This window comes from Saccostrea cucullata, unplaced genomic scaffold (genome assembly GCF_032062105.1).
Source record: "Saccostrea cucullata isolate Sc308-1 unplaced genomic scaffold, CSIRO_AGI_Scuc_v1 ctg4681, whole genome shotgun sequence".
Lineage (NCBI taxonomy): Eukaryota > Metazoa > Mollusca > Bivalvia > Ostreida > Ostreidae > Saccostrea > Saccostrea cuccullata.
Genome location: NW_026918551.1, coordinates 58,128 through 130,216, shown reverse-complemented (window position 1 = coordinate 130,216; position 72,089 = coordinate 58,128). Strand labels below are relative to the sequence as shown.

Genomic DNA, 72,089 nt, shown 5'->3' with positions numbered 1-72,089 from the left:
ACATAGTTTGATATACTAATCTATGTTCAAAGCAGATATTTACAATAGACAAGTCAATTCTAAATACGATTAAAAAATTTCTACCGGATTGCTGAATTATGGTTTTTGATATATGTAAGGTAATTTCTGCATGTAAACAAAAATAAGGCTCATACATTTTGAGAACTTTGAGTTCTCTATCGCCTTTGTAAATCAAAAGGTGAAATTAAAATTTTTGCCTTTCATTAGAGTTCCTTTTGTTTGGAATTGAAAACATTGATATTGGTTTTTAAAATCCAATTGAAACTGGCTGAAACTGAGTCCATGTCCCTTTAAAACACACCTTAAAAATATCCCACAGATATTATATTAGAACGAATGCATAAATTTTATAAAACAAACATTGGGCATTTTATGTTTTGAAAGCCGCGTGCTTTACATTTGATAAAGAAATAAAATTATTGTAAAAAAAAAATGATTTGAGACGTTATTTTTTGTTTGTTTGTTGTTTAATATCCTCCCAGAAAATTCTTATTATATGGAGACACCACTTGGAGAGGTTCAAATTTTGATCTTTATTCGGCACTCAGGGCCATTGAGGAGGGGGATCATTCTCGTATCAGCATCTAATGCAATACGGGCTTCGGCTTATAAAGTCTCATTCGAAGACATGGTCTTAACGTCCTGCAGTCGGATTCAAACCGACGACGTACGGATCATCTCTTTAATTTGCGACTCTAGAGCAGATGCTCTACCACTGCTGCACGCCGGCGACTAATTCAATCATTTATAACTCAACAATTCAAGGTAAAAAATTGCAGTCAGTTTCGTGAAAAGGAATAAATAATAAAATATTTCACATATTTTGTGTCCATGACTTATGTCCTAATAGAAAGTATAAGTAGCATTAAAAGTGCAAAAAAGTAACTGTCACAGAGTCATCTACCACCCATGTTAACAATTTGAAAACTTTTCTTGTTTGTCACCAAATTGGGAAACACAGGGCCCTCAGAAGTTGGACCTTTCCAGGGTAGTTCACTCAAGCCCACAGAAATATTTCATATTTTTATAATTGTATGAATTCTTTTGAAAATATCCTAAAAAAAATCTTAATTATCCTAATCACCTTTTTATATGTTAATGATTTAATAATCAATAAATTTGAATAAACATTAAAAACGTTTACATAGCAAATTACTAAGTTTACATCTATCAATTTCAGATGCTTCAGATGCCTTACAAATAAGTTGATTTTATGTGAAAGTACTAATGCTTTACTGTATAAAGTTATGTCTATAATCTACATAACAGGCATATTGTATTCCAGAATACAGACATATCGTTTTGCATTATTTTCAAATGTGTTTTTCAAAAAAATATCTTAAAGTTGTAAAAAGTGTCAGTGTTTGTCTTTGAAGTCAAGTAGGAATATACTATGATAGTATGACTACAACGATTATTACTTACATTTTTTTTTACAACTCCAGGATTTTGTAGAAAAACACATTGGAAAATAATGGAACACGATAAGCAATGAATTCAGTCTACTACACACTAACGTGAAGTGAGCCCTTAGTTATCCGGAGACGTATAACGTTCATTTAAATCCAGCAGCTCATACAATTTGGTGTTTGTAAAAAAAAATTAGACAACTAGGTTCGAGAATGGGAACGTATTAATCATTTTCTTTTCAATGCCTTCTCCTATAATGTAATTATAAAACAGTGTAAACGTTATAATTCTTGTCAAGTTTACTTGAATTTCTTTACCATTTCTCTTCTATATTACATTTATATTTTTACATAAAAACAGAGACTTTTTAGATTGTTATACGAAATTTGTAAACCCCGTGTAAGTGATATATGCGTCTTTCTCTTTCTATTCATACCAGCGATAAAAAAAAGTCCATGGTCTGATGAGGAGAGTTGTTAAAGATTATACCAAATAATCCTATTTTTAGAAGACTGAATCCATTAATGTCAAATCTAATTTCTTTAACATCCTTTATTTTTCTTCGATTTCTTTTTAAGTGTATAATTAGTTACCCTATCGGTAATGTTCCCGGTGGGTAATCATTAGGAGATTTGTTGATAGGCTGCACTTAATAAAGTCACTGCCATACTTTTTTCGTGACATAGGTTACATTTGTTAGTTTTGAAACGAATTTTTAACAAGAAATTCAAGTGGTGCGCTTCATTATTAGTAGAGTAAATACACAAGGGTATGCCCAGCAGAGCAGAAATTCAAACAAAATAAAATATGTGAAACAAGAGTTGTCTTCAGAAGAAGCGGAGAAGCAGGGGAAGAGTTATGAAGATCAAAACATCAAGAGTTTCCTATAGTTATTCACAGAGACTATGGATTTATTATGACATAAATAGGTTTCAAGATTTCTACAATCGATATGCTGATATTCATCTATACAATAATATATATTTGCTATCTCTATATTATCTTTTCCTTTTCATTAAGGCTGGTGATACAAATAAAATTTATCAAAATATTCGGATAAAAACAAATTATTTCATTTTTATGAGTAAAATAAATATGCTTACACCACTTGAACGGTCGTTTAAGCTTTGTGCACGCTGTAAACGGAACGGTTCGTTTTGAAACGATTCACAAAAGAAATATTTGTACACGGAACGGTTCGAAATTTTGTGGAACGTTTCTACACGGAACGGTTCGTTTTGAAATGGTACGCTGTTATCAAATGAAGTAGCATGTTAGCTTTAGGGCTGCTTAAAAATTTATTCATTTTATGACTTTTGAAGTACAATGCATGTATATAATTATATTTCAGCTATTTACAAATTAATTTCTAGGTTTCAATTTAAACATTTTACACTACAGCAGTGAAGGAGGAAAAATATGAAAAAAAAAAAATGAAAGAAGAAAAAAAACATCATCCCAATTTTTTGGCATTATGTATAGATATGCAAATATATATAGACAAATTTAATTTTTACGTATGATGTTTGATTGAAAAGGAAAAAATTTTTAAAAATGAAATATTTTTTTACTTTAGTAATTTTTATCAAAAGGAATCAATATATACCGGGTATATACTTGTTTAATTTCAAATGACACATATAAATTATTTTTAATTGATTGATCTATAGAAATAGTATGACTATTCCTGCTATATTTTGAAATTTGTTAAATGCAGTGAAAACAACATCGTGTAAGAATAATTTATGTAAATTTTTTTTTTTAAATCAAAACGTTTGCTTCAGAAGAGTCAGTAAACAAAATAAATACAAAAATCAACAGCAGACAACGAAATTAATACAATCCATTGCTTTTTTCTCTCAAAAAACATTCTTTTCACAGACAAGTATTTAAAACATGTGTATTAAGTAATTATTTTTAGAAGTTTTTCAATTAAGTTAATGTATTCTTGTTATTTAGAGAGAGAGAGAGAGAGAGAGAGAGAGAGAGAGAGAGAGAGAGAGATGCCATGTATTATCTGTAAAAAAAAAAAAATAACTTGTATTTATTTCAATATTTATTTTATTTACATCTTATATAATTAAAACAGTCTATGATGCTATTTAATCAATACAACTATATAATTTTCTCTGTACATGCATGTTCAAATGAAATCCCCGTATCACCTTGTCATAAAATGGCATGATCAAAAGTCTGTTCCCAGGAAGAATTCTCCTGTGATTTGAAACATTCTTTTGGTCAGTTCATAGTTCACACCTGTCTAAAAAAAATTATAAACACCTTTCAAATTATTAGAATTTACCACATTTAGTGTATTAAATTCATATCATGCAAACTCATCTTCCAGGTTTCACACAAATTATTTAATTTTTTCATTAAATTATCCCTTTTCTTAAATTGTATCCCTGAATTATAATTTTCTTTTTTTTACAAAAGCACAAGTTAAAGCCACAAAAATTCGCATAAGTTCAGAGAGGGGGGGGGGGGTAAAACATAACACATGGCTTGAAAGACGATTTATATTTTATTTAAATTTCATTTTATTTGGTAAATATAATCTCTTTTCAGACACTTATAAAAATGTTTCATGTAGATTATGGTTAATTTTAATTTACAACAACGGCATATTAAAGAACTTTTAACCAGCTAATTCGTATTGCTTTCTAAAGGGGATAGGGGTACAGTAACAAACCTTATAATATTTTCATTTTTTCGCAAACTGTTTTTTTTCTTCATTTTTTTTATAAGATGTATTTAAGAATGAAGTACAGAATATTTATACTGCAGTTTGCACATTTTATTTTAAAAAAACTTTTTTTTATGCAGCGTGAAATTGATAACAGTTTTATTAGTAAGATTATTACTCTCAAAAAACTTCATGTTTAAATATTTTAAAATTTTATGATTACAGATTTTCAGTGCAAGATTTACTGCATCAATGATTATATAGTAAGAATCTCAACAGAAATGAGAGGTTGACACAACAATTTGACAGAAAATTCCAAAATAATTCATTAGTAAAAACTTGATACTACAAATTATACATCGACAAAAGTTAATAAAAACCTTATCCGATAAGATTTTTATAATTTAAATGAGCAAAAATGATATACGAGGGTTAATTCATGAAAGCGTGTTCTATCTTAGTATTATAGTCACAACTTGATAAAATTTTTGCTACAAGTCAACGTAAATTAACAAAACAACATTGATTTGATTTATAGCAAATATATTTGACAATTGTTTTGCAGTCCTTTGAAAATTCAAATTGAAATGATTTATACTTTTTCAAAATACGAATTATATACAAAGTGCAATTATTTGGTATTCGCCGCAAAAATCAATAATTAACGTTTCGTGCACAAAATTTTGCGCCGTCACAACAGTTTTAAAAAAACGCTTTGTGCACGGATTCGCCACGGATCGTTTTATTAAAATAATTGATATTCAAAAACACATTTACACATTTCTGACTTTCTTTAAGAATTAAAAGTTGTTTACTCTATCAGTCATTTAGTCCTTCAGAAAATTCTTTGAACATTTGTGGAATCTCATAACAAATTTAAAGTTTCTGATAGTTACAATTTTGTATCATTGGCATCATATATACCGCAACCAATTTTTTGTTTGCCAAAATTCACAAATTATTATGATATTTGATTGACAATTTTTATGGGCATCAATTTGGGGGTAGTTCACACTATTTCAAAGACACATTTGACAATAAAAAACTAAGATAGTCACCCTATGTTTTGAAAAACGAGTGAAAACAACATCGTGTAAGAATATTTATACAATTTTTTTTTAAAAATCAAAAGTTGTAGCTACCCACGTTTGTGTGAAATGCAAACAGAAAATGAAGCTTAAATCCATTGCTTTTTTACCCTCAAAAGATTTTTTTGTTTGGGATAGTAAAAGAAACATGTAGTATTTGTATCCTTTGGGATTGACATGCTAAATTATTTTTCTGACAGTTAATGTTGTTGCAGTTACTAGGAATGAAAACCAGAGATAAAAAAGATTGAAGTAGTCATAACAAGAAATTCAAGTGGTGCGCTTCATTATTAGTAGAGTAAATACACAAGGGTATGCCCAGCAGAGCAGAAACTCAAACAAAATAAAATATGTGAAACAAGAGTTGTCTTCAGAAGAAGCGGAGAAGCAGCGGCAGAGTTATGACGATCAAAACATTAAGAGTTTCCTATAGTTATTCACAGAGACTATGGATTTATTATGACATAAATAGGTTTCAAGATTTCTACAATCGATATGCTGATATGCATCTATACAAGAATATATATTTGCTATTTCTACATTATCTTTTCCTTTTCATTAAGGCTGGTTATACAAATAAAATTTATCAAAATATTCTCATAAAACAACTTATTTCATGTTTATGAGTAAAATAAATATGTTAAGTCGTTTAGGCTGCTGTAAGACTTGATAAGATTCCAAAAGAAATATTCGCTGAAATTTGTGGAATCTCCAGCAACAAATGCCTGTTTCACAGACACATGAGTAGGTGAATTTAAATGGACAATTTTGATATATAATTGGCATTAAAAATTGGTACCGTCCTTAGCGACAACGACTTAATACAACCCATTTTTTGTTTGCCAAAATACAATAAATTAAATGTATTATACTTAGCGTGTACGATATTTGGAGGAAATTGACTTTTGAATAGGATATCGTAGACTTGATTTAGCGCATTTCTTCATTTCCCTCTTGATGTGTATATGTGCAAGACATTTAGCGTTGTATTTGATTTAGCAGTTGCTCCGTTCCGCCAAAGCCGCTAAAAAGAATACAAAGCCAAATGTAATACGTTTACAGTACCACCTATGATCTTTGATTGACTTTAAAACACATAACAATTTTCAAAGACATCAATTTGGGGATAGTTCACACTATTTCAAAGACACATTTGACAATAAAAGGCTAAGTACTCAATAGTCACCCTATGTTTTGAAAAACGAGTGAAAACAACATCGTGTAAGAAAATTTATACAATTTTTTTTTTAATCAAAAATTGTAGCTTCCCACGTTTATCTGAAATGCAAGCAGATAATGTAACTTAAATCCATTGCTTTTTTACCCTCAAAAGATTTTTTTTTTGTTTGGGATAGTAAATGAAACATGTAGTATTTGTATGCTTTGGGATTGACATGCTAAATTACTTTTTTGACAGTTAATGTTGTTGCAGTTACCAGGAATGAAAAAGCAGAGATAAAAAAAAATCAATGTAGTCATTTCAATATTTATTTTACTACATCTTATATAATCTAAAACAGTCTCATGATCCCTGATCCCAATACCAGGAGCCCGGAATTTAAGCTCAGTGTTCAAAAGAAAGTAATTTGCATAAAGTGGCCAATCAAAAGTCTAGCAATTCAAACAACGTCGTTAAACGGGTAGAAAAATCAAGGGAGAATATTGTATTTTATACAATGCGCTGTTGTATACTATTAGAATTTAATATTTAGATACCTTTGAAATTCATATCATGTATTTAAACACAAATTATTTATTTTTTTCATTAAAACAACTTCTTGAATTATTTAATGAGTTTTCTTTAGAGAAAACCTACCCGCATAGTTCAAAGAAAGGGACACATCTGGACATTCCTTTGAATCGAGTCTCCATTGATGATTCTGTACCCCACCAACAGAAGAATAAGTTCAAATACACTATGGCATATCGATGAGATTTTGATTTTACGTACTTCCATTTAATAGCAAGTAAAAGGCAGAATCCTCTAATACGAAATTTTTGCAGAAGTATTATTTTAAAAAGGCACTTTTGTCTGGGCAATAAATAATTGTGACGTATAGACTATCACGGTTTATTCAAAACTTATCCATATCTTAAAAATGCAAAAATCGGGTCGCGGAGCAGGTCAAAATCAAAGCAACCTAGAAATTCAAATTAAGAATTGTTTCATCGATTCGTATTTCAAATTATGTCGTAATATTTTGCCCCGTCGGAAAGAAATCAACTGGAGAAGATAGGTAGTCCTCATTGAAAACGACAAAAACGATGACGTTTTAGAACGTCACGGAGCAAAACATAACAATGCAATTTTGTGTTTTAATCAGGAAACATTCTGAATAAGCTCTAAAAAATGTTGGAGGAATAAAAATATGTGTCACAAGCGAATTGTGCACGTGTGGACAAATAACAAAGGCAGTGTTTGAGTGACAGAGACTCTGTATTGGATAAGAACAATCTGTAAAGAAATAGTTAGATTAAAAATCTGAACGAAAACCTTAAAAAGTTGGAACGTGAAGGAAAGACATGAGCTTCAAAGTTGCTTATCCTGTGAAAGAAGAGTTGGGTAATAAAAGAAATTAAAACCTTAATATTTACATCCACTGAATATTTTCTCCTTCTTTCATTAAGAAAACCCATTGCCGTTAGTAAGTGCATGAACAACACTAAGTATATCACCTGTACAGATTTCTTGATAAGTGGATGTTCAATCAATGAAACATACAAAGACATTCTACTTTAAATGATTATTTAAACAGATATAAATATAAACAATAAAATGTCTTTCTTTGGTTGTTAGTACGGAGATGAATGTCGCAGATATTGCAGTTAAAAATTATATAATCTGCCTAGGCTAACAAAGGAAATTATACATCGAGAACAATTGTTAAAAAAAGAATGTCAAGTATGAAAAAAGGTTTTTTTATGTGTGGGTATTGGATATTACTGTGTGAATTGTAAAGGGATGGTATTTTCTAGAAATTCTTGACGCTATGTGTAGACATTACATTGCCGTTAAGTGTGCTCCGTAGGTACAAAACATGTTGATTTTAAAATGAACTAAATTGAAGTAAATTTGATTTCTGTTAAATCGAATGGAATGAAACTTTACACATCAACAAAACAAATATTTTTTTTCATATTATATTGTGCTTACTTCAAATTTCTAGTGACTAATATAACAATTAAAGATTGATATCGTCATTTCGATCAACCCTCCTACATAGTTTGACATACTATGCTCAAAGCAGATATTTACAATAAAGAAGTTAATTCTAAATACGATAAGAAAGTTTCTACCGGATTGCTGATTTATTTTTTTGTTATAAATAAGGCAATTTCGGTATGTTAACATGAACAAGGCATGAGCCTTCCTTTCATTTTAGAACTCTAAGTTCTCTATCTCCTTTGTAAATTTACGGATGAGATTCGAATTTTTGCCTTTCATTAGAGTTCCCTTTGTTTGGAATTGCAAATATTAACATTGGATTTTAAGAATCCAGTTGAAACTGGTTGAAACTGTGTCCATGTCCCTTTAAAACACACCTTAAAAATATCACAAAGATACATTGTTTAAAAGACTCCATGATTCTGAAAAAAAAACAAATATTTTTACATATTATATTGTGCTTATTTCAAATTTCTAGTGACTAATATAAAAAAGATTGACATCGTCCATGACCTTTTCGAACAATCTTCCAACATAGTTTGATATACTAATCTATGTTCAAAGCAGATATTTACAGTAGACAACAAGTCAATTCTAAATACGAGTAGAAAATTTCTACCGGATTGCTGAATTATGCTTTGTGATATAAGTCAGGTAATTTCTGTATGTAAACAAAAACAAGGCTCATACATTTTGAGAACTTTGAGTTCTCTATCTCCTTTGTAAATCAACAGATGAAATTCAAATTTTTGTCTTTCATTAGAGTTCCCTTTGTTTGGAATTGAAAACATTGATATTGGTTTTTAAGATCCAGTTGAAACTGGTTGAAACTGAGTCCATGTCCCTTTAAAACACACCTTAAAAATATAACACAGATCGATATTAGAACGATTGCATAAATTTTATAAAAAAAACATAGGGCATTTTATGTTTTGAAAGCCGCATGTGTTAAATTTGATAAAGAAACGAAATTATTGCAACAAAAATGATTTGAGACAATTCATTTATTCTTAATTGTTTGTTTGATGTTTATCACCCCCACCCCCCCCCCCCCGAGAATTTTTATCAGATGGAGACACCACTTGAAGAGGTGCAAATTTTCACCTTTACTCGGCACTAAGGGCCATTGAGCCGGGGGATCTTTCTCGTATCAGCATCTACTGCGATACGGGCCTCGGCTTATAAAGTATCATTCTTAACGTCCTACAATGGGATTCAAACCAACAACGTAAGGATCAACTCCTTATATTGCGACTCTAGAGTAGACGCTCTAGCCACTGATGCACGCGGGCGTCTAATTCAGTCATTAATAACTCAACAATTCAAGGTACAAAATTTCACAGTCAGTTTTGCAAAAGGGTATAAATAATGAAATATTTCACATATTTTGTGCCCATGACTTGTGTCTTTATAGAAAGTATAAGTGGTACTAAAAGTGCAAAAAAGTAACCGTCACAGAGTCATCTACCACCCATGTTAACACTTTGAAGACTTTTTTTGTTTGTCACCAAATTGGGAAACACAGGGCCCTCAGAAGTTGGACCTTTCCAGGGTAGTTCACTCAAGCCTACAGAAATATTTCATATTTTTTTTAATTGCATCAATTCTTTTTAAAATATCCTCAAACTATCTGAAATATCCTAATTACTATTTTATATATTTATGATCAAACAAATCATAAATTTAAATAAACGATGAAGAAGAGTTACATAGCAAACCATTAGATTTTACATCTACAAATTTCAGATGCTTCAGATGGTTCACAAGCAGGTTGATTCTATGTGAAAGCTTTTAAAAAGTCTCTTTCGAAGATATGGTCTTAACGTCAAACAGTCAGATTCAAACCGACGACGTAAGGATCATCTCTTTAATTTGCGACTCTAGAGCAGACGCTCTACCACTGCTGCACGCCGGCGACTAATTCAGTCATTTATAACTCAACAATTCAAGGTAAAAAATTGCACAGTCAGTTTTGTGAAAAGGAATAAATAATGAAAAAAATTCACATATTTTGTGTCCATGACTTATGTCTTAATAGAAAGTATAAGTGGCATTAAAAGTGCAAAAAAGTAACCGTCACAGAGTCATCTACCACCCATGTTAACAATTGGACGACTTTTCTTGTTTGTCACCAAATTGGGAAACACAGGGCCCTCGGAAGTTGGACCTTTCCAGGGTAGTTCACTCAAGCCTACACAAATATTTCATATTTTTAAAATTGCATGAATTCTTTTTAAAATGACATAAAAAATCTTAATTATCCTGATTACCATTTTATATGTTAATGATTTAATAATCAATAAATTTAATAAACATTAAGAACATTTACAAAGCAAATCATTAAGTTTACATCTACCAATTTCAGAAGCTTCAGATGCTTCACAAACAAGTTGATTCCATGTGAAAGCACTAATGTTTTTCTTTGTAGAGTTATGTCTTTAATCTGCAAAACAGGCATATTGTACTCCAGAACACAGACATATCGTTTAATTTTCTAAAATATCTTAAAGTTGTAAAAAGTGTCAGAATTTTACATTTGTATTTTTATAGACAAACTAAAATATATAATAAAAAAGGGAATATTTTCGCTGCTTATAATAGACCACTAGAGCTGAAAAGGCGATGCTTATTGTGTGGTTAAGGAAAAAAACAGAGACATTTTAGATTGTTATACGAAATTTGTAAACTTAGTGTAAGTGATATATGCGTCTTTCTCTTTCTATTCATGCCAGCAATACGCAGCATTGTTAAGGCTTGAAAAAGGGGGCGAGGCCTAATTTATACGGGAAAAGTTTACTGTGACGTCACACAAGAAATGACTTTTATGTATTTCTCATAATACCTGAAAAAACTTTTAACCGTATTAGCATAATAAACAACAATATAAGTTATCAATGCATTAAAAAAAGTTGCTTGTTAAATCCCATGTACCTGGTTTTAAACAAAGCACTGATCGCGATGAACTTGTAAACATGACGTCTTATTGGTAAAAATGACGTATTCCATGTGCTGTGAGAGGCAGATTGAGGAATCTTTAACAATGAAAATGCGTTTTATTATTAAAAGGAATATTATTTACAGGTTTTAAAGAGTCGATACATACCAATGTATATCCTTTGTTTAGTGCAATTATTAATTAACTACCAAGAGAATGTATTTTATTAATTATGTCGTGTTTTTATGTACAGGTTGCATATATTTTACATCGAGATACCTCATAAAATCGTACTTTCGCAAAGGCATACACTGCATAGATCTGAACCATATCTTGAATATAGATAAAGGATATTTTCCTTAACTTGAAAAGTGTTGCTGCTTTCTTTAAATCAAAGGCGTGATATTATAAGTACAGAAAATATTTGGTAAAAGTCAAACATATTTCGACATTGGCTTATTTACTTGAAAATGTAACTATATAAACGCGAATTCTATTCAAAGCAGCAGCACTTTTCAGAAACTACAAGGTATGCAGAAACAATAAATAGCTTGAATTTTTTAATTTCAACTAGGGTATGCCCTTGCGATATTGAAATTTGTTAATGACCTACATTCAGTACACGAACTATGCATTCATCACGTGACTGGCCATCGATGGGACTAAACTTCATACAGTACAGAGTGGGTCATATTATGCATAAGTATCAAAGTTCTGTGATAATAAAACAGCTTAATTAAAATAAATTCAATTTTAAAAAACATCCCTTTTTTGCATGTCTATTTTCCGTTGATTTCTCATAGTAGGCCTTAACATTGCTGCGTAAAAAAAAGTCCATGATCTGATGAGGAGAGTTGTGAAAAAAATTATACCAAATTAACCCTTTTTTTAACATCCTTTACTTTTCGATTTTTTTGTAAGTATATGATTAGTTACATTATTGGTAATGTTCCCTGAGGGTACTCATTATGAGATTTGTTTGAATAGACTGCACTAAATAATTTCACTGCCATACTTCTTTTCGTGTCATAGGTTACCTTTGTAATTTTTTAAACGAATTCTAAACAAGAAGTTCAAGTGGTGCGCTTCATTATTATTAGAGTAAATACAACAGGCAGAGCAGAAAATCAAGCAAAAAAAGGGCTCTAAAACAAGAGTTTTTTTCCGAAGAAGCGGAGAAGCAGCGGCATAGTTACAAAGATTAGAAAATCAAGAGTTTCATACAGTCATTCTTTGAGATTATAGATTTGGACATAAACAGGTTTTAAGATTTCTACAGTCGATATGGTCATATTCATCTATACAAGAATATATTTTTTTTTATTTCTATATTATCTTTTCCTTTTCATTAAGGACTCGTGATACAAAAAAAATTATCACAAAATGTTGATAAAAAAAACTTATGTCATCTTTCTGAGTAAAATGAATAAGATAGGTCGCATAATTTTTAATTTTTCATTCGGATTTTTTTTTTCAATAATTGGATTTATAGTGGCATAGAATAATAAAAATGCTTGAATTAACTTAAATTAGTATTTTGAACATCATAGAAAGTTTACAATATCTTAATAATTTTGAAATTTAGTATTTATTCATATACGATCAAAAAAGCTTCAAAAATTCAGGCATTCCTTTTTGTTTGTATCATCTGTCCTTAAGAATTAAAACTTATTGTTACCAATCATGTAATCATGTTTATGTTAATTTCTTTTTAATTAATAAGGTTTTTTTCTTCTTTTTTTCATACCAATAAAACAAAAGGAATACCAGCTGACGATAATATCAAATTCAAATTGAGATCAACGGCTAAACTAAATGAATATTAGATCATACGAATTTCCTCTATTTTTCTTAATTTTAAAAAGAATATCAGTTATTTTGATATCACCCGTTGTGTGCTGTCTGTCCGTCTGTGAACTTTTTACATTCTAAACTTCTTTTAAAGAACGACTGGGACAATTTTAACCAAAGTTGGTACAAAACACAAAGTGTTAATATCATGACCCCTGGGTGTGAGCAAGGTCACGGTAGGTAGTACAAAAGCGAAAATCTAGGTGAGCATTGTGATACATGGGTCTCTTTTTCGTTGGATCTGTTTGTAGAATCGTTAGCTTTTGAAGGCTATTAGATTTCCATTTGTCTTGAAAATCATATTTTTTAATATTTTAAAAGTTTTTCCCATAACTCTAAAATTCAGCTTTTACAAAAATTTCATAAAACTTTTGTTTGTTTAAAAATACCTTTTAACTTCTTTGCTCTTTAGTATTTTTGAAAAGTAGGTAAGAAGATATTTTTCATATATTCAAATCGAAATAACAAGAAACACATGTCACGTGACATGACATGAAATTAAACTATCTTTAAATATAATCTGTACAAACCAACTAATTTTTTTTAAACGATAACAAATGCATCGTGCTAAAATAATTCTCTCTTGACTACCAAAAGTTATACGATAGAGAAAATGATTTTTTAATTCAATTTATCCCGTTTGCACATGCACATATAACGATGAAGTCAAATAAAGAAACTTTTTTCAATGTCCTCATGTACCAACCATGTTGTTTAAATGGTTTTGAATGAATAAATGGATTTGAGCTTAGTTATGACATTTTGCTATTTTTGTAACTTAGATCAAGTGGGTAACAGAAAGCTAATTATTACGCACAGAATTAAAAATAGCCGCGTCGTACTTACTCATAATTAAACAGGCACAGTGTAATTATCCGTAATCGCTATTTTGAAAAACTACAGGAAAAAAACTAGGAAAGGTACACCGACCTACCTTTAAAGCACATAAAACAGCCAATGTGTCATATTTTAATAAGATTATCCAAGTTTTTCACAGAGTACATGCTTTTTAAAATTTACGAGAAATCTTTCCATTGCACTTTTGTTCTCTGTTCCTACATAAAGATCGTATATCCAGTATTGAATATCAAGATTTAAAGTAAAGCATGACCTCTAAAATTAACACCAATCCTATGGTTCGGCTACGTATAAAAAGTTATACAGCAAGAACAAGATTTTACACTTCTTCTGTGCAATATATAAAGAAACCAATTATCTGGAATAACGCAAAAAGAGAAATGTACTTGCTTGTTTACTTGTCTTGCACATGCGTGTAAGTTTAAAAGAAATATTCTGCAAGATGGTAAAATTTCAATAAAATTGTGTATTTTTATGACTAAAAAAGATTATAATGAACAAGAATACCTGTTTCTTCAACTTAAATTCATCAAAAATCACACGTGATAATTACCACTTGGAGCCCTCGGGTGACTCGTACCCCGCACACTAACCTCGGGCGTCAAAGGTAATCTACCATCTTGCTGATTCAGTCATGTGATCTTATTTGAATTCAATTCAAATGTTTATCTTTTGAATCTGAGTTATTTTGCGGCATATCCAACACCATGTTCTTGCTTTCAAATACTACCAACATATGGTTGTAAGTAAAAGTAATATACAAAGAAGAATCAGACAAATAAAGAAACCTTTTCAAAGAACTTTAGGCAGAGCGAATTATTAGATGGGTGACAAGGCAGTTTCAGGCGAAGAAATGTTTCTACCTTATGTGTATTCCTCCAAGTATCACGTCCGATATTTGAAGGATTGTAGAAGAGTTAATTGAAGATTGCCGATTGGATTATTATTGTATAATTATGCATTTTAACACCTATATTTATTATCAAGTGAAAATACATGTATCTGGGTTGGGTCTTAATATACCCCAAAGAATTTTTTTTATTTCAACAATATATTTATCCATAGCTTTCATTTTTTCGTGAAATGTTCAATCCGATACAATTTGGAGGTATCAACATAAATAAGGAAATTTGACTTTAGCTTGAAAAGTTAAATTCATCATGGTTATCATACGTAAAGTTTTCTTATAAGGTAACAATTTACGTCTTTTAGTTAAATATCCATTTACGAAGGAGATGTATCAGGCATAGTGGCTTTTTTAAATCAAACCAATGTTATCGTTGAAATAGTTATTTGGGATGACTCCTTTTTTTCTTCTTTTTTTTTTTTTTGCCAAAACACTACCATGGTTGTCGTTGTATGCACGCCCTATGACTTGCAAATTGTCGTATACGATGTAATTATTTTGTCAGCTTAAATGAGTTGGTTGTCGTGTGAAATGCTTGAGTTTCTGATTGAAAATATCAATGTGGTTTTGGGAATTCAGATCTGCAAACAATCTGTTGAAATTCTAATGGGTAATTATATTATTGTGTCCCATTATAAGCCGGCCTATCTTTGTATTCTTTTGAAAATGAATTTTGAAATAAGGTATCATTTTTAAACATCTATCAAGTTTTAAAGTCGTCAAGATAAAATGTACAGCGTTATTGCGTGAAAATCGCCTATTTTGACAAATATTTCAAGTTTTACATCACTGATACCAACTTTTTCTTTCATTATTTTAAACTACTTTATACTTGTGACAAATCAGTACTTAACTTGTAGAAAGTTTTATACAAGAAAATATTTTATTGTCTATTTAGATTTCTAATACCCCAAATATGTTACTTTTTTAGTATGAAAAGGTCACACAATAATTTACACGCACTAATTTGCAACATTCGTTCAGTGATATATATTATTCAAACTAATTTGCGTAAAATAAGATTATAATTATAGCATTGTTACATCTTAAAGAATATGACAGAGGTTACCAATGCTACCTAAATATCAAAGGTGGCTTTTTAGATTTCGAATTAGGCCACACTATATCTTGGATTCAGCTAATTTTTTTCTCATTGAAACTTAAATGAATGAAAAGGTTGACTATAGGAAAGAAAGCATGGTAGTTTACCTGGTTGCCATGGAAACGGGGCCAGAAGGTGTAAATTATAGTGGATATTGCTATTTTTCAATAATTTCAATCAAAAGTAACTAGTACTAGGCAAAGCTGCTTTTTTGGCATATTTTTATATGCTTCATGACAATCAAAACTATGTAAAAAATGGTATATGTCATTAAGTTTTTACGATTTCTAGTTTTCTGATGCCAAAAAGTGAATAATTAGTCCTCGTTACCTCCCTTGTCAGACTTAGTTTTTAAAGATGTTGACAAGTGATGTGGACAGGAATTGACTAGCACGTGGAGACTTGGTAAACAGAAAAGTTTTGTAAAGTTTCAATTTTCAACATCCTATAGTATCGTAGAAATGTACTTCGATCTGTCTTGAATTCATTCAAACTTAAATATGTATTTTCTGACATTGTTTTCTGCAAAAATGTATTAAAATTTACTTTTTTTTACAAGCATGCTTACATGAGAATTGAGAATATATTTATTGGCGTCATGGTAGCAAATGGGGTACCAACATGGCTTAAAATGACGAATCAGATGAATGAGAATTGCATTGTGGGCTACTACAGATACTACATGAATTTAACGCTTAGAGAAGAAACATTTTTTATGTCGATTGGAAAGTCACAAACGTCATTTTTTTCATGTAGTTCGTAAATGAAAAGCAATATACGTATTTTATTCTATTATTTTCATGCTCACAAATAGACAAGATTCCTTTATTAAATAAATGTGGAATTCTAGGTTTCCAAATGCCATTCTGCAATTAAGGCGATTTGTTTTTTTTATTGTATTACCGATGAATACAATTGTCAGGTGGATTCCCTGTTCAAGAAAATGTGTTATCACGGATATTGTTACATAAGAAAACCAGGGGCCACATCGCTTACCTGAGCAATTGGCTAGGGAAAAGAAAAACTCAGTTCAGTATTAAAAATTTTAAATTTTCAAAATGGGTTAAGGGGAGGGGGTGGGGTATTTGAACAAACTTAAATGTACTCTACCTAAGGATTCTCTTGAATTAATATGACACATAATAGCTTTGTTGTTTTAAGATATTTTTTATTGCTATAGCCTTTATATTCCTTTGTAATGATTCACTTAAATGATTCCTCTATTTTCATAATTGGTCATGATTTGAACAAATTTAAATCTACATTACGCTTTTAATACTTTTATATTGATGGTCGATCATGGCATTGTTGTTCTTGTGAAGAATTTTAACAATTCTACCCATGTATTCCTACGTTAAACTTTGTTCACCCATTGCGGCCCCCACTCTACCCCTGGGGGTCATGATTTGAACAAACTTGAATCTACACTACTTTTTTATGCTTTCATATAACTATGACCAATCATGGCCTTGCAATCCTTTAAAAGAATTTATTTTAAAGGTTTCGCTATGTTATTCTACTAAATTTTGTGATCACCCATTGTGCCCCAATTCTACCCCTAGGGGTCATGATTTGAAGAAACTTGAATCTACACTACCAGAAGATGCTTCCATTTAACTATGATCAATCATAGCTTTGATATTCTTAAGAAGATTTTTGAAGATTTTTCCTTTGTGTTTCTATGTTAAACTTTGAAACCCCATAGTGGCCCCACCCTACCCAAACGGGTCACGATTTGAACAAACTTGAATATTCACTACCAGAGGATACTTCCACATGAGTTTCATCTTTCCTGGTCCGGTGTTTCAGGAGAAAATATTTAAAGATTTTTCCTCTATATTCCTATGTTAAACTTTGATACCCCACCGTACCCCTTGGGTCATGATTTGAACAAACTTGAATCTACACTATATGAGGATGCTTCAACAACAATTTCATCTTTCCTTGCCATGTGGTTCTTGAGGAGCTGATTTTTAAAAAGACCAATTGATTTTTCACTAATGCACAATTATTACCCCTTGGAAGGCGGCAGGGCCCTTCATGTGAACAAAATTGAATTCACTTCACCCAAGCATACTTTGTGGCAAGTTTGATTGAAATCGGACCAGTGGTTCTTAAAGGGGCTGGATGGTTCTGGCCATTTTTTAGACTATTTTGCTGCATTTAGAAGAAGAGCCCCATATAAAATTATCAAATTAAAACTAAAATTTATGAATTTCTTCTTTGACAAATGATAGTTGACAGCTTAAGATATCATATCCCAAAAATTAAGTTATATCTGTTGGTTTATAAAAAAAATAATTTGTTTACCCCTAGCCTCATTAAGAAGAAGATGAAAATGTGAAAAGTTTACGACTACAGACAAGGGACAAATTTTGATGCAGAAAAGTTCACTTGAACCCTCGGTGAACTAAACATTTTGTCCATTTAAATGCATGAGAAAATGCTGCTGTTTTTCCTTAACCTTGAATCCCTGGTGTTCTGAATTTGGCACACACTACATTCTATTATACATATTATCTTGTTACTTGTAACAAGTTGCAAATGTAAGTGTCATCTTTCATAGTTTATTATCTTTGTTTTTCCCCATAAGAACATTTTATTTGAAGTCCATTTAATTTCCATTATAGATTGACCTGAACCACGTTTTCGAAGAAAAATATAAACACGTAGTTGGAGTAAACGCCTCTTTTCATTTCACGATTGGTCAATTGTTCGTGATAAGATCCGCAGTGCGCATTAATAACAATAGCCATATAAGGCAAACTTAAGTTGTACGTGTAGAAGATATTACACATGCATTTTTTATTTACCAGCGTTTCTAGTATTTCTTGAAAATTTTCAATTTTCATCATATAAATTCTTAAAAGAGCAGAGGCAAAGTAGATTTGTGATTGTTTTAACCCCCTTTTCTGTTTAAAGCCAAGAAAATCTTTCAGAATCAAAGAACATTGACTCTCTGACCTTGACCTTTGAGATTGACCTACTATAAAAAAGCAAACCTTTACCATAACTTTTAAAGAGTTAGGGCTAGTGCTTTCAAACTTTACACATTTGATTCTTATGACAAGACCTTTCATTTGATAACAAGAACTTTGACATTGACCTTGGAGTTTGACCTACTTTTTAAAAAATTGAACGTTGGCCATAACTTCTGAATGGTTAGGGCTAGGGCTTTCATGCTCAACATAAGTATTCTATGTGGCAAGACCTTTCATTTGATACTAATTACATTGACCTTTTCACCTTGACCTTGGAGATATTTGTACTTATTAAAAAAAATTAACATTTGGTTACTTTTAAATTTCACAATTGTTTTCCAGTGAGAATACCCTACTTTTGGTACTATTTAGCTAAATTTGCATTTAAGAAAAGCTTAATCTTTGCTATGTTGCCATACGGGGGCATCAGTGTTTCACAAACACATCTTGTTTTTTATAAATTACCGAGACACATTAATTCTCATGTGCATTGATGTAGAACGTGTATTGAGTTGCATACTGTAAGTGTTGAAGTTGTACATGTTGTGAACATTGTCAATACGTCAGCACACCTCAAAGTTGGTTGCTTTTTGTACCAAGGAATAATCATGCGTGAAATTGTCTTTTCACTGACAGTACAGCACAGGGAAAATGTAAACAAATGGACCTGTACAATGATGTGGGGAAAACTCAAATTTTTATCATTGTTAATCATTAGTATGCAAATGCAAGCATGGTATTATTAGAAAATAAATAATGTCATGATGCATTCAGCATGTAAATGCTTGGGAAAATGCATCACGTCTCTCCGAGAGAGATTTTAAAAACTAGCCTTTTCGAAAAACACATGTAGCACTTTATGTAGTAACCCATAAATGCATTATATGCAACTCGATCATTAAGCTGATTGGTCGATTTGTCAGTCATGTTGGTTCCTCACTGAACAGACGTCACAAAAAATATTTTCCTCGACCTGATGATTCTTGCGATGCTTTTTCCACGCACATGCGCAGATCCAGCATAACTGTCAGTCCTTTATAAATTAAATTTTTATGCAACCTTCCTAAAACAGTGTATAATCCAGGGATAGAATAAGTCGGAGGGTGAGGGGTCATTTCTATATATTAGTTTCTAATGGATAAACTTGAGATACCCATTTCACACTAACATTAGTATGACCAGACAGTGTATCAATTTTTAAACCAAGAAGTTTTAAAACAAAAATATTTTGGTTAGTTCAGGGTCACATTTATACAAAATTCCCACATGTTATGTGATACAGCTTAAGTTACAATTTAAGTAGCATTAATATTATATTATATATTACATTAAAAGTCTCGTATGATACAGGATTTAAAAAGGCATTTTATTTTTTAGATGAAACAGTCTCCAGATCGATGGCAGTCACTGGAACAGAGAATTGTAAAAAAGACTGAGGCCAAGAATAAAGAAGACTAAAATAAATACAGTGTCTGTTGTGATTACTCCAGTTGTTTGGTCAAGAAATTATTGTAATCAAGAGAAACACAGGATTTAAATTTAATACAATTAAAAAAAAAGTATAATTGTTTATCTTAGGTGAAAATCTCAAGTGAAATGAAATCAAATTTTTCACAAAATGGACAAATGAATGTGCATAAAAATTTTCGCATGAATATCGTGCGATTTTTAATTCATATGAAATTCATATGAAAATCGTGCGAATTTCATGTGAAGTTTTCGCATAAATTTCATGCGACTTGTTTTTCGTCTCCTTTTCATGTGAAGAATTCGCATGATATTCGTGCAAATTTCATATGAAAATCATGCGAGCCACTTTTGCCTGTGTATATTATAAAGGAGTTATTGAACTTATATTGGTAAATATTGGCACTCGATGGCTGTTCAAGTGAACTCGCAAGCCCGTGCATTAGTACAGCCAACTCGTGCCAAAATTCACCAATATCAGTTCACCGCATTGTATAATATATATGTATGAAACGCTATGTCTTGTTAAATGCAGATTATACTATTCTCTGCGAAGACCAATATGATTTTAAGCATCAATTAGATATTTTTTTTCCTAAATATTGTGGGAAAATTGCGTCAAAGGTGAATATTAATAAAAGTCAATTTGTAATTTTTTGTAGAGGAAAGTGAATCACAATATAAGTTGGAAGTTGTTAATGAAAACGGATATCTTAGAAATAATACATTTAGTAAAAGTGAATCATTTAATATGAATATAATGGAGTTGTATGACAAAGCACAGGCGCGAATCCAGAATTTTGTTTCCAAAGGGGGGAGAGGGGTGACCCTAATCCAAAAAAAATCGAACCCAGAAATTTCTTGACAAGCAAAAAAAACGTAAACTCGCCCAAACTTTAAAAACCTATTTCATGTGTGTCTGTTGGGGGGAGAAGGGGGGGGGTTATCGATGACTTCTAAATAATGCTTCAAACCTTTGACTTTTCATACCAATTTAACAAAAAATGGCGTTTACCAGAGGGTTTGCGTTTTCCGAGAGGGTCCAAAGTCATTTTTTTTCTTGCTTTAGTACATAAATTTAATAACCTTGCAAATTCAAGGGGGGTCCTGACCCCCGACACCCCCAGATCTGCGCATGAAGCAACAGGAGCGATGTATTCAGTAATTAGTACAGAATGTTGAAGACACAATTTATATAAGAAATTGAAGCTTCACCTCTTCGATAAAGTTGTTAAACCAGTTTTGTTATACGAGTGTGATATGTGAGGTTTTAATAATTCTTTATTAATTGAACATATGGAGAAATAGTTGTCAATTTATTCATGACATTGCTACCACGTGATTTATTTCTCATTAATATTCATAAGATACTAAGATACTGCATAAAATTGAAATATTCCATTTCTAAATATCTTTATGTTAAACCTTGTAAATCTGTACCGTTTTATATTTTGTTCAAGCCTCCGTGATAGATACATAGCTAGCAGTTTGAGTGATTAACAGATGACGACCATGGATATGGTTTTCCGATATTATTTAGGTCATACCGAAGTAAGATATTGCCGTTTTCAAATTAAAAAGCCGGTCGTAAATCTTCATGGAATGTTATGTCTTGTGTATTTCATAAAAATAGACTCTCTTCTGTACCTTTAAATCCGCGGAAGATTTCTTTCAATTTGCGATAAACACTTGCATTTCATCATCAAAAATGATAACAACACCAGTTCTGTACTCTCGCTTCGAATTTTCAAATCAAAAAGGCGGTCGCAACTTTCACTTTGGAATTTACATCGTGTCATTTCTGGTAGAAAATATAAAGAAGAATCAAACCATCGGCGGAAGAACTTCCGAAATAGGAAGGATAAAAAAAAATTGCGATTTTTTGTATTTTCTCTATATAAACCTTTATGAAATCGGCCATCATTATATTTCCGAAATGGCTGATATGCAAATAAGCAGAATGAACACCATTTCTCCATATGAAAACTTAAACTTAACTTTGTAAACATATCTTAAATGTCTTTCCCTAATTCAATAGTACATGGCGAACTGGGAAAATATGCCTATATATAATTGTTTATTAATATATTAAAGTTAGAATAATAACTCTTTGAACTAAATTGATTGAATCAAACAATTCAAAGGTTTTCTTAAAAATTTCTGACACTAAATATGAACCAAAACAAAACACCATTCTGTGAATTTGTACAAAAAGTCAAATGAAAGTGGTTTATCATGTATATGGAAATGTATAATCCGGTTACTATCAAGTGGCTAAAAAATAAAGTTTATCATACTCTTATAAATCAATTTGAACAATGTCCAGTTCATCAAACGCACTTAATTACAGGTTATTTAAGAGCATATTATCCTTCAGGAAGAGGGTATGTATCCCTGGAGGATTAAGACTTTGTAACCTATACAGGGTTGATGTAAAGAAATTAGTGATGAGTTTTCTTTTGTAATATTTACATTTCCAATGTCTTTGTCCGATCGAGATGAAATTACAAATTGTAAATGTTCTTTATTTCCCCATCAATGAATTGGCGTGGCTCCAAAAAACCACGTGCAGGGCGGGACAAACAGCTAGACAGAAGCAGGGCTTGGAGCACGTGGATTGGCGGAATTAAAGCATGTAAATATAAGGAATAACTGTCAGGTTTTTGAATTTCATGACGATGATCAATCGATTGGCTTGTGTGGTAATTTTATGCATAAACGCCTTCGGCGACGTATTGTCAATTAATAATGATAGTTTCCATTCCTACGTCGATACGATATATCCTGGTGAGCTTGAGATAAAAGATACCACAGAGTCCAACACTTCTGCTTCATACTTGGATATTTTACTTGAAAAAGACACTAATGGTAATCTAACAACCAAGCTATATGATAAACGTCATGACTTTAACTTTTCTATCGTCAACTTCCCTTACTTATGCAGCAATAAACCTTCATCACCTGCATACGGAGTATATATATCTCAGTTGATTCGATACGCAATAGCATGCTCTACGTAGGAATAATTTCTAAAACTAGAGCCGAGCTCGTTGCAAAGCAACGAGTAGGTCTTCCGTCGGAGCTGCGGACAGGGAGAAATGACCTTGGGTCAAGGTCATGCCACGTTCTAATGTTAAAGCAATCTTTTAAGGGTAGATCTCATTTTATTTATGTTTTACTATTTAAAAAGATAGTAAAGGAATGTTTGCAACCTTGACCTTGTTAAAATGACCTTACGTCACACCATGACACACACTGGTGAAAAGCAAAGCCAATTTGTGTGCTACCGTATTGACGAATTCTTAAGCTATACTTTTTTCGATAGGCCTTGTCAAAGCTAATACGTGTATACATGTGTAAATCTAGATATGAAAGCGTTATCCTTTCTTTATCAAAAGTCATGGTCAATTTTAGGCAATGTTTAAATTTTGGAAAAGCCGGTTAAACTTCAAGGTCAACGTTCATTATATGCTAGTATTTGAAATGATTTTATCACAGGTTACATACATTTGTGACGCGCCAAGCAAAAACCTCCCTTAACGAAGAATTTTGACATTTTCAGTTTTTTATAGATTCTTGTAGAGTTTTTCTTTCTCTTTCGTTTGATGTATAACATGACATATATTTCTGTACATAAATGTATAAAAAAAATCGCATGACAAAGACGGAATATTTACTTTGACGTACAGTGTACGCGTGCGTAATTGCATGAATTTTTTAACGTAAAATCGTAAAATGACGTAAAGCTTCATAATAATTTGATGATATTTATTATTATTAAACTTTTGATTTGATTTCCTTAAAAGTATCAACAATTGAGGATTTTTTCATCATAATACTAGAAAATAAATATTCTAAAGTATATCTTTGAGAAACGAATCACGGATCCCAATTAAGCAGAGGCACGTAATTTTCTCTATTACACTATCAAAGTGTTTATCTTTAAAAAAGAAGTTCGAGACAGTCTTTACTTTAACCCCCCCCCCCCCCCCCCCCGGGTCATTAAAAGTCTATACAATATACGAATAGATAGAAAGTATTGTCATAGTACCTGAAATTTTTTAAAGAGTGCGACAGTTTTTTTTTTCTATCCAAAGGAAAAATAACATTTCTTTTAACACAAGTTAACTATTTGCATGCTTTAGTTTCGAATGTTTTAATACTGAAGACTTCTTGGCTTATTGAAAAGATTTTCTGCACCCAAGAATAAATTGTATTTGTATCTTGTAGTAGCTAGAGTTTGATCCTTTTCTTCTAAATCTATTTCTTTTCAATAATTTAAACATAGATATAAAATAGGAAACGGAAGGCCAGGAAAAATGAATCAAATGTTAAAAATTACCAAGAAATAATGATTGAACACTTTAAAATTTGATGCACCTATTCTTCATTGATTTGATTTAAACACGCATTTATTGAATTATACAAACGCATTGAAAACAAGTTTGACAACTTTCAAGTTCTTCTTGTGAATGAAAAACTGATTTCATAACGACATCCGAAGAAGAAAAGCGTCTGCATGCATACTTTTCAGTGAATCAGAATGTAACATCCATCCCCACCCAATAAAATATATGTATTTCAAAATCTTGTTAAATAAAAAACAAATCTGTAATTTATATGTATGAAGTTAATCGTGAATTAATTTTGAACCGATCATTGTATATAAGCCGAATAACAAACCACAATACCAGAATATATATGAATCCCACAAGTGACACGTACACTCCACAACTTCATTTCTAGGAATAGAATGTAAGGCTTATACTAAGCTTCACTGTTACCTTCCTGAGAAAGTATATGCACACATTATGATTTATTTAAATCATCTTAAATGCTAGTTACATTTAGTATTGGTTAAAACACGAATGTTAAAAATAGCAACAGAAAGTAAGAGAACGGGTACCACATTTTTACATGTAATATTCTTCGATCATCGTAAACGGGAGGGGGGGGGGCATATCTCAGCTATGGACATTCACGCTTAATTGATTACCTGAATTAATTAAACAAGAACAAGGCACATATGTACAATCTTAAGCTGTAACTTTTGTTATTTTAAAAAAAAAAAACTTAATTGTTGTAATTTATACAATTTTTTATACACGAGAAGATGTACATATATGAATGCGTTAATTGATCAAGCAAGCAATATTCAAGCCGACCATCATGTATTTTTTATGTTCGATAAATCCTTTATCATAGAATATAGAGCGATTTGATCATTGACTTAAGTATAATATAATCAGATACATGTATTTACATACTCCAACTTCCATATATATTGAACAAATATAGGCATATTAATTACCTCGGATTAATATATTTTGCATAAGCGTCGGAACCCGGGGGGGGGGGGGGGGAGTAGGAGGGGATTAGCCCTCTTTTTTTCTCAAAGATATACTTAATATAGACATTGGACATTGCTGCGTAGGCTAAGCCCCCCCCCCCACTTTCCATAGACATAGGCTTAAAATGGGGAAAGTGGTGTGTTTGGAAAAAAAGGTTTGGAGTTCGAACCTCCCCCCCCCCCCCCCCCCCCCCCCCCCCCCCACGTAATTGGATTTTCGTGTTTAACCAATGCACATTTCCTTTTTTTTTTATTGCTTATCAGGTCTTTTTGAAGGTTTAAAATTCCTTATACCTACCCCCCCCCTTTCAATTTGCTTCCGACGCCAATGTTTTGAGCAGATTTGTACCGTACTAATTTTGCGTTAAACTGCCAATACATGTACATGTTCAATGCAACTTTTGCAGGAAAAATTTATTAACGTTGTAAAAGTTTGTTACATGTTTACATTTAATAAATAACGTGTAATTAGTAGCAAATTTTCATAATTTGAAATGCATATACATATTCATTTAATTGCGATTCAACAGAGGGAAACAAAAATATTACTTTCCAAGGTAGATGATGAATCGTGAAATGTTGGTAGTAAAATCTTTGTCGGGGAAATAATTACTTCAGGTTAAATAATCCTTAATACTAAAGGTTAAAATAAAATCATTAAAAAGAAAGTCTTTAACCTATAAAACGTTTAATTTATACTCTCAAACTGCATTGATGTTTTAAAAAGGGCTGAATGTGATGAGCACCGGAGACGTTACTACACGTACATGCAACAGCCTGATTCAGCGATTTTATACATGACCGAAATTATGTTGTTTTCAGGAATCCAGAACTCCAGAATCTTCGTTAGTACATGTAGATAAACCATGCACAAAATAATAATAGGTTGGAATGTTTTAAAACTGTTCAAACAGATTGTATGAATTTGTAACAATTTGAATTAATTATAACATTTTAGTGATGTATCATGTTTGCCATTTTTACATTCGGTGTATTGTGTATAACCTCATCAAACAGATTATGAAAAGGTCGATAAACATACGTTCAATCTGTTTAATTCTCAATAATGAAATATTTTAGACAGTGGGACTGTAACTTACAATGTATGCGAGCATCCGTAAATTCAAGACGAAATTTGCACGAAGTATCCAAAGAAATAAAGCAGACACGCGACACAGAAGAAAGGGAAGGGGGGGGAGAGAATTTTTTCTATATTTTTTGTACAACATGAGAAGGTGTTCAACAATAAAATAAATTGAGAAGCTCAAAAGGTCTTTCTTCAAAATATTCATTTTAAATCGACAGCTAAAACTAATTCCGGAAGAAGTTTCCAAATCAAATACTCTGTGTCGTATCTATAGAGAATACTTTTTAAACCAGAAGTCTCTGTCGAGACTGTAGCTCTACTGGTTTGATTGAACAGACAGAAACGAGGTGGGGAGTATTTATATGTCTGACATTTTGAAATTAAATTTTATTTTAAATGTCAGTTTTCTATGCATATCAGTGGATCATATACCAATACAAGAACCTTAGTAGTCATGACTCTAGTAGTCATTAATGATTGAGTTGTCTGTCTGCCTTTTGTACAAGATGAAATGATTCTACAGTCATTGTGATAACCCCCATGAACCTCAGTTAGCACACCTCAGCCAATTTGTACCTCATGTAACCTCATTTGATGAAGTTGACGGAATCAGCCGAGATTTGTCGAATGCACCATGAACATGCAATTGAACCTTTTAGCTTAACTTGTCATTTATCACATTTTTTTTCTCCTCTGGAATACTTATACATACAAGCTTGCAATGAGAGAAGACATAAGACAAAATGAATGTGTTTAAATTTATATATTCTGATTTTACTTTTAGGTACAAGAAATGGTAATTAAAAAACAATTTGGTAATCATTATGAGCATACATATATAAAGAATTCACTGTTACACATTAGCTCTGATTTTGATAGTCATGAACAAAACTTGTATAATATTAAGTGACAAAATAGTTTGGAAGCATGAATACATTAAATCTTCAACTGTTAATAACTTACTAAGTAACATCTGATTCAATTGATTAACAAGTGTTCTAGTACAATATGAAAATTGTGTTTAATTAATCCTGTAAATTACATGTCACAGAAGCAGGACAGATCATGATTAAATTTGAAGTAAATGCTATTATATCCACTCTTCTTTGACATACAAATCCATGTTCAAGTTCTAAATATATAAGTATTTTTGTGCTTAAAATATATTAAATGTCAATCACGTTTTACATATACATTTGAAAAGTAGTCTCATGTATATCATCATAGTATATACTTGATAAATAGTGTATGGAACATGTATGAAGAGGGGTGGTTTACCTCCCTTTACGGGCTGGCCAGTGACCTCCCTCTTCCAATTATACTCACCTCTCAATATTTCATCATCATAGTATATACTTGATGAATAATACTTGACTCTTATTATGGAAGGATGGTTTACCTCCCTTTATATGATGGACATGCGGTAATATTTATAAAATTCTTTTTTTTTTTTAATTAAATATACACTATTTTCATAATATACGGTCATATGTTCATAATAGATTACTTTCATAAGTATTTTGAAATTCAAAGAAGTGTGAAATGCAATCTAATTAAATGATCGTTTGCCAAATCAAAATACAATATGTCCTGATGGAAAATTCAGTATTGATTTTAAAAATCATGATAAAAAAAGAATATCAAGTACAAAATACTTAATACTTGCATTTAACTAGTACAATATAAAATTAAATCATGTAACACATTCAATGTCTTTTGACTTACTCTTTAAAATATCTGTGCACTATCTTGTAGTGTTTGTCCATAAATTGCATGGTTACCAAATTAAATTGTTACACAAAATATTTAAGATGTATACTTCAAATCTACACAGCATTGCTATAAGCATTAACCTTGAACTTTTTACATTATACATTTTTTTCTAATAGTTAAAGAGTGTGATATAAAAAAATTAAGAAGATTGACTTAGCGAGGGATATTTAAGAAATGAATTTAATTTTTGAAGATTCATGAGGTTATGAACTACGACGCTTCACGCCGGTATATTTCATGAAGCGCATTAGCGCTTCATGATAAATATGCCGGTGTGAAGCGTTGTAGTTCATATACCTCATGCATCTTCAAAAATTAATTCATTTCTTATATCTACATTATTTTTCTGATGACTTGCCATACATTTATACCATGCATTCAACTGTCATTTTTAAATGCAATATTGATACTGTCATATAATTTCAATGACTATGAACATTATATATACATGTAATCAATTGAAACATTGGTCAGCTTTATCATATTGCAACAGTAATTGTTAAGTATACATCAGTGAACGGATACATACATTTATATATATATATATATATATATATATATATATATATATATATATATATATATATATATATATACATGTAAGATGCATTCAATATTGTCTCAGTATTGCCTGGAATAATTACATCATATACACAAGTTTTCGTTTTCATAAGATATTGATACAATAAATATATTATTAGAAACAAAGCCAATTATTTGGAACAGAAATTATTGTCTATATTCCTGCAAGTAAATGTCAAATAAAAATCCACTGCATTTGTCTTTCACAGTTGTTTTTTTAACTTACTAATCTACATAGTATATATATTTATGTTAAATAATTACAGTACAGTAAAACTCAGTTGTTACGAAGCCATTGAGATCAAATTATTTCACTATATTGACAATTCACAATGGGAATCCAAGATGACTTAGATATATCCATGAATTCGCAATATTCCATGTTCATACTAAACAAGTTCTACTGTATAATGCAACAATTTTGACCAATAAAAATACCATTGAGACAACATCCATGTCCATAAAAAAATTCCTTAAAAAATAAAGTAAAAAATCAGATCAATACAAAACAAACTGCATAACCTTTTCAGAAAGGTTGACTAGTACTAGTTAAAATATTTAAAAGCAAATGAACAACTAGGTTATTATGGGTATGATAGAGGTACTATAAAAATAAAATTAGCAAGTACAGTTATATTATTTTTTGAGCTTATATCACAAATTAGAAAACAAATATCACTTAATATGTATCCCTCAGCACAATAAATCTAAAAATTATACAAAGATAAAAATTCTCTCCGATTTCTTAAACACAATGGCTTTCTTCATGTTCTTCATTCCATTGAAAGCATGACATGCATATAGTTGATTCATATACATAAAGCAAAGAGATTTATGCACTTGTAGACACCCAAATTCAATTTGTCATTAGTCATATTATGTATTCACAAATAGCATAAAGAAAGCAGAAAATCAAACATCTTTTTCAATATAATAATCTTGAAGATGTAATATTTATACATGTAATTTAAACATTAATGAAATTGCATCAGGGGACACAAAATTTCAGTGGGAAATAAATACTGAGGGATATACACTTTAAGTAAACAACACCTTATGAGAAAGACTTTCAAAACCACCTGCATCACAAACTTAGTGATGGTACACTCGGTGGTGTACAAACGCACACAGCGAGTCAGGTGGTGGCGCCTGCCCTGCTTCACACACTGGTGAAGGTACACTCGCTGGTGTACAAACGCACACTGGCGAGTCAGACATAGCTATGTTACCCCTCTCTTGGACAGGCAGACTTCACTGAAGAGGCATTGGCTTTAATGCATTAATGAAAAACTAAAATGACCCTTTTCTTTCCTCAATTGTTCCTTCAAATATCTCTAGCCAAAGAAGCATATATTATTTTGTGGTCAGAATAAACGCTTTCTATGACATCAGTGATAATACTGCATGTCACATTTGTGTAAATATGGTCTATCAATGATCCAGAAGAATGTGTTGACTTTGACACAATCTGTTTACAACTGAAAGATTCAGACATGTATGTAGCGAATTCTGGATGTTTCGGGACCGCGACGTTTCGGGACCCCGACGTTTCGGGACCTGACAACACGTTTCGGGACTTGGGTTAACACGTTTCGGGACTTGGGCTAACACGTTTCGGGACTTCTATATATTTTGTTAAGGAAATGAAATAAAACTTGTTTACTTTTGTTTTTATGTTTATATATGTATAATTTCTCAGTTTTATACACAATTTATCATTTAATTAAGAAGCACAGATTGGAATATTAGTTTGCATGCGGCATGGAGCACACCTGCCGAGAAAATCAACCGCCCGCAATGTTGTCTCTACATTTCTTACTACAGCATTTGATATACATGATATATTACCTTTATAAAGTATTTGGTTCGCCAAATTTAATTCAAAAAATATATTTTAGAATTAGGCTATGTATTGATTTATTTATTACCGGCTGCCAGGAGGCGGTCGGTTATTTGATATGAAAGTTTTAAGTCGCTGTGCGTTTCTGCGGAGTTAACAATTTCAATAAAAATTTAACATTCATTTCGCCGGCGAATCAATATTAAACAAAGATTTTCTAAATGTTTAGGAAAAAGCACAATAATCGTAAAATTAAATTTTATAAATAACGGGGTAAATATTTCATCCAATCCTGATTGACAAACTATGACATAATTGAAGTGCGGAGAAAATTAGTGCGAGTGTTAGGCATAGTCTAAAAGAAAGACTGCGTTGCAAATCAACAATTTTACTCTCTCTTTTTAAAACAGGATTTGCTGTATTTATTTAAAATGAAGTGTATATTTAAACATTTCTTATGGATGTTTTTCAATAATATGAAGAAAAAATAGATTTTTTAAAAGCACATAATCTTACGACATTTTGGTCCAGGGGACTAGGATAGAGCGCGTTTTACAATATGCCAAACATTTTCCCGCCACATCTCAACACCAAAACAAAGAGATTGAGTGAAAGAGAAGAAATGAAGTAGTGGATCTAGAAGGAATGGGGGGGGGGGGGGGGTTAACATCCTCTAAGAGAGAGCGAGGAGCCCCATATGTTATATATTTGTTGAGTTTTTATAAAGGTAAAACTATATATAACTAAAACTACTTAAACAGCAAACTTCCACCAGAGTTCGTTAATTTGTACCAGAGTGCAGAGACGCAGAGAACTATGCACAGTTTAATTGCTTATATATGTAATATTGTACATGCATTATGCATGAAGAAAATCGGCATTGTCGCATGCATTTTTTTTCATGTCACGAGGATATTTTATGTTTTTAACAGATAAATATAAGAAGATATATAAGAAATTTTAAAAAACAGATCACACAAATTTCAGTTTCTGAAAGGAACTTCAACAATTACATAAATTGGTTTGCGGCCGATTTTTGACGCTTGCGTCAATATGTTTCTTGTAGTGTTTGATACGAGAGTTTGCAGAATTAAAACCGGGAGACAGTCGTAACTGCTGTGCGAAGACCACGGACGTGTTTTTACTTCCAAGGCTTTCTTTCTCTCCATTTTAATAACAATTTTAAGTGATTTCATATTTGTTTACAGAATTAACAAAGGCTCAAGCTAGCACATGTGCAGTAAAAACTTTACGTTTTACGGGTAGTTATGTTTACTGTGTATACACAGACTACAAATCTCAATGAAACTTAATTATCGATCTTCATATATACCCGACCAGTGCGTAATATTATGTGATGTTACATAATTAGGTACATGACACACTGTTTAAATGATACTGTAAATAAATACTATATATTATTTAATTTGCAAATATTAAATTTTTCATTTTACATGTACGTTGTGAAAGTGTTTAAAAGACATTCCAGATTTTAAAAAAAAATGACTACGTTAACAGGTCAACTTAAATTTTATTTTTTATTAAATTTCCACCTAGCCACATTAAATAGATAAAGCTATGATGAAATTTAGAATATTTTTAAAGACATTATTTCAAACGATATCAAATGAAATCATGTTGTTTATACCATTTAATATTCTTTTTTTAAAAGTATGGTATTTTTTGTGGTATCTACATGTAGGGAAAATATTCTCGCAACATTTGTAAAATATGTTTATTTACAATGTTTTGGAAACTTTAAAAATGTTTTCGTAACATTTCCAGGGAGGAATCTTACAATAGATACTATGCTAAAACTTTTTGAAAAAACAAATATTTGAAACTGTTTGGGAAAAAAAATAGAGAAAATCAATCAAAACATTTTGAAAACCTTTATATTTTATTGAACTTTTGATGATGGGAAAATTATTACTATTATATAAATATTGTTTGATTTGTAATTATTTCATTTACCAATAAACAAATATTTTACCAAATATTTTTTTCCATATTTTTAGATTTTTATTTTCTTAAAATAATTTCAATAGAAACCACACAATCTTTTCAGTCCCCATTACCGGCGGCGTCTTTATACATGTACGTAACACTTCCCTATGGGATATGTGTACCTGGTCCTAGTTGTTGTTTTAACAATTCACTGACATATTTTTAAAGATATATTCGACGGTAGCTGGAGATCACTTGAATATTTTAAAATATATATCATCAACCTGAGAAAATTAAATTTTGGACACCCCCCCCCCCTACTACACACACAAGAAAAAATAACTAATTAAAAAAAAATTGATAAGAAATAAAAAGAAATCAATACAAATATTGTAAAGATTTATTCTTATTCGTCTGTTATGAAAAAAAAAACCCATCAAAGTATATCTTTATGAAAATTTTTATTTTATATATACATAAAAATTAAATATTACGTACTCTGTGTACTAAGAATAATATGCTATATCACCATAATAAAATAATTTGTTGAGATCCCGAAAAAATTTCTTTTTATTAAAGAGAAAACGTATCTATGGCGATTAAATTATAAAAAAAAAATTATTTTATAAAGTTTAATGTCTGTCCATATATTTATCTAATGATACATTGATAAAATAAATAAATTATTTTAGCTAAATGTGTAATTTATTTCAGTATTTATTGAAATCCCGAAAAATTTAACCCAAGTCCCGAAACGTCTTGCCGCAAGTCCCGAACCGTCTTATCGCTAGTCCCGAATCGTCGTGTACCTAGGTCCCGAAACGTCGGGGTCCCGAAACATCTTGCACCCTATGTAGCCACTGAAGAGCCCCCATGAGATAGATCTATATTGAAATCCCCAATAATGATTACATTCTGCTGATTCTTGAGTACTTTTGACAATTTGTTGATAAAGTTGTTTTTTGCCCTTTCAACAGTAGAACTTGGACTTCTATATAGCATAACAACTTGATAATTCTCATTTTTGCACTTTACTTCACTGTACTGCCATTCTAGGTCTTTGTCTGAGTGGCTTACATGATTAATGATTTGACAGTCATTTCTAATGTATGTAATCATGCCTCTATGGGGTCTCCCACATTGCTGATTCATTTCAAAATCCAACCTGAACATGTTGTAATTCTCCAATTCATAATCTTCATTTTCATCTGATGCTGTCAACCATGTTTCAGACACTCCTATGATATGAGACTGTTGAAGATTTGGCTCATTTTTGAAACTTGCAAAGTGGGCATGCAGTGATCTCACATTCTGAAATGCAATGCTTATGGTCTGGTTGCTTGTAGAATCCATGGGCTGATAACATAACTGTAATGTTGCTTCTGTCCGTAGCCTACTCATTTCTTTTTTCACCTTCTCAGATGCACAAATTTTGTTTTCATTTAAACTCAAGATATGAAGTCCTGTAATCTTCTTAACCCTGCTTAGAGCAACATAGTGAATGTGTGGCAATGTAAATTTTGGATTCATATCAAGATTTATTACAGCTTGATCCATTGTGTCTCCCTGAGATTTGTGTACAGTCTTGGCTGCAGAAAGTCGCAATGGAAATTGTATACGTACAACAGTGTGTCTCAGGTACTGAAAGCTTCTTCTCACATCAAATATTGGTGTCCAAGACTTATCTACTCCATGCCCAAACAGATGTCTATACTGATATCTCCATGATTTTCCAGTATTTCTGTCATCAAAAGAAACCCATATTATACTTGGCCTCTCAGTGCTTTCTTGTCTCCTCTCTATGTACTCTACCTTACATGATGTACCATTTGTGAGCCCATCCTCAACACATAAATTTGCAGTGATTTCATACTGGAGACCAAGTGCTATGGGAACATTTTTAGCCAATCCAGCTGTTTTAGATGAGTCATCTGGCAAATTCAAGTGCTGTATTAAATTTTCCCTACCTACTACTGAATCATGAGCTGGTATATTGACCTTTTCACCATCAGCTAGCAGAAACACTTGGTTGTTGTAGGCATTCACACTTTCATTTCTTGTATACAATCGCGGAGCATCTCTTGGATATACAGGTTGTGAGTCATCTATACAGCGCTGTTTCAAAGTTTTTATATCGGCTTCAGTTTGATTTCCTTCTCGTAAACGGTTGAGTAACTCAGCAAAATGAACATCATCTTTCTGCCTCATTATTTCCGTTAGTTCATGCATTGTGAACAATTCCCGCCACAAGTTTGTTGCCAGTGGTCCAAAGTTTTTCTTCAAGTCATCAAAAACCCATCCATCCATCACTGGCTTTAACTGGAAAAGATCCCCAATCAAAATGACATTGATACCTCCAAAGTATTCTTTGCTGCCTTTTATCATCTTCAAACGCTCATGTACACAATTTAATTGTGAATTTCCAACCATAGAAACCTCGTCAATGATGACCGTTGACAAATATGTGTACTTTGTTCTAAGGCTGTTCAAAGATTCACTATCAAGGGGCTTGCAGTTAAATCCCTGACTTGCTGGAATTTTGAATGCTGAATGTATTGTCTGTCCCTTTATATTAAATGCAGCTTTTCCGGTTGGAGCACAAAGTAGAACCTTGCAGTCATCTGGATTTTCCCCTTCAGTAGAGCAATAGTGTCTTGTGAGTGCCTCATACAAAGCTCTTACAACAACAGACTTACCAACTCCTGCACCACCAGTTAGGAAAACTCTTAGTGGTTCTTTTTTGGTTTTAATCCAATGAAGCACATGAGTAAAAAACTCCATTTGCTTTTTGTTTAACTTGCTAACTAGCTGAAAATACATCTCATTTGTCATTTTGTACTGAAGAGTTTGATCATCATTAGTAGAACTACTAGGTAATCCAAGATCTACTCCAATGTCATAGATCTGGTGATTTTCAGGACGCTTTGGGTCAAAATACACAAATTTCTCACTTTCCCTACTGCCTTCATCTAAGTCCTCTTGTTCAGTTTGCTCTGCATTAGGTGCTACTCTATCAAATTGTACATCAACCTCTTCAGCTTGCCTTTGTGCCTCTTCCAGCTCCTCTGCATTGCGTTCATACTTCTTTACTTTAGCACCTATAAAACTCTTCAGTTGGTTGTATTTTTCTTCATATGTTGATTTGTTTCCTTTAATGTCTATTTCTTCCTTTCTCCATGGATGGAAAAGTAAAATCTTTTCTCTATAATGATTTTCAGAATCAACTTTGATGGAGTAGTTGACATAAAGAATGCATTTAGCCTTCCTCCTTTGTCTTATGATGATGCCATTTTTCAAAACTATCCTAATCAGCTCTGAATTGATCTCTTCATCTTCCAAGTCTCTTAATTCTTGTTCATCTTCAGAATCATCATTTTGCTCTAGGAGCTCATCATTTTCTTTGAGTTCTTTTGGATATACAATTTCTAGTTCTGCGGCATAGTCTGCTAAACACCAGTTTTCAAGTTGCCTTGGCCTTTGGGAATAACGCTTGATCACACTGCTTGCATGAATGTCTGTGGAATTCTCTGGCAATTCTTCTAAAGCAGACTTACATTTCAATAGAAGAGTTCTTTCTTCTGGTGGTGAAGTATTTATAAATACAACATCTCTTGAACTTTTTGTTAAAGGCAATTGTAAATTCAAGTATGCAGCTTCTTGTGCACTTATCTCAACTGCATTCAAGAACTTGTTTCCCATGTGGCGAACCTGTTTTTTCAAATCCATATTTCCTTCTCTTGCTTCCTTACATGCTTGGTCAAGCAGATTACTCATTCCACGTTGAGACTTGCTAATGTAGGACACAATGTACATAGCACATGCATATGGGTCTAGGACAAACTGCAAGTCATGATTAGCTCGCCATGCTGTCAAAACATTTTTCATGTAAGGATTTACTCTTATTTCACGTGGGCTTCTCTTCAAAAAAAGTTGTGGTCCATCAAGGGAACTTCTGATCGACTTTATGTAATCTTCTTTCTCCAGGTTCAGTGACTGTAAAAATTCACTAAAAGAAATGTTTTTCCCTTCTTTCATATCTGCTAATTCTTTCTTCACCTTTGTAAAAATTTCTTTGTATGTCAATGCATCTGAATCATCTGCTGATAAAGGTTCCAAGATCAAAGTTGAATCCATAGGAGGCTGAGGAAATCCAAATCGACAAATGTCTTTTCCTTTTTTCCTGCAAGTTCTGGAATGTTTGTGAATTTGTAATTCTACAAAAGGTGCAACTTCATCATCACAATTTGTAGAGCAAGATACATACTGATCTATAAATTTTGCAATGTCAGTAACTGGATCTTCCTTAAATTTTGGAGCATCTTTAATCCACATGAGCATGTGAATGTGAGGTGATCCTCTGTGCTGAAATTCAACACGATAAAAAAAATCTATCAGTTCCCCAACAGGATGATGTTCACTCTTCAAAACTGTATTGATAAACACATGTACTCTGTGATCAAAAAAGCGAACACATGTCACAGGATCTTTTTGCACCAAATCAGTTTTTTCAGCCCATGTCAACCTGTCTACTTCCTCATCCGTAAGTGATTTCTTGAGATTGAGTTGAGCAAGAGTTTTGAGCAACTCAGGCCATCTTGTATCTGCTGCTGATAAAGATGCAAACCAAGTTGGTAATCCCAGTTGTCTAATCATGGCAAACAACTCCTTCTTCTTTGCCTCTAGATAGGGAGGACTGTTACGCAAAGTTCTAAAAATGTAATATCCCTCATCTAATCTTGTTATCTTGTCAGGTACTTCTTGATTGAGAACATCACCAGCTGTTAATTTCTTCTCTGTGCCCTTACATCTTCTTAATACAAGGTTGACTTTATCCGATATCTGCTTCATCTGAATTCTCTTCATTTTGAAAAATAAATTTGGCACACTGTTTGCTGCACGTCTGTCAATGTTTCTTAGTTCCCATTTCACAAGATCACTGTAATGAACTTTAACTTCACGATCATCATTTGATGCCATCCTCTGGCCACAGTAAATAGTTGGAAAAGACAAGAATTCTGCGTCCTTATCAGTGTACAAACTCAGTGGTGTCTGTCCTTCTCCTGGAGCGAATGTATATACCTGATCTTGAACAGGATTTGCATCATCCAGTAATGTGTCGCAGCTGCCAGAATGTCCTTCTCTTTCATCGATTTCCTTAAATGTACTTTCTTCTTTCTCATCTGATGTAACACCAAGATTTGTATTCCTTCCTTCAGATGTACTTGTGTTAAAATATTCGGCAATGATTTCACTGCTATCTGCGGTTATTCTGGCTTCCCAATCTTCATCTACCTGAATCTTTGCATCTTTGTACATTTGGCTATTTCTCATTAACCAGTGTAATGCAATGATTACATGCTTTGGTCTGACATTTTCTACAAAATCACAAGTTTTGTAACTTAGTCTTCTCTTTAATCGGACTGGCACTGTTATGTCATTGTTAAACTGTCTTGGTAAGGAGTTTACAGTTGGTTGTATATCTACTGGAACATTAACAACATTTCCTTTGATAGATAACTGTCTTCCTCTGGGCAACTCTCTTAGCTGCATAAATGGAATTCGTAAAGCTATGAGGCGTTCTTCTAACTGATGAAGTTCAAGTTCTTCTGGTTTGGTAGGAAATTGTACATGGTTTGCTAATGACAACTTTGGCATTTTCTTTTCTTGTATTGTTTTCTTACACGTTAAACATATCCACTCTTTTCCTTCAACTGAGATATATTTGGTGAGAAATTTTGCAACATCTTCAGATGGTAAAGTTTTTCTAAGAAAGCTGCTATCAACAACTGAATGAGAAAACCAGGTCTGGTTACAGCAAGTACATACATATAATGGCCCTTCTTCTATTCTTTTGTTAAACACTGATATTGTTTCTGTCAGTGTTGTTCCGTACTTTCTCCGTTTTCTTGAAATCATTTCTGTCCTACAAAAATGTGGATCTTTTCTTTTTAGGGCTTTAGCACTCTTTTCTCTAGTTTGTTCAATCTCACGATAATCAAAACTTTTTCTTTTCACAGATTTTCTAATGCGTTCCAATTCAGAAAATGCAGAATCTTCCCTACATTTCCGTTTTCTTCTGACATCTCTGTCACGTTCTTTATTCATTACATCTATATTGGCTCTTTCTTTTTGTTTAGCAATTCTCTCTTTTTCTTTCTCAGAAAGTCTAAATATTGGGTCATTTCTCTTGCTTTGCCTTGCACTTTTGTCCCTTTCTTTCTCAATGTTCCTCGACTCTTTCTCTAAGCGTTTCGCTTGTCTTGCTGTTTTGTCCCTTTCTTTCTCAATGTTCCTTGACTCTTTCTCTAAGCGTTTCGCTTGTCTTGCTGTTTTGTCCCTTTCTTTCTCAATGTTCCTCGACTCTTTCTCTAAGCGTTTTGCTCGTCTTGCCGTTTTGTCTCTTTCTTTCTCAATGTTTCTTGCGTCTTTGTCTAACCGTTTTGCTCGTCTTGCTGTTTTGTCCCTTTCTTTCTCGATGTTTCTTGTGTCTTTGTCTAACCGTTTTACTTGTCTTGCTGTTTTGTCCCTTTCTTTCTCAGTGTTTCTCATGTCTTTGACTTGTCGTTTCAATTGTCTTCCTGTTCTTTCCCTTGCTTTCTCAATGTTTCTCTTTTTTATGTCTGATCTATTTTTTTGCTTTGCTATTTTGTCTCTTACTTTCTCAACTTTCCTAGCATGTTCTAATTTTCTCCAGTTTTTCATGTAATTTTTAATGTAATCTTTTCTAGAACACTTGATCTTTCCTTCCTCTTTTCTTTTGACAACATCTTTCTGTCTACGTTCTTGATCTTGAAAATATTGGTCAAGAAGGACATCACCTTTTTTAAATCCTGCTATTATATCAGATGAACTTTCCCCTATTACTTGTATGACATCTCTACCTAATTCAATGATATTTACCGGAGTTAGTTCAAACTGAGAGTTCTGATCAATAGAAAGAGAAAACGCCAACAGTGAACAATGTTGCGCCACACCTTCCAATGTCTCTATTCCAATCAACGTACTTTTTCCATTGGCATCCAGTAATCCTTTCTGATCTCTTGCATGGGAATCAAAAAGAAAGTATCGGTTTCCAACTTTGATCACAGAAAAAGTGTTCCCACCAAAGCAAACAAAAGAACATTCAGCAATTTCAAATGACCTTTGCAATGCCTCTAAAATGGACATGCCAAATGATTCACCATCAATTCTTAATCTTTTATCATTTCCCATTAGACCAACTTGTGATTCAAAAGTTTGCACAGAAAAGCATTTTTCATAAACTTCTATCTCACTTGGTAGTTCATTTATTAATAAATATTCGTTTTGCACAGTTGAACTTGCTTGCAGATAACCATATAATTCATTCCCAGTAATCAAAATTCTGTCAATATCTGAGGACAACCAAGAATTTGGATTTTTTACCTTGGAAAAAATTATGCTTGATAATGCATTAGCCACGCACTGTTTACCACTTGTAATTCCAAACAGATCAGTCCAGCCCTGATGATAGTTTCCTTGAACAGATAAAAACATTCCAGTTCCAATATCCCTACCCGATTTATCTCTTTCTCTTATTTCTTTAACATCCCCTAGTTGAATATTCCCTCTCTGGGGGTATGACTCCTGACTTCTATCACCATGAAATTCCTGTTCTTTTCTGTTTTCATTCATTTCCTTTTCTTTGTTTTCCAGTTTTTCATTTTTGTTCTCATGTATTTCTTTCTCATTTTTGTTTTGTATATTTTCCTCATTTTGAATCTTGCACCTTTTCTGATTTGTCTTACTAACTGCATCACCCACTTCTGACAGTGATGGTACACTCGCTGGTGTACAAACGCATCGCGGCGAGTCAGTTAGTGGCGTCTGCCCTGCTTCACACACTGGTGAAGGTACACTCGCTGGTGTACAAACGCACGCTGGCGAGTCAGACATAGCTATGTTACCCCTCTCAGGGATAGGCAGACTTCCTTGAAGAGGTACCAACTTCAAGGCATTTAAAGGATCAGCACCTGAAACAGAATCCTTACCATCCTTTGAGGGAGTCTCTGCTACCCATCTGTTGTGAACTTTATCTCTGGCTCTTTGAGATGCTTTTCCCTTTCTTGGCATCTAAGAAATTTGTAAACAATAGTGAACAACAAAACCTAAACCAATCCTCGCAACATCAGGGGTCCCAAGTCAATGTTCCTGCTCCTCTCATTGAGAAAAACCAATCATATATATGTTTTGGCTTTTAAAAGTTGACATAAAATGCAAACAGAAAATTCCAAGTTTAATTATTATTATTATGTGAAGTGAATTTAGAACTATAGGTACAGCGAGCAAGCAAACAAATAATAATTCCCCTGCATTTTTTTATTGAACATTCAAAAATTTTGTAAAATAACCTTGAATTAAAAAAAAGACACATTCTAGTTGAAAGCAATCTTTTAATGAAACATGGACACCCAGTGTTTCTCCACTGAAAATTATAGACCAGTTATGAATTTTACACTTTTTAAAACAATGACCTTGAACTTACCAGAATGCCCTTGAGTCAAGGTCACAACCTCAAGTCCTCAACAATCTTTGTACCAAGTATAAGCATCCAATAAATTGCCATTTTTGGCAAAAGTTATAGCCTACATAGAGTTTTGAAATCTTTCGCCCTTTCAATGACCTTGAACTTGACTGAAACACTTTCAGAAAGGACCTGACACATACACAAATCAGAAACATTTTTGTATTAAGTATAAACTTTCTAATACCCTAGATGTATGTGTCTTGAATTTGGATCAAGGTCGACACACCTTCTAGTTAAAACAATCTCTGTACCAATTATGAACTTCCAATGATTCGCTATTACAAAGTTATATCAGAGACAAGAATTTTATACTTTGAATTTGCAGTAATGACCTTGAATCAATGTCATGACACATTCAGGTGATAAGCAATCTCTGTACCAAGTATGATCAGAAAGTTGTATTATAGACACCTGATAGCTATTAATCTTTTAATCTTAAGAGTATCTTAGAAAATTGATAGGCCTTAACTTTAAAAACAATTCAGATAATCTATGAAAGAAAGAATTTAAAATACTTAAAACAAGTTGTGTTGTGAAACAATTGTTTGCACCCAAAGGACGGTCTTGTGAAAAGGAATGCAACTTTGAAATATGAAAGCCCTATTTCTAACTGTTCAAAAGTTATGACCAAAGTTAAAGTTTTCTTTTTAAAAAATGGGTCAAACTCTTGGGTCAAGGTCAAAAATATTTATACCAGCTGAAAGGTCTTGTCACAATGAATACATATGTGAAGTATGAAAGCCCTGGCTCAAACTGTTCAAAAGTCATGGCCAAGGTTAAAGTGTGGTATTTTTTGTAAAAGTAGGTCAAACTCCAAGGTCAAATTTTGTGGTACCCAAAGAAAGGTCTTGTCACAAGGAATACAACTGTGAAATATGAAAGCCATTGCTCCACCCACTCAATAGTTATGGGCTAGGTTATAGTTGACAACACACAGACAAACAGACAGGACAAAATAATACATCCCCTGGATCTTTTGATCCAGGGACATATAAAATGGTTTCAATGGGTTGGTCGGAGTACATCAAACAAATAATTTTTTATCAGTGGCCTTATGGCCATGAGTAGGCTCAGGATCCTTGATGTTGTGAGGATAACAAAACATCACAATATTCAATCATATTCACCATAATCAAACAAACTCAGTTCTAGCAATATATAGTATGTAATTAAAATCTCCTTGTTGATAAACGACAGATTTAAAATACTTTATTACACTTTATTCATCTTCACTATCTCCCTCTCTCTCTCCCTATATATATATTAAACACTCTTTTGTGTTAAATATGCATTAAGTTGATTAGGCAAAAAAAAAAATAGTCTTGTTTCCTACTACCCAACCTACTTTATTTTTTGGCACCCGAACTTAAAGGGTTTTTTTTTTAGTTTTGGGGCAGAAATTTGAAAAATTTTCGAAAATTCATGTTCCAAAACTGAAAAAATATATATACATATATAGATTTAAGTGGTACATGTATTTTATAAAGTTCTATGTTTCAAATATTGACTTTCATAAAATACAACTTCAGTTGTGCATCAAAAGACATGGAATTTAATTTTAAAAGGCAATATTGACATGTTTAATTTAATCTTGTATTAGTTCATATCCAAAAAAACACTGTCAGAAAAAATAAAAGTGTAAACAAGCAAATTCAAGGAATTGTGGTCCCCTGCTTTCAGTGTCTTTGTGGGTGAGATGTCAATTTTTATGACATATTGTGTGTAATATGAACACCCTTTCATATGTCATTTAGTTAGAAATCATCACTGAACTCCAAGGTCAAGGTCAAAGTTCTTGGTATCAGGGGATGAAACATCACATTGCCCAACGCCCGGGGCTAGTGGATTTTAGGGGTGGGCAAGACAAGTGAAATTTTATCAACCACTTGCCTGTGTACAAGTGATTTATCAAAAATAGAATTTATTTGTAGGCCATAAATTTAAAGCAGGGCATAGGGGCTTGTATGATTTACTCAGCATTTGTCTTCCTCTTTTTTTGAAAAAATATCTATAAATACAGAATTAGTTTATGGTAGGGCAAGCAGAAATTCAGGTAGGGCAAGTCAATTTTGACCATGTACTTGCCCTTGGACTAGTTCCTAAAAAATCTATTTGTCAGCCCCTGGGTATCCAATGAAAAGTCTTCTCACAAGGATTACATATGTGAAGTTATGAAAGCCCCTAGCCCTTACCATTCAAAAGTTATGGTCAAGATTAATGTTTTTTTCATAAGTACGAAAAATCTCCAAGGTCAAGAGGTCAAAGTTGTTGGTATCCAATAAAAGGTCTTGCTACAAAAAATACATATGTGAACAAGAGATGTTTTGTAAAACACTTACAGTATGCCCCCCCCCCTCCCCCAAATTGGAATTTTTCTAAATCCAAAAGGGCACAACTTGGTCAAAAATAGTGTTGTCAAATCGGTTGAAAATCAGAATCGATTAATCAGTAGCATCGATTGACCCTAACCAACTGATCATCGGCCAATAATCGAATTGGTAACCCTTCACATAAAATAGGCATTATATTTCATATAAAATTTAGAATTTTATTTTTAAATAATGTACATGTAAGTATAGAGGTGCATTGTACAGATCGAAATTCTAAAAACAGTATATATGCAGTTGATTAACAATATCAGTAATACAGATTTTTGAATGATTAGGATTTACTTGGCCTGGAAAACATAAGCATTGACAGATCAGGTTTTAATTTACATGATCATCTAAAATATACTAGTATATGGAATTAATTTTTTAAACTATTAAAAGACATTTAATATTGCAAATCCTTGTGATTCCACATGAAATGAAAAGTGAATTCCCCAAAATACTGAAAACTGATATATTTCATTTATAAAAGTAGTTTAGTTTCTTCAGTTTAGAAATACAATTATCATTATTTGCGATTTATCTAAACAGATTTTAAGTATACATGTATTTTAAAATAGGTAATAAATGACAACACTTCGAAGATATATATTTTGATAACAAGAGCCTGTTCTTGAAATAAAAGTGAGAAAACTATTAAAAAAAAAAAGATATGTGCAGAAATATACTGATTAATCGATTGTTAAAATCTCCAATCGATTGTCTAAAATCGACAGCCTTGCCCGATCATCGATTTTAAATCGATCATCGTGACAACACTAGTCAAAAATGGTGCAATTGTACCCAAAACAGAACTTGAACTAGATATTCATGTAATATATCAGTATACCAAATTTCATTTCAGTATGTGCAACAGTTGTGAAGATAAAGTGCCCCGCCACAGCATGATACGCCCGTCAAATATATATTGTTCAATAATCATAAATTGGTTAAGGTGCAAGAAAATCAGATAACCTTGATTAACAGATTGACACAGATTTCAATGATCTAATTTCCATTTCTTATCATGTTTAAAATATTGTACATACATCTCTAAGAGACTTACAGTGTAGGAATTAATTATAACAAATAATACATCATATAATTCTAAACTGGCTGTGTTAGAACTTAACAAATATCCATCTGCAGCTTAAATTGTTTATTGCATATTTAATTGAATAATGGAAATGCTACAGTCTAATAAAAAAAACCCAAAAATAAATTATTCTTTAGACTATAAAATTCTAAGTGAGGCATGGTGACTGCAATTTGTTGCAAATATATAAAAATTGAAATTTACCTCGGCAATTTTATTTCAATGAACACATGTATAATTAGTTATCATTATATTATACAATACTAATTTAGTTTTAATCATACATTAAACATCAATTTGTTTTAATTACATTACACCAATTGAAAGATCTTTTTTCTGAACTAGCCATCAAGAACTCTTAATGAACACAAGCAACTATGAGGCCATTTCTTTTTGCCCAACTCCCAAGAGATTAAAGATAAAGATAACAGCTGCATTTTCAGAGATCTGCTCTTCCACTTAGGGCCTGACAATAAACTCATTAATTTCTCTCTATTTCTGTTATCAAAATTCTTCTTGACCAGTCCTCTCAAAACATTAACATTTGTTACAGATTGCTGTAAAGCATATAATGAAAAAATAAGTTTTTACTTGATTTAACATTTTTAAACAAGGATACAACTATATTTTTGCATTTTTTAGGATTATGAAATTTAAAATTTTAAAGACTTAGTTTGTTAAAAAAAATCACTTAAATTAAAGGTCACAGTGACCTTGAAATAGGCCGCGACACACCTTCTACCCAAGATGCGTAAACTGGCCAAGTTTGATGACTCTGAGTCTAATAGTTTTCTAGTTATGGGCCGGAATGGATTTTTCCATATTTGGCTATAACTACTTAATTAAAGGTCAGAGCGACCTACTTTTTGTGCGCGACACACCTTCTACCCAAGACGCATCAGATGACAAAGTTTGATAATCCTAGGCCTAATAGTATTAAAGTTATGAGACGGAAACGAAAAAGCTAACAGACGGACAGACGGACGGACACGAAGCCTATAACATAATACGTCCCGTCTGAAGACAGGCGTATAAAAATGAACGAAACTGCACATAATTGAAAATTTTCTAAGTCCAAGGGACATAACTCTGTCAAAAATGGGGTGATTGTACCCAAAACAGAACTTGACCTAGATATTCATGTAATATATCAGTATACCAAATTTCATTTCAGTATGTGCAACAGTTGAAAAGAAAATGAACGAAACTGCAAATAATTGAAAATTTTCTAAGTCCAAGGGACATAACTCTGTCAAAAATGGGGTGATTGTACCCAAAACAGAACTTGACCTAGATATTCATGTAATATATCAGTATACCAAATTTCATTTCAGTATGTGCAACGGTTGCGAAGAAAATGAACAGAAACTAAGTGGACCGACAGACCGACTGACAGACAGCAGCAAATCAATATGCCCTGCTTTCTTCGAAGGGGGGCATAAATATGAAAGTCCTAGTAAGAACCATTCAAAAGTTATGGCCAAAGTAAAAGTTTGGAATTTTTGTGTAAAAGTGGGTCAAAATCCAAGGTCAAAAGGTCAAAGAATGACTCTTCATAACATTGCGAACTGGCCCCTTTTTAAACACGGATTTTTGCCTTTTCAAATCAGAACATTGACATATTTCATCTAAAATGTACAAGTATGGTATGAATACAAACACTTCAAAATCTTTTTTGGTAGAAAGACTCTCAATATATACATAATATCAATGAAATAAAATTGCAGACATCAGTGTCAAATCTCAACTTGCCATTGCGGCTATGTAGGTCATTGTATTATTTGAATAAGGAGGCGGATCGTCAATCAAGCGTGCGAATAGTGTGAATATATTATCGAGTGTTCGACGTGTACTTAATATAGTTTTTAAGTGATATCTTATTAAATAACTAAACAATCTTAAAAATCCCTCACCTTTTCTTCGGGCTTGGGACCGACCATAATATTATGTAATAATATTGGCAGGTTTAGGTTTTGTTTTTACTGCTTAGCTTTAAAACGAGTATATCAATGAAACAATTATTTTTGAAATTCGTTGAAATAAAATGTAAACACAATGATATGGTGTCTGTAAACATAATGTCTTACAAAAGATAATATTTTTAAGACTAGGAAAATATTTTTAAGATTTTACAGTAACCTAGCTTATTTCTCAAGGGATAATTATTTTAATTCTAAAGCGATAATAATTCTATTAAAGTTTTTTACACGTCGAATTGATTATCAATTATAGCATATAATTTTGCAAAAAAAAAAAAAAAAAAAAAAACTGAGTGTTCCAACAAATATATGTATGCGGTTGAATATTGATAGAAAGCCAGTATAATGTTGATCTTTAATTATGCGTTCATTGGACAAGTGAGAGGGGCATACACGTGCTTTTTCGTGCAATATAACATTATGTTTAAGAAATACCTGTCCGCAGGCTTTCTTAGAAACAGTTTTCATTGACTTTTTACGGGATCTGGAAATAGCACAATATTTGTTTGACTTTGTGCCGATGTAAAATGTTTTCGCGTCAACACTGCCCCCATAAGTCTGAAGCTTCCCCCTATTCATATCGATGGTACATTTTGTGCAGATGTGGTCATCCCCCTTGACCTTTCCTCCCGTAATCAGTCCTCCGTACTTCGTTTATCTTTCCCTTGAAGGTTCTTCGATTAGATTTATTTGTGCGCTTTTTACAAACAACACAGTTTATACTTTTAGGCATGGTGAATACTAGTTAGTGTTTTCCGATTATGACAGTGTATATGACGGTTTTTACAGAAAAAAGGACTACAGTGTATAACTTTTATTAAAACATTGCTGTGATGTCATGCCTTTGTTCTTGCAGTGTAAAAATTTACCTGTAGCCGTCCGATAATAATAATTACCAGTCTGATAATATATTATCGGACGGCAATGATAACAAAATCGGACGGTATTTAAAAACCAAAAGAAGAGTGGAATAAACTAAATATGTCTACCCTCCTAACCCCCACCCCCCAACCCCCCCCAAAAATTGGAAAAAAAATCAGGGAAAGCAATCGCAAGGAAATTTAGTTGCTACAAAATAGCAAATCCATGAAAAAATCGAGTTTAAACCATCCTCAAAATTAATACTTCCCATCTTAAAAGTGTTTTTGATACAGCACTTTGAATAAGCGAATTTAAATCCATTTCTGAGAAATAATCGGCAAATCTATTTATTTTATAAGGATGTTTCCAAATGGCTGCACTTGTAAAACCTGAGAATTTCCATTATATAAACTAAAACTCCAGGATGAAAGTCCGCATTTTTACTTTCCATGGTGACTGTAATAATTCCACCAAAAAAAAAAAATCTGTATCAGGTCAATTTATGCACAAAATAATAAAAATGTTCCAAAATAAAAAGGAAATCCTTCCCCACCGGACCCCTGTCTTGCTTATCTAAACGACTGCCATTGAATGAATGAAATGAAACAAGAGTTCACCCACTGTTTTTACTGTCTCTTTTCTTTTGTCTACTTATTAGACGGGTAAAAAACAATTGATGCCTAAACTCCCATTGTGTTATTATCGGACTCCTCCAGGTAACTTTTGGACATTTAAAAGGCAATGTTTTAAGTAAGATATATGCCTCATACTATTCTATATGTAAAATTATCAGACAGTTTTCGGCCCTAACGGGCCTCAAACAGTCTGATAATTTTACATATAGAACAGTATTCGGCATATATCCATTACATATCTTCCAGCAGTTAAAGGGAGAGTTTGCTTGAAACAGACGCACGTGTGTAATATATAAACACAGTAAAAAGCAGAATCAACGATACATAAAGATAATTTTTAAATATGTTTTTACAAATCTTTGCAGTGATTAACTAACAGATGTAGGCTATAGCCCCCCCCCAAAGTAGATCTATAGATACTAACCGAAAGAAAAAAAAAACAAACGGAAAATGGCAAAAATAACGTTCAATAACAGGTAAATAAAACAATTCAACCTTGCATATAAATAAATCAAGTATGCACTCCTCCAAAATACAAGTATTTTCAAATAGAAGGGTTGTCCAAGTATTTTTAGCCGATGGAATAAGATTTGACAATTGATAGCTCGCAGACACTCTAGACACGATGTCGAAATGATGTGCTCAAGGCGTGAAAGTGAATAGATTTAAATCACGTGTTCAATGCATTGTTATTCATGAGGTCAAAGACGGGTTGAAATTTGTAAACAAGGTAGCTTTACTATAGAGACAAGTACCCGTGATTTTGAGGTTTTTGAGAAAATAACACACGAGCGCACGATTGTTTCAATTTCTTTCATGGATGTAAATGATTAGTATTACTTTTTACGTTGTCCATAAAAACGGCAAATTGAAACATCAATGCGCTCATATAAAAAATGGGCTTACAAAATGGGGGTGTGGCCTAAAGTCTATGAGAAATTGATGTAAACAATGTACCCCTGCTATATTAATCATAAAAATACCGAATTACAGTTTCTGAAAGCAAATTTTTAAATTGAAATTAATAAACTACAATGTTTAATGGAAAGTCTGGGGCAAAATTATGTAGAAAATCTGAAAGTTATTTTTTTGTAAATATTTGGGGGGCCAAATGTGGACGTTTAAACGATTCATTCTTTGGTGGTACTCAAAGAAAAATCTTGTCACAAGGAACACACATATGAAATCATAGCTCCACTAAATCAAAAGATATGGGCAAGGTTCAAGTTTTTGTGATAGACGGACAGCTAGACAGACTGACGGACAGACGAATGAAATTTAATGTCCCCTCGCTTTTGCAAAAGCAGGGGACAAAAATAATTTTCCTACCTACCTACCCCAGGCTTGTAACAGAAAACCAGACTATTATTATTTTTTTTTTTGGCCTTACCTTCTATATATTTTTTTTTATACATTAACAAACAATAATTACAAGCATTTAAAACAAAGGATTTTAACTGGATTTAATGCGATTAATATTCCTTAAAAGCAATAGGCTACAGGTTCTTCAGATTACATGTATTACCTGAGATGCCTGAATATTAATTAACAATTTAGTCTATGCGAAAGACATTGAACCGTGGGACTTGACCGATATGCAGTGCCTGAGTCTCTGGTCTGATTTGTCGTTTTTTACACCAGACCAGATTGTCTCAGTGTCCGGTTTTGAGTTTTACTTTTCTGAAGCAGAGTTACTGGTATTGAAAAAATTATTATAAGTAACAAGAGGTTTTTGTGAAACACTATGCACAAAAAAGTTTGAAATTTAGAATATAAGTCACAGTCAAGGTAACAAGGTCATTTACCTTGGTGTCATTTGACAGAACTTAATTAGTGGAGTATGCATACCAAATATGAAGTCTCTATCTCTGTTATGGTTTAAAAATTAAGGTAAAGGTTCGAAAAAGCTATTTTTAGCATATTGGTCAAGTCAATATTATGTGGGAGTGATCCTTGGTAATTATCAATTGTATTATTAATATAATAAATAAAATTTTCTTGATTCTAAAACTTTGTCTAATGCAGGAAAGTAAGATACCAAAGAAACTTACAATGGCAAACAATAGTCGGTTATCTCCTGCTGCTGATCGCTAGACGGCAGCAGTGTTCCCGGTCCAGCATCATTTGTTTACATCAAGCAGCGATGGCGTGTTCAAGCACAAAGTATGCAAATATGACCATCAAAGACCTTAAAGATGAATTAAAAAAAAGAAATGCGCGACTTTCTGGTCGTAAAAAAGAATTAGTTGAAAGGTATATATATATGAATAGTTATTATGATTCCCCGATCGGTAAATTAACGGCATTTTGTATCGAGTAATAAAGAGGTCAATACACATGTACATAAATATATGTACAAGATGCTTTATGATGAAATTTTAGTAAGTTTAGGGGAAAGTTATCAATGTTTTTAGAACTTTAAGGAAATATAATGTTTTTTTTTCAAGACTACTTATAAACTGCGTCTAAAAACACGTGTATGCATATTAATATATCGGTGTTGACGGTGCAGTGTGTACACACGCATGTTATGTTATACAATGGTAAACACGGCCGTTCTGTCAAAAACAAACGAATAGAGAAATACTTAAGTTGATCATTTTACCTTTGTTTTAGACTAATTGCCTATGATAGAAACCAGAATTTTGGACAAACAGAAGATTTAGAGCCCGAATATAAGATGACCTTACCTGACCCATTATCGTACTTTGATGTAAATGCCGACTCTACGTTTTCTGGTACTACACTTGAGAAACTGACAAGTTACCTGGCCAAATTTGATAAGCAATTGGACAATAAAGTAAAGCGGTTATATAATGAACGAACAATTCGGTATTTCAAAATATCCTATGATAATGATTTAACTTACGTTGCCTCTAGTTGCTATGCTGAGTACAGGAAAGGAATTTCATACGAGATTGATTTGTTACTTGACAAAAATGGGTCTATAGTTGAGGCCCAGTGCGAGTGTCCTGCAGGGGAGGGACCTAGTGCTCACTGCAAGCATGTATGCGCTGTGATATATGCCTCTATCATGTTCAGAGTTCAGAAACATAAAGGTTGAAGAGACATGTACACAAAAACTGCAGAGTTTTCACAAGTGCAAGAGGTTCCTCGGTAGTCCAATAAAGTCACAAAACATCAGCATGCCAGGTGCAGACGAGTTTACCAATATGGACTTTGATCCAAGACCAGATCACCTTAGAAATGCTCCCAGCTACAATGACTATTTTAGAAACCTTTGTTTAAATTTTTCAGGCATATCCAATATGCCTATATTTCAGCTCTTTGAACCTGCTAATGCGTATGCTGTTGCACATGACCATGATTATTTGAAGCTTACACCTCAAGATAACTTTCTTGAAAGAATTGGCCTACTTAATATTACCCAGGAAAGAATTAATGCTATAGAAGAAAGAACTAGGGGTCAGGCAAATAACTCGACATGGAAAAATGAAAGAACATTGCGGTTACCATCATCAATGTATGGAAGAATTTGCAAAGCTACGGAGCGCACGGATATGATAAAGCTGGCCAATTCTTTAACAGTTGTGTCAGAGATTAAAGCAGCCCCTTTGGAACATGGTAGAAGACACGAGAATACTGCTTTACAGAGATACATGGAAGATACTGGACTCAAAGTCAATCCTTGTGGACTTTTTGTGTCATTTGATTTCCCACACTTATCTTCGTCGCCAGATGGGATTGTTTCAAATAATTTAATTGTTGAAGTGAAGTGTCCCTATACATCTAGAGATAAACCAATTAATGTTAAAACTGTGCCATATCTTAAGAATGATGAAAATGAAACATACTTCTTGGATGATAAACATGACTACTTTTATCAAATTCAGGGCCAAATGCTATGTACTGGAGCAAAAGAATGTACACTCATTGTCTGTCATGCTGACAATTTGAAAATCAATGACATAAAATATGTATCAGTTTCCAGAGATGAAGCTTTTATTTTGGACATGATTGACAAGTTAAACAACTTCTATTATGTGTATTTCAAACCTGCATTACTTGACAAACATTTTTACAGACCATTCAATAAGTAAACTTATTACATATATTAAACTGCTATCTGAATTTGTGATTTTTTAAATTATACAAAACATTGCTTCTCAAGATGTTATGAGCAAAATGTATTATAGTATTTGAAAACTTGACAACATAATGCACTATGCCTTTAAGCATCCCTAGGAATGATGCATGTTCTAAAATTACACAACATGTAACAACAAAAAGTGATATGAGAGGATATTTTTGTCTCTGTGCTATTCAATGGAATAGTAAGAATTTTATAAGTTTTTCCTAGACCAATTATTCTTTCGATGTGTACCCTTTTACTAGAAATCTTCCTATCTCTAAGAAGAATTTTTCCACTCATTCTATTTCTTTTTCTGAAAAAGGTTGGAATATTGACAGTGACATCCATCCGTGCAAAAAGATCCTGAACATTAAATCCCTTATCCGCCATTACACTGTCTTTAGGATCACATAGGTTCACTAGCTTACTTCTCTCTACAATCTGCCTATCACTTGTACTACCTCCATAAGCATTTGATATAAAACTAACTAATCCACCTGGTGTTGAGCCAACAAGTATCTTAATAGTGTTTCGATTCTTGTATAGTGAGAATGTAGCCTGCTGTGCCCTTGGAGCCTTAGGCTTTTTGATAGGACATTCTGTGCCATCAACAATAATTCTAGTGGTAGGAAATTTTGCTTTAAAATCAGACGGAGCAAAGTATTTGACTAAACTACGAGATGCCCAAATATTAACTTCTTACCATTGCTTAGACATGAAAATTATCCATGTGTAGACAATATTTTTAACAGTTGACTCAGACACTGAAAAAAATCTGGACAATTCAAAATTGGTTAAATAACGCCTAAGTTTCATCAAAGTCATGAAAAACTGATTTTCAACAGAAACAGTTTGATTGTCGACTTGAAAAAAAATGTATTTCAAACAATAAGCAGATGGACCTAATGTCCTAAGAACAAATATAAACTTACAATAAGTTTCTAGACCAGTGTAAAAGTGCATCCCTACATTGTCATTCACAAAATTTTCCACATCAAACATTGGTTTATTTTGGGTTTGGGTTGCTTTCCCAAAAGACTCTTGCTTAGACATAATATCACTTTCCCTATCTTCACAAATATTTACTTCAGAAACAACTTCTTCTTGTATTTCTATATTTGCATCATCATCTTTATTAAAGCATTCTTCCAAGTTTTTCCTACAACTGTTTTCAACCTTGGATCTCGCTCTCTCTCGTTCAGCAAATCTTTCTTTTCTGTTAGACGAAGATTCTGACTCTGGGTTTGTCCAGGGGAAAATGCTGGGCACAGCTGATAATCGCAGTCTTCTTATTGATGGTTTTTTCCCTAAAAAATGCAGTATCAAAGCATTAAGAAAACATGATACGATAAAGTGTGTGACAACATATACAATCAATTTTAATCATAGTATATTATGTCTCTGGTATGACTGTCTTTGAAGACAATATTGTTTATTATAATGAATATGCAATGCCTACATTACCGTCATTACGACCTTTAAGTTTATATATATTTTTTTAATTACACAAAAACATATCAGATAATTAAAATGCGTGAATCAACAAACATCAGCTGATTTTACTTCATTTTAATAATATTTTATAGCGCTATTACTAGGCTAGTGCCGTGTTGAGCACATACCAGCTGCATACGTAATATACCCCTGATTACCCTGTAATTAAGTCGTCTTATTTAAATATTCGACACTTTCATTCTTTTAAAGCAGTATAATGCGCTCTTTACCGTATATCGTCTCCTGCACATAGTCGTTAGCAGTAAAGTGTTCCTTACACACGACTGCTGTCTTCGATGGGACCCATGTTTTCATCGTATGCTGATCCAATCGCCTCACAGCATTAATCCATAATTTCCGACGATCTGGATTTGAAGGGAATTCATGTCCTCCCCTAACATGACAACCAGGAACTGAGCAGCAAGTTCCAGGCATTTTAAATGGACAAATTAAACGGATTTTTTTCTCTCACTAACTAGAATTCGCTTTGTTTACACGGACACCGGAAATCGTGAAGGACCGGGTAATACGGCGCCACCTGGACAGGACCGATAACTCGCTATTCTTTGCCATTATAGTAACGTACAGGTCAGTGCAGTATACAAACAAACACAGATACAAGTAACTAGAAAAAAAATGTAAACAAAGGTAATGCAAGATAACCAGCATAAACACGAGTCGCCATTCCATGCCTATACTCTTTACAATAAAGCAGTCAGGTGTGACAAATTTGAAGAGTATACAGGGATCTAGAATTACGCTTTCCCGTTGCCCAGGGTGAGTAAAAATCTGTACGGGAAAGTACGATCTCAGGCAGGCACGTAGCATCGTTTTTGAAAGTGGGGGGGCCAACCTTAGAAAATTTTTTTTTTACTTTCCTGAAAAAGTTGACAAGCAAAAAAAAAAAAAAAAAAAAAAAACGAAAATTAAAAGTTGCCAAAACTCGAAAATCCTATTTCGTGGGGGGGGGGGGGGGGGGGGGCGCCGCCAACTTTTTCAAAGCCAACTTACTATCACTTCCAATTTCTTCCTTACGATCCTTGCTATCACTATACTATGGTTATAAAGTCGGGGGGCCAACCATCCTATCAATGAACATTTACTATAGTAAAGGTTATGTTGGGGAAAAAAGTGGGGGGGCCAGGCCCCCCCTGGCCCCCCCGGATGCTACGTCCCTGTCAGGTCATGCTCACCCACTCGGAAAAGTAAAAATAAAAGACAGTAGACACCAATGCTGTTGAGAGTTGTTCTTTTTCACGAGTTTTGATTGAAAATTGAATTAATTTACTTAGACAGTAAGTTGTGTGAAGCGGTAAGAAGCATTTCCCATCAAACAAATTGTACATTATCACTACAGGAAATGCTTGCTTGCTGTATAAATGAAAAACCTAACACGGTACTCTTTCGATTTCCTGGAATAAATATGAATGTGATTTGCGAGCTATATCCATGATGACTTTTGAAATTTAAATGATTAATGTCAGAATTTACGTAATAAATGTATCCACTGAAAAAATAATTTTGACTAAAAAAATTAATAAAATTCCAAACAGCATACAGGGTATTAATATATCTAAATCAACAAGCATTCTGAGAGTATTGCATAAGCAATACATGTCCCCTACAGAGTTCCCCTTTTTCTTCAGGATGTCATTTTATAATAAGCAAAAGTCATGTCAAAGATAAAACTGAAAGATTTTCAAGTTGTAAATGCCTTAAAACTCATAAAATAATCCACATTAAGATGAAAATTTAACTCATTTCTCCACTGTCTTTTCCTCGCTTCATATTTTTGTCGACAATCGGAAGTTAGCGCAGTTCGAACCCGATCTTAATTCAGCGATTATGAAAAATATTCAAAATGCCATAATTCTGTCAAAAATCAATGAAGCGAAGCGAAATTCAAACCTGATCTGTAACTCATTAAGATACACTCACATACCAAAATTCAGCTCAATATCTGCAAGCGTTTAGAAAAAAAGTGTGGAAATCCAAGTGGGACAGACTGACGGGGACAGACAGACGGACAGACAGACAGCTAGACAGATGGACGGACGCAGAGGAAACCTATAGTCCCCCCCGGTTTCACCGGTAGGGGACTAAAAATACAATGCAATATAGCATATTAATATATATAGTATACTATATCAGAGACATAAATAGCATAAATATTTAATTGGAGGAGAGGGATTCATATAATTGAGCCATGGGAAAAATGTAAGCCTGGAAATAGATGTTTGAACATAAAAATCTTAAAATTTGTGATTGTTTTATGTTTTTGTTGGGCAAGTGAATTTTTTAGGCAGGCAAGTGAAATTTATTTTTCACTTGCCCTAGGGCGAGTTTTAAAAAAATTTCTAGATTCCTGGAGTATACGCTGGTGTTGATGTATTGTATATAATGATTTCGAAAATGATGTATGACTATTTACGAGTCATGTTCAACTTTAAATATGCAATGTAAAGCAGAAAAATGTTTCTTTATTTATGTATAGTGACATAATAAAGGTAAAACAGTATAACATCATGTGTATAATAGCAATTTTATTGTATAATTTGGAAAATAAAACATTAATAATAGCGAACGCAGCGAGGCGGCGCGAAGCGCCGCTCGCGTAGCGAGCTCAATAGACTAACGTGTACGGAAATTCAGGTTGAAATCTGCACATTGATCCAAGAAATTTTTATGAGTCCACGTGAAAACATTCTTCAATCCCAACAGTCCTTTGCGGTGCATAGCAACATGGTGGCTAAAACATAGCAACAACTTACTTGAAAAAAATTACAAACAACGATTTAATGCAATTTCCATGCCACAAAACTATCGTTTGCATTCTATCTCAACAGGACTTTTTAATTGACGTCATACATTCGTCACTTAAAAGCTCAGGTATTTCCGATTATGTCGGAAACTTCCGAAAAGTTCGGAATCTCGATCCCGATGTCTGGGAATTGATTTTATTTGTTTTTTTTTTCTTTTCTTCTTTTCTAATGAACTGAGGATAGGTAGTGGAAGTCAAAGCTGTGTAAATGTTTTTGATAGTAATTAAATAACTGCGCTCGCCCCAACGGTCGCACCGTAGAACATATTACAATTAACTGTAGAAATTAATTTTTAAAGACTTCCAAATGCTAGATTTAAATTCCACCATGCTTGTTTTGCTTTTGGACGCAGTTTAAAAAAAACTTTGTAAAGTAAGTATTTATGTCTCTGTCTTCACTAACAAAGAATATATAATCAAGAAAAAAGATATCATTACCCTGTACACTGCTTACTGTAATTAGTAAGTTGATATGTAGGTATAATGAAATAAATCATAATTAATACAATTAAGTTTTATAATAAGAGAGTCTGAGACTATTGAATCTTGTTCATCAAAGTCTTCCCTTAAGGTAAAAAGCATTCCTGGCCCATCTCTTAGTTTATTTAAATTTTTTTTTTTCAAGAAGCACGTGTTCAAATCCACGTCTTTGATTCAAGTTGCAAAATCATGATTACAAAAACACATCGCAGGCGTAAAAATATTCATCTTTTCGTTGTATTCATCTAGTAAGATTATTTTGAAACCCGTCACTGAGAATATCGAATTATGGAAAAAAAAATCGATACTGACTCAGTGTCAGCATGCCGTTTAACCGGAAACGAATACTGGCACATTATTCGTTTCCGGTTAAACGGCATGCTGACACCGTTCAAAACGCTTTGATCGGATTCATAATTACTTCATATATCAAAGCGTGAAAAGTAAAAACAATATATCAGGCAATAAATACCTTTTTATAAAAAAAGAAAATGTATTATCAAATACTGTTCAAATCCCTTAATCTGCTAAATAAGAGTTGTGACTGTGTACACGTGACGTTGTCCTTCCACAATATGGCGACTTTGAGTAAGACTTTTATGAATATCGAACCCGAGTAAATTTGATTTGCACTATTACGTATTTTTTAACGGTTTAATACATGTTTTAATTTACACAACACATATTAATATTATATTTCAATTTGTTCTCGAACAAATTTGATTCATTTACGTGTATTCCAAATTAAAATGTTATGAAAACTTTCAAAATAAACAAAAAATGTGAAAAGAGTAGCAATTAAAAAGTATCAAACAGATTGTGCTGTTTTAGTAACCTTGACAACACTGCTCATTGAAATAAAAAAAATTCTAACAAAAAGAAAATGTGAGTGTCTTTACATAATCTACATAAAAATTGAGTTTTATCAAAATTATAATGGAGGAGTAGCATTTGGAAAAAAATTTAATGAAATTTCAGATACATGTGTAATAGTAACCATGGCAACACTGTTCGTCAAAATCAATAACTGATATAAAGATTCATGTATCTTAGAGTAGTCTACATGTATTCCAAATCATACTCAAATCAGACCAAAATTGTAGGAGGAGTAGCAATTACTCAGAAATCTCTTTTTTTAGTAACCACAGCAACATCGTTCATCAAAATCAAAAACAGATAAAAAAACAATATGCATCTTAGTGCAGTCTACAAGTGTGCAAAATTATACTGAAATCAGACCAAAACTGTAAAAGGAGTAGGGTTTGGAATGTTTTCCTTAAAAATTTCTATTTTTAGTAACCATGGCAACACCGGTCATCAAAATCAAAAACCGATACACAAAATTATGAATCAAAGTGTAGTCTACTTGTGTGGTAAGTTATATTGAATTAAAACCAAAACTGTAGGAGAAGTAGCGTTTTGAATGCATTTCCCAGAAATATCTATTTTTAGTAACCACAGCAAAACCGTTCATTGAAATAAAAAAACAATACACAAAAATATGTAGCTAAGGGCTGTCTACTTGTGTACCAAGTTATATTGAAATCAAATCAAAACTGTAGGAAGAGTAGCGTTTTAAACGCATTTCCCAGAAATATCTATTTTTAGTAACCACAACAACACCGTTCATTGAAATCAAAATCCGATTCACAGAATTATGTATCTTAGTGTAGTCTACTTATATGCTAAGTAATATTGAAATCAGACCAAAACTGTAGGAGGAGTAGCATTTTGAAAAATTGTTTACAGACGGACAGACAGACAGACAGACAGACGGACGGACGACGGACGCATTACTATCGCATAAGCTCTTCTGGTCTCTGACCAGTAGAGCTAAAAAACTAAACTTAAATATTTATCAATAACAGTTCACGTTTTATTTATATAAACGGCAGCGTTAACTGTCCCAAACCAGTTTACACCGTTTACATTGGGTTAAATTCATTCCATGATTAAAAAAAAGAGAAGTAATTCAGGTCAATTTTCATTGCATCGCTATTTAAATAAAAATACCTTAGTTTATGCTCCTTTTAAATTGCCTGTGCATTACGATGAAACAGATGGACATTAAACTTAAAAAAAACTACCTTTAAAAACTTGTTTGTTTGACCTTTTAAAATGAACAGACTAAAATCTTTTTTAAAACTTCCAAATCATTCATTCCGGGATTTTCTTTTCTTATCAACAATTTTAATGCCTTCAATCTTTTTCAACACTGAAAATTTCCGACAAAAAAAATTTGACCTACCTACTTCTTTTTAACCCGAATAGGGAGAAGGCAAACAAACTTCATTTTAAAAAATGGCCTTCCGGGAATTTTTCAGCCACCACTGGAAATCTTTAAAAAATACACACTTAATTGTGAAAAGGAGATATCACACAGCCACTTGACGAAGAATAAATTTTTATTAAATAAACTACATCAAATTATACCCAAGAATCTGTCTTAGTGTATAAATAAAACAACATCCCCCTGTTCTATTGCGGAGAGTTTCTCTCAAGGAGACGTTTTTACGTCGCATTTACCTTGTTGACTTTAGACACGTCTTTTGACGTTACGTCATAATAGATATAAGGGAGGTTTTTGCTTGGCGCGTCACATTTGATTTTTGTGTAATACGAAAACCCTATCTCTTCTCATTCAAAAGTTATGATCAAGATTAAAATTGTGAAAAGTAAGTCAAGCCTAAAGGTCACGTTGTCAAAATCAGTGTATCGGTATTTACAATAATATTGTCACAGGTAATACACAGTGGTAAATAAAAGCCCTAATCGATCTCCTTTCTTTCAAAACGTATGACTATAGTTAATGTTTTTGAAAAGCGGGTCAAACTTCAAGGTCAAAGGTCAAAAATCATAATGAATTTTCAAAGGCGTTGACACGGGTAATACATTACATGTTTATAAAATGAAAGCTTTCAATAGTTATGGTCAATTTAAAGTAATGTTATTTTTTAAGTAGGTCAAGCTCCAAGATCAAGGTCACGGGGTTAAAAATCACAGTATATTTGAAAATCACATGTCACAAGCAATGCACATCTGAAATATGAAAGTCCTATTTCAACTCATTCAATAGTTATTATCAAGTTTAAAGTTCTCGTGACAGATGGACACTGTCAGACTGGTTGACAAATAAGGTTTAATGTGCCCTAATAAAAAAAATACACGTTATTTGAACATGATAAATTGAGAAATACGAATAATAAAACAATAGAAAATATTAGAAAAAATTGCGCTGAAGCTATATTCAATATCCGTGTTTTTCAACTGCTTGAATCTAAAAATATTATTTACCGTGTGTCTCTAGCACATTCCTTAAATTTTTCTACAGTTAAACATTCCTTACAATCGTTTTTAGTAGTGCTAGTCCTTCTGAGCCTGAATTTGAGATAATATGTGTAGCACTGTAGCTCTCTGGTGATCCATCTCAATTTTTTAGAACAGCTAGCGAGCTACAGATCTGCAGCTAGACAATTGTCATAAAGTTAACTTTACAAATTCATTTGAAATGTAACAGAATTGAATTTTATGAAAAGAATTATTTCTAATGCTTATTTTTAACATATGCTAAAATTATTTACCTATCAAGTTAAGTTAAGACAGTAAAAAGGAATTTGTCACTCAGTATTTATCTAAGGAATAAGTGTCAATCCTCAACCTCAAAGAGCGTTCTACTTGTATGATAATAGCGTATACGTGATAAAACTGCCGTGGACTATCCTGGACGTGAACATTAGATCTACTGGACATTCCGTATCAAGAAAATATAGCTTTACTCTGGACTATCCCGAGTTACCAAAACATTTGTGTGTATGTCCATGTGTGAGCGTTTCAACCTGTCTTTGTTTTATGTGACTTTACTTGATTTATTTTTCAAAATACAAACTTTAACTTTTTATTGCTTGACTTTCGTTTTATAAATCACTTGTGTTACTTTCACCAATTATATTCTATTAACTTTGTTAACGTTGAATTGCTAAAAACAATAGTGTAAAAATCCAGAATGAAAATAATGAATGTAACAAATAATATTATTAATTGTCGGAAATGCAATGCAGAATTCGGGAAATCAAATGCAGCGAAAACTGGTACCCCCCCCCCCCCCTCCGAAAAAAAAACAAAAAACAAACAAAAAAAAAACAAAAAAAACAACTACACTGTAGTACATGTAGTACATGTACACACTTCGATGCTCGATTGTATACTCTAATCGGCACAAGTTTTAGAAATTAAAAAGTTTATGAATAAGAAAGTTTAGTGACGCGTACTTATCTTTGCCGACTTTTTTAAAAAAATTATTTGACAACCTGCGAATTAAAAAAAAAAGATCGCGTATGATTATTGGTTAATATTATAATAGGTTATGGATTAATCATGGATTTCAACACCAGCCCTGGCCTGCCATTCTCGACTCTGAAGGAAAGCATTGTATCATTCCAGGGGGGTTACGTACCGCAATAAGTGGACATTTAATAATTTAATCTCTTTTAGTCTAATAAACACGAAAGAATTTAAAGGCTTGGAATATTTGTTTGAAATTACAGGAAGCAATTTTGCATTTGTAAGAAAAATTTCTAATTCTTCATTTTTTTTTTCGTATTCTTAAAGCTCATATATGTTGGGTGCTCTTCTGTGGAAAACAACATGTACTTAGTTAATATCATGTACATGCACAAAAAATCGTGTCATTGTGATATTCTAGCTTTTTATTCGAGGAAATAAAAGAAATTTATAATTTAATTTTCGATTTTCATGAGAATTCAAAACGTCACTTCCACTTACAATTTACTGTGTGCATTTGTCATGTTTGTTTGTAATTGCTATTATAAACAACATCGCAAATTTTCCTGAAATGATTTAAGCAATTAGAATAACTTGATATAGGCCGTATACATGTAACGATTGCAATTACTTCAAAGTTGAGAGGGAGATGATGGCGCCTAAATATGTGTACCTTTCCAATAATAGAATCATCCGTTCAAATTAAAAACAATTAAGTTGCAGTTGTGATATTCCGATTCTTTAAATAACGAAATTATAATGTACTTCACAAGTGTAGAATTCAACATTAATTTATGTACATGTGCAATTACAATCACAATCAAAATTGGCAGAGTTATCGATAGGTCATCCTGCGTCACCTTTCAGTGTAAGCGATGGACTCGTCCAGAGAAATCATCTGTACCTGAGTAAAATCGCAACGCCTTTTATTCATTCGTCAAAGAATAGAATCAGAAATTTTATCTTTTAATACTCATACATGTTCAAGAAGACCTTTATATTTGTGTCTAGAAATATTCTTACGATTTACGCAAATATTATAACAAACTAGAGCCGAGCTCGTTGCAAAGCAACAAGTAGGTCTTCCGTCCTGTTTGACCGGAAGTAACTTTCATTTTAAAACAAAGAGTAATGAAGTCCAAAAATGGGTTAATCCTCCAAATCTATGTTAATTATTGCAAAATTAAGCCATTCTTTGGTACTTCCGGTTTGACCGGCAGTGACGACTGCAGACGGAAAATTAATATTTAAGCTTCTAGTGACACATGTTACCCAAAAACCTGTCAAAAACGGCAAAAGTATGCATTTTCTGACTACTTCCGGAAGTGACGTCGCCGGACGTATTTTGACGACCTCATTAGATAAAGCTTGATATTTTGAACAACTTTGCTTCTTTGATATATAACAAATTCTCAATACTTTTTGAGATATCTGGAAAAAACTTTTGGCCCCTCTAGATCCCTTAATTTAGGGGTCAGCCCTTTTTTCGACATATCATTTGAAAGATCTTCTAATTCTGCACAAATTATGTTCTATGTATTTTAACAAAATATTTTTAGTTTAGAAGATAAAAAGAAAAATGTGAGTAATTTTTGGTTCTTTTAAGCGTTCTAATTTTTGACCCCGATATAGCGCCATTTTGAATAGAGAAATCGAAAAACAAAAACCGATGTGCACAACTTCAATCTTTCTATTATCTAAAATCAGTAGAATTTCTGCTCCAGCTTTAGCCGTCTCTGAGCCTTTGTCTGGAAACGAAAGCCTATAAATTTTCCTTTAAAGGGAAATAACTCCAAACCGAGAGGGGCTATTTGAAATTTAAGACAGCATTCTGATAGAGTTTATTAACGTCTAAAATCTCTTAAAATTTGTGTGGAATCCGTTGAGAAATGAGTGAGATATGAGGCTTCAAAGATGGCGTCTAGGAAGTAGAAGAAAAAAAAAAGAATAATCATCTTTACCAACAGAATCAGCAGAAGGTCTTCCGTTGGAAACGGAAGACCTTAATTCTTGATTTTAAACTGAGTAAATCGATGACTAGCATCGTTTTAGATAACTCTGGGACTCGCGTAAAAATCAAAGAGCGGTAATGTTGACCTCCGGAATGTATATAGGTCAATGCGCTATCGATAAACGGGTTGCACAATTGTAAACAAAAACAGTCAAAGTCCGAGGAAAATTCACGATGCATGAATTAAATGACAGTGAATTATTTTAAGCTTGTTTTTTTTTAATAAATAATGCTACATTGAGTATCAATCGAATGAAAGATGATAAGTATTTTTCCTATCTCCCGTCTTGTAATTTAAACTAAATACAAGGAGAAAGTTTTCTCTGAATAATCTGTATGACATCCAGCTAGAGAATACGTTAAAAACTTTTTTTCAACAAAGTTTAACATTCAATTTAGTTAAGTATATTATTCTTATCCAGTTTATTTCAGTTATAGTACGTGTTATTCGCGTACGCATAAAGAATTCTTCACTTGCTGTATAAAATTAATCAGTTACCTGTACATGGATTATAAAGTTTGCTGCTCATTTAATAACAGAAGATTCGAACAAATAACGTTTTCATGAGATCAATCAGATGTTAAAGAACCAATTTCAAATCGATAACCATATCGAAATATTTACCGTTTTTGAGTTATAATGCAAAAACTTTCAAGCTCCCTTGACCCCTAATTTGAGGGGCCAGCCCCTTTTTAATGATGTCAAATGATAGATCTTAAAATTATGCACAATATTTGTGAAACATGCCTTAACAAATTATTTTTAGTTTAAAAGATACACAAGGAAATATATGTAAAATTTGGCGCTTTTAGGCATTCTCAGTTTTGACCCCTATCTAACACCGTTTTGAGCGCAGAAATCGAAAAAGAAAAACCGATGTGCACAGCTTCAAATCTTTTAGTATTTAAATGCAGTAGACATTCTGCTCCAGCTTTTGTCGTTTCTGAGCCTTTTTCTGGAAACGAACAGTACCAAATTTTCATTTAAAGGGAAATAACTCGAAAGCGCAAGGGAATTTTTGAAATATATGAAAACATTTTAATTGAGTTTTGTAACGTCCAAAAACTCTGAAAATTTGAGCGAAATCCGTTAAGAAATGAGCGAGTTACGAGGTCTCAAAGTTGGCGTCTAGGGAAAAAAAAAGAATAATAGGAATAATCTTAACCATCAGAATCAGTAGAAGGTCTTCCGCCTGAGCGGAAGACCTTAACGAGGTAAATTATTGGCAAGCAAGTTGACGAAACAAGAATATCAGCAGTCTAGTTTAAAGTCATCATTTCGTAAGTTCTCTGGTCGATACAATGACCTTGTCAGCGAATACAATTTATCATTGAGTCAAATCCTGACTAACGTTTTTCATACCAATTGTTAATCCATTATTTATACACTGAATTGACGACGGACTTTTTCCGTTATTACCTGATCATGACAAGGAGCACACGGCGGGTGTGACCTGTCGGCAGGGGATGCTTACTCCTCCATGGCACCTGATCCCATCTTTGATGTTTCGGGGGTCCGTGTTTGCTCTGCTCTTATTTTGTATTGTTTAATGGACTTTTGAGATTGAATACTGTTCGTTATCTTCATATCCTTCTGTTTAGAATTTGAGTGCAGTGTCATATTACTCATATTTGTCAGCCACTGATTTTGTCATTTTATTGCAAGATGATTAACAGAAAGAACCGGTTTACTTTTATTAAAACATATGGCATATATAATGAACAGGTGAACAGTATCAACAAAATGTAACATAACAATAATGAGAATTATCTTGAGATCCTCTCAATTTTCATTATCATGGTTCAGTCAGTTTTCAGCAGGATATATCCATAAAAAATCAACAACAATCAAACACACATTTTCCGCAGCGTACAGATGCTTATTACCTCCATATTGTTAATGAGTATTATGTATTGACCCATTTGGACATATTTTTTATAAAGTGAAAAAGTATCAAAATATACTGTAAATTTATGACTGTATTTGCCAATTTTACATCATTATTTTCACATTAAACATGTTAAAATCCGGTTTCTCTTAAAGCATAAAAAATTAAATTACACATTAATCTAGCTTTAATTTAATATATTATTTTTCCTTTAGTTTGGTGTTGAACAGACTGTTTAAGAGATTTTTTTTTCAATTTCAGACTGGTTCCTTTCAACAAACGTCTATTTATTAAAGATATTATGAATCCTGTCATCTATCTTAATAACTTACATTTATAAAATTTTCGTCAATAATAACCATGCCTGTAAAATTCATTGATAAACTTAAAAATTCATGACCACATTTCATCTTGTGTAAACTATTTTTGCGTCCTTAAACATTTACATGGTTTTTTTTTTATTTCGTTTCGTTTTTAATTTTTATATAAGTGATTAAAAAAAAAACTTTTTACTGCAGAATAATATTGAAGGGATTAAGAGATTTAGTGAAAAAATAGAAAATGAAATGCAGATTATCTTCAAAAAACTATTTATACTTTTCTATGCTGGTAACTCTGTTTTATTATCTGATAATCCAGAGGATTTACAAATAGCTTTGACCATTTTCTCTTATTATTGTGACCATTAATTGGAAGCGAAATTTAGAACTTGTATTCACAAACTTGCAATCGAAGCTAATATACTGACAAATCTTTCAGAATATGAAATTTATGTAATAAAAATACTTTTAAGTGAGGAATTTCATAATAATGGATGGCTATATTTTTCGTCATTACGTTTCAAACTTATAGATAAGTATTGTTCTCATGTAAATACTTGTAAGTTTAAGAAAATTATGTCCATCACAATGTTGACCCACTGATAAAGCTGTCTTTGTGTGATAAAAGGATATTGGCCTGCTTTCAGTAATATTTTCTTAGTTGACACTATTCCCCCTTACTTGACTTTGTATTTTGTACATATGTAAATATGTTCCTGACCTCATACTAGTATACCAATGTATGGTCTGAGAGTAAATAAACAAAACAAAACACAGAGAACAGTTAGAAGGATATTGTATGAAGGAGAAATCATTTTTTTTTTAATTTTAGTTTTTGTTACCTTACAGATTCCCACTCCATAACTCTAGATCTGCAAATATCACTGAACACTCAACTTAGCTTTTTTAGCCGCAACCCATATACAATGGATATCAGAAATTCAAAAAAATGTCTTTTTTCCGAACATTATGAATATGAGATATCTGATTATCACCTTCCCATATTCTCAATTCTGTCCCAGACGTACGTGACTGCTTTTATTCGAATACTATGGCATTTATAAAGTTTGTTATCTTGAGACCTATAAATGAAACTGCTGACCTGAAAACCAAGTTAAATAACAAGCGTGAAATAGAAGATCCACATTTGAATTAAACCAGGGGACCTTGCATGAGCATGTGTAAAATAATGCCTCAACGTATTTGTAAAGTGCATAAAGTTCTCGCTCACTCTAAAAGAAATGCGTAAAAAGCAGATAAAAACAGTGCAGTTATATAAGTTAAATAACGCAAACGAACATTGCGAGGAAAAAAGTGACAAAATAAATCTAAACACACTTTTATTGCATTTTTATGTCAATTTATCAGTTTTGTAGTTTTTCATTGAATGAAATAAAACATTGTACATTTTGGTGTTTTATAGTTTTGAAAATGCAGGTATTTCCTACTGTGTATTCTAACGCGTGAGGACAAGGTTTCGCGTGTGTTATAGAAATTTGAAAGTTATTTCATATGGATTTGATATAGAAAATTACACTGAATATAAATTTATAACGATGAATCATTTAATGTAAACTGTTAAAGCAAAACAATATCTAACTAAAAACAAGCACTCAACTGATTAACTTCAAATTCAAATATGTTCAAATATAGCTGATAGCTAGATCTCGAGTAAATACAAGGAATTACCCGTTATATTTTACCAATCTATTTTGTTAATTGGCAAGTAAATCAGCTTTAAAGCCCTATCTAGGTAATCTTGTCAGAAGTAGAGAATAGGAGTAATTTAACGTAGGTCGCGAGTTTGCAGGGCTTTTAAAAGTGTTCGAAAACATACCCTGAAAATTACCTGTATGATTTCTCTACCCTTGATTTCCATTCTCTGAAAATTTTGCAAAATTCGTCTGCGCCGTTTTTGTGTAAATGAATTATTCTATTTAATTGTATAGGAAAAACGTCGTTTTTGGCTTGTTTTCAGGCAAAGTTTTGATTTGAAAAAATATCAGTAACTTTTAGATAGTGTAGACGAATTGGTTTATCCTTTGATATTTTAAAGCTAGAATTGATTTGAAATAAATTTTTGTGAAAAAATTAATATGTCTTCGCTTTCATTTTCTCGTAATTTAATTTCAGATAATTGCTTTTGTATTGAAAAATGTAGCGTTTTGAAGAACGACGACATTAAATATCGCGACGTCACGCTCGACGATCCGGTATACAGAGCAAAAAAACAAAAAACAAAAACAAACAAACAAACAAACGAACAAATTATACTGATTTTTTAAAAAAGGAAATTCACGTATACCTGCTTTCAAATGTCCAACATCATAATAATTCAATAAAAAATTATTAGACATTTTTCGCTTTACGTCAATTATTAGTGAAAATTCTCGCAAAAGGCGTAAACCAACAATCAGTCCTTTAGTTTCTTTTTTTATAATTTCTTTACGTTTTGACTTCTTTTTGTTTTGTTTTCTTCATGCACGGATTCTCGCCGGATTTGCAAAATAAAAAGGCAGAAACCCCCTCCCCGTTGAAATCGCAGATCTGTGATAAGTTTGTGTGAAAAATTATAGGCATGAAGATAATTTAGAAGTCAAGGACTAACACACATCCCCCTCCCCGAAATATGTTTTTACGTTTTGTTTATATTTTTTCTTTAGAAAATTCAGCAAGGCATTCAAATGAACGATAACTTTGTATGAATGAATTTCCTCCAAATATCGTCCCGGGTATAAATACATGTATTAATGCATTCAGTGTATATATTAAAAATGTTTTCAGTTAAGTTTACATACAGGCAGCAATTAACTAAAATAAATCTTAGCTTGAGTTTATTTTATGCTTATACGTATAAGGAAAGAAAAAACGTACAAGGAATTATTAGAGAATGAAATGGAACGAAAATCTAAACATATATTTTATTTGGCGTAATTATCAGGCAGATTTTTATTTATTTATTTTTTTTTTTTGGTTCTTAGACTTTCAATATATATAATATTAGTTCTACTGAATGAACATGGAAAGCAACGGAGCGAATAAAATATGAACATGTAGTATGCCGTTACGTGCACAGACAATTGGGGTATCGACCACCACCCTCCTTTCCGTTTCTCTGGAGGGTTTCCTACCCCTTTCCGTTTCTCTGGAGGGTTTCTTACTTTGGATTTTTAATACGTATTGCATGTTATAAATAATGTTACCTTTTTATCTCCTTACGCTGTTTTAAATACATGTTTTTCGTTTTCGACTGGTACATAAAAAGAGATAGCTTGCAATTTTTTTTTATTTTCATCGTTTGCCTCACCTAATCTTCACTTGATCACTACATGTATCAAAAGCGTAGGAAATCATGGAATATTAGACATCAATAAATTTGAAACACATTCTTCTTCCTTTTAAGATTTCCATTTAATTTTTTATGTTCCTCCGATTAGTAAATATTTCGATTAAAGCAACCGCATATAGGGTGGAGTCAAAATACAAAAATAGGAAAAAGTTTACTCATCCCCGGCTTTAGCAAGTAAAAAATGGAAAGGAGGGAGGGGGTCATATCCTGCTTGCCTGTAGTTATTTACATGAGGTCAATGCCGCTCAAAAAATGTATTAGTTTATGTTTCATTAGTATTAGTATCTTTGCAGTTTTTTGACCAACCTGTATATGTATTTTTCAAATGTTCTTTTTAAAAATAAAGGTTTAACATTTAATGTACCGGTGCATTTGCGATGTTTCATATAATGATTTCTTATTGATTATTATGAACTTTTAATTTGAATTGAGCAAAGTATTTGATCCTGAATTTGATTGGCTAAAAATCTGTATCTAAAATTACATGGGAAAGACTTCATAGTGTTTTTATGGAAAATAAGACTTTATCAAATGTTCTCTATTCAATGTAATTTTTAAAATATGGAATTGAATTTTTTAAACCCATACTTTGCTCTTTGTTCGAGATTAGCACATACCGTTTTATAATTGAGTTCGTCTTTCTATCGGCGAGCAGAGTTTTGACGCTGTTTACGGAGATAAAAGAAAACAAACACATGCATGTCATACATTGTTGTGTAGATAAATTATTGTAGAAGACAATGGTAATAAAAGGTTTGTTAGTGTATTTCCTCTGGAAGTGTAAATGATTGCGTTTCTGAGGAGGGGGTACTGAGTGTAATTCGGAGTTAGATACCAGAATAAACCCGGGAAGATGCGATTAATAACACATAATGCAACGCGTTCTAATAATTTCAGTGTTAGTCATTCGAATCGAAATAAGCCTTTATTTTTTATATAACTTCAGCATGTTCTATGAATATTGCTACACAAAACTACCAATTTCAACAAAAGTTCTAGCAAGATAATGGACTGAATTCTTCCATGTCTCATTGTGACGTCATAATCAGATGTGCACAAAAAGTCGCACAAGTCGTATAAATTGCGTACCCAGTTTTAATGACATCAGCGAACCCGCGAACTACTTTAAATGATAAAATGCTTTCTTTGGTTGTTGGTACGGGAATTAAAGTCGCAGCTATTGCAGAAAAAGTACATAACTGCTTTTTTAACGCAAGCTCTTATGGCAAGCAATGCTTGCCTATATACAAGTGAACAAGAAAATTAAAGGTGCTTAGACTCAGATTTGAAGTTGATATTATAATAACTTTGAGATGAAATAAGATTTTGAATTCATTTTCGAATGAAACGCTATTGCAATAAATAAGTCGTGATATTAAACAGGAAATTTAAGGAAATATTAACCTCAACTCTGTGTGTATGCACCTTTGAGAAGGATATGGAAATAACAAACAATATTCAATATCCAAGTCCATAAAACAATACAAAATAGGAGCACAACAAATACGGACCTCAAAAACATCAGAAGTGGGATCAGGTGCCATGGAGGAATGAGCATCCCATGCTGACCGGTCACACCTGCCGTGTGCTCCTTCTCATGATCGTGAAATAACGAAAAATCCGACGTCAATTCAGTGTATAAATAGTGGACTAACAATTACATATAGTATGAAAAACGTCAGTCACGATTTGTCTCAATGACAAATTGTATTTGCTGACAAGGTCATTGTATCGACCATAGGATTTACGAAATGATGACTCTTAACGAGACTGTTGATATTCTTGTTTCATCAACTTGCTTGAAAATAATCTATCTCGTTTTAGAAATTGTTTATACGCAGAGCATACTCTTGTGTATCGAATTAGCTGAGATATATACACTGCGTATGCAGGTGATGAAGGTATATTGCTGCATAATTAAGGGAAGTTGACGATAGGAAAGTTAAAGTCATCCTGTTTATCATATAGCTTGATTGTTAGATTACCATTAATTATAACATCTTTTTCAAGTAAAATATCCAAGTATGTGTCATACTCTGTGGTATTTTTTATGTCAAACTCATCAGGATATATCGTATCGACGTAGGAACGGATTATATATTGTTTATATTGTTTAACGTCCCTCTCGAGAATTTTTCACTCATATGGAGACGCCACCACATGCCGATGGAGAGCTGCAAACTTTTTCCTATACTCGGAACTCAGGGCCATTGAGAAGGGAGGGATCTTTTTCATGCCAGCACCTAATGCGTCACGGGACCTCGGTTTATACGGTCTCATCCGGACGACCGGTCTCCACGTCCCACAGTGGGATTCGAACCCGCGACGTAAGGATCAACTCCTTACTTTGCGACTCTAGAGCAGAGGCTCTAACCACTGCGCCACGCGGGTGACTCGTAGGAATGGAAATGACCATTGTTAATTCACAATACGTCGTCGATATATCTAAATGTCGAGCTGAAGGCCACAACAAGTGTTTTCTTCTTTTCACGCATAAGATTTTGCACAAATTCTGCTTCAATAAATATAAAATTCGGTCTGCTAAAACAGAGCACAATTGGTACCCATGGGAATTTCAATAGATTGTTGGAATACCTGGTCTCCAAAAAATCACATAAATATTGTCAGTAGGTAACTCATGCATCTCTTTGATGTCAAATTCAGAGTATCTGTGAGTGCAGTCAATGTCTTTTAACAAAATAATTTTGCAAATGACCAATGCTCAGGTAAGTAAATTTGCTAGTTCCATTTTTATTGAAAAAGCAGTTGTCAATGATATCAAAAACCTGGGCTTCAATTTATCGTAGGGAATGGT

General features: G+C 32.6%; 2 protein-coding genes across 2 annotated transcripts; one reads left to right on the top strand and one right to left on the bottom strand.

The window, feature by feature from the left end:
- Nucleotides 1-33,900: 33,900 nt before the first annotated feature.
- LOC134267702 (uncharacterized) lies at nucleotides 33,901-41,142 on the bottom strand. The gene is made up of 2 exons (XM_062749920.1): nucleotides 40,799-41,142; nucleotides 33,901-40,690 (listed from the first exon to the last, which is right to left on the bottom strand). Exons 1-2 carry the CDS (start codon nucleotides 41,140-41,142, stop codon nucleotides 33,901-33,903), a joined length of 7,134 nt encoding a protein of 2,377 aa, XP_062605904.1.
- A 9,526-nt stretch (nucleotides 41,143-50,668) lies between these two features.
- LOC134267719 (uncharacterized) lies at nucleotides 50,669-52,708 on the top strand. The gene is made up of 2 exons (XM_062749937.1): nucleotides 50,669-50,789; nucleotides 51,153-52,708. Exons 1-2 carry the CDS (start codon nucleotides 50,680-50,682, stop codon nucleotides 51,598-51,600), a joined length of 558 nt encoding a protein of 185 aa, XP_062605921.1. The 5' UTR covers nucleotides 50,669-50,679; the 3' UTR covers nucleotides 51,601-52,708.
- Nucleotides 52,709-72,089: the final 19,381 nt, after the last annotated feature.

What these genes read in the sequence shown, in the direction of transcription:
- LOC134267719 (XM_062749937.1), top strand. Translation starts at nt 50,680, where the DNA reads ATGGCGTGTTCAAGCACAAAGTATGCAAATATGACCATCAAAGACCTT. An exon ending in AAAAAAGAATTAGTTGAAAG is followed by an intron (nt 50,790 to 51,152) that starts GTATATATATAT and finishes CCTTTGTTTTAG; the next exon opens with ACTAATTGCCTATGATAGAA.
- LOC134267702 (XM_062749920.1), bottom strand. Translation starts at nt 41,142, where the DNA reads ATGCCAAGAAAGGGAAAAGCATCTCAAAGAGCCAGAGATAAAGTTCAC. An exon ending in AGTAAGACAAATCAGAAAAG is followed by an intron (nt 40,691 to 40,798) that starts GTGCAAGATTCA and finishes GAATGAAAACAG; the next exon opens with AAAAGAACAGGAATTTCATG.